The sequence below is a fragment of the Aotus nancymaae genome, unplaced genomic scaffold, assembly GCF_030222135.1.
Source record: "Aotus nancymaae isolate 86718 unplaced genomic scaffold, 86718_ANA_hifiasm-v0.15.2.pri h1tg000041l, whole genome shotgun sequence".
Taxonomy (NCBI): domain Eukaryota; kingdom Metazoa; phylum Chordata; class Mammalia; order Primates; family Aotidae; genus Aotus; species Aotus nancymaae.
Window position 1 is genome coordinate 3355042 of NW_026988455.1, and position 72089 is coordinate 3427130.

The 72089-nt window shown below is 39.0% G+C and overlaps 2 protein-coding genes across 4 annotated transcripts; both read right to left on the reverse strand.

Annotated features, from left to right (window-relative positions):
- Positions 1–3916: 3916 nt before the first annotated feature.
- Positions 3917–20909, reverse strand: GTF2A2 (general transcription factor IIA subunit 2). Its single transcript, XM_012443138.3, has 5 exons — positions 20779–20909; positions 15177–15297; positions 13972–14076; positions 6168–6294; positions 3917–4207 (listed from the first exon to the last, which is right to left on the reverse strand). The coding sequence occupies exons 2-5, from the start codon at positions 15246–15248 to the stop codon at positions 4182–4184; spliced, it is 330 nt and encodes a 109-aa protein (XP_012298561.2). The 5' UTR covers positions 15249–15297; positions 20779–20909; the 3' UTR covers positions 3917–4181.
- A 996-nt stretch (positions 20910–21905) lies between these two features.
- On the reverse strand, positions 21906–49603 carry BNIP2 (BCL2 interacting protein 2). Of its 3 annotated transcripts, none has more exons than XM_021666231.2 (11): positions 49516–49603; positions 42467–42573; positions 40025–40092; positions 39361–39537; positions 37506–37682; positions 34378–34480; positions 32920–33051; positions 31402–31488; positions 30659–30757; positions 29903–29938; positions 21906–26562 (listed from the first exon to the last, which is right to left on the reverse strand). In XM_021666231.2, the coding sequence occupies exons 2-11, from the start codon at positions 42514–42516 to the stop codon at positions 26511–26513; spliced, it is 981 nt and encodes a 326-aa protein (XP_021521906.2). In that variant the 5' UTR covers positions 42517–42573; positions 49516–49603; the 3' UTR covers positions 21906–26510. The 3 variants fall into 3 exon arrangements, with proteins under 3 accessions (XP_021521906.2, XP_064217433.1, XP_012298560.2); XM_064361363.1 differs by lacking the exon at positions 49516–49603 and adding an exon at positions 49116–49130; XM_012443137.3 differs by lacking the exon at positions 29903–29938.
- Between the last annotated feature and the right edge of the window lie 22486 nt (positions 49604–72089).

The window sequence follows — 72089 nt, forward strand, 5'->3', positions numbered from 1 at the left end:
GAGTGAGAAGCAGCAGGAAAGAGAAATGCGTAAAGTTTGTGTGTTCATTCCTTAACTTGGCCAAAGAATTGGTGCTGCCTGTGTCTCTCCGGAAGTAGAAAGAACACCTTCACATCTCTGCCTACAGGCAAAACCAAGATGGATATAACGAATCTCATTTTCCTGGTACAGAGCTTCGGCAACTATCAATGCATGGTCCATTTTGTTTGACTGTAATCCATCCCCCTACCCAGTTATTTTTGAAGTGCTAAATGCCATTTCATTAGAAATTTTTGTAGTAGGCATTGATTTTTAATCCATTGGCTTCTCACTTAACTGCGTATAGTGTGCATGTAGGTGCATAGTAGTAGGGACTTAAAGGTGCTTAAATAATAATGCATAAATGACAGCTTTTATTTTCATGTAGTCTAGTCATATAATTTTGGGAGTTTTATACTCAGGTTTTCTCCTGATTGGATTTTTGGTCTTAAAAAGGTGCATCCCTGTCTGGGTCTTAATTTTCTTGTGCACGGAAAGAGGAGGCTGAAGTCACTGGATCATTTTTGAGGTTCCATTCAGCTTTGAAAGGTTTTGATCTGTGAACCTTCACGTGTCCATGGGTTAGCATCTTGGCCAGTAAGTTCTGACAAATGTTCATATGTATGTTAACCTGAACTCCAGGCTCTGAGTTTTCATTGGAATTTGAATTTCCGTGATCTGGGCTTTCTCATTCCCATAATTAAACCCCTAAGCCAGTCTAATTTTAACTGCTCCCTGGATACTCTTATCTTTCCTGCATGTTTCAGCTTTGTTTCCTGTGTCTCCCACCCTCAAAGACCACTAAAGGCCTCTTGAGAATTTCTCTGCCCAGCTTTCAAGGCCTCCTGTAATCTGCTCTCATGTTACAAAATCAACTGTATTTTCCACTTGAATCCAAATTTCATAACTAATGTTACAAACTGCTTCCCCAATTGATTCATATATATCATTGTAAATATGTGTACTTTAAAAATATTCCAGAAATTTACCTTTAGTATACATTTGTGACCTTTTCAAAACTGAAGGCAACAGACCAGTGTGTTATGAGTGACTGATAATGTACCGAGAGGAAATACTGTTTTCTTCCCAGCCGTGTGAGTGCAAATCGTATGAAGCCAATCAGTCACCAGTCTGGCATTAAGCCCAAGGAAGAGGCTATTCTTTGTCCACTCTTTGGGTGTTAAAATAGCAAATATGAGAACCTGGAGGACTGTCTCTACACTATCACAAAAAGCCCAGCTTTCTTTGACTTGTATTCCTGACAGTAGGTGAATTAATGAATTTCTTTCTTCCACATTAACAGGCACCTACGATTCTTTTAAGTTCCGGGGCACATGTGCAGGATGTACAGGTTTGTTACATATGTAAACTTGTGCAATGGTGGTTTGCTGCACCTGTCAACCCATCACCTAAGTATGAAGTCCACCATGCACTAGCTATTTTTCCTCATGTGCTCCCTCCCCCTCCCCCACTACCTGACAGGCCCCAGTGTGTTGTTCCCCTCCCTGTGTCCATGTGTTCATTGTTCAGCTCCCACTTAGGAGAACATGTGGTGTTTGGTTTTCTGTTCCCGTGTTAGTTTGCTGAGGATAATGGCTTCCAGGTTCATCTATGTCCCTTCAAAGGAATAATCTCATTCCTTTTTATGGTTGCATAGTATTCCATGGTGTGTATGTACCACATTTTATCCGGTCTATCGTTGATGGGCATTTGGGTTAATTCCATGTCTTTGCTATTGTGAACAGTGCTGCAATGAACATACGTGTATCTGTATAATGATTTACATTCTTTTGGATATATACCTAGTAATGGGTTTACTGGGTCAAATGGTATTCGTGGTTCTAGATCTTTGAGGAATCAACAGGTAACTAAGATTCTATCCCTAGACTAGAAACTATGGCCAGCTGCGAGGGCACAAAGTGATACATGCACCTGTTGTGACCTTTTACTTTAATTGCAGTGCCTTGAGTAACACTGTGGTAAGATTAGAAGACACGCCACAGTGCAAGTATCAGTCATGTGGTGTGTATGCGATAATTAGAAGTCACAGGAGGAAATGCCAGGCTTTGACTTCTGCACCTCTGCCCAGGCAAAAGCAGAGGTATGTATGTATGGTGGCTAAGCTAAATATGTAAACTGGTTTCAATGGATGGAATGAAAAATCCTAGGTATTCCATAGCAGTTACCTGTAGGAGTACTCTAGCATCTATTGTGAGTCTACTTCAGTCAGCCTGAAACAAAAATCTGTCCCATCAGAGAGATGGCCTCCCACTAAATAATGCTGAGCAAAGCCCTAAGTACAGACCACTTTCTAGTACAGAGCTGTTTAAAGTAAAAAGTCTGGGCTGGGCATGGTGGTCACGCCTATAATCTTAGCACTTTGGGAGGCCAAGGCGGGTGGATTGCTTGAGCCAAGTTCGAGAGCAGCTGGGCAACATGGTGAAACCCCATCTCTACTAAAATACAAAAAATTAGCTGGGTGTGGGGACGTGCACCTGTAATCTCAGCTACTCGGGAGGCTGAGACAGGAGAATTGCTTGAACCCGGGCGACTGAGGTTGCAGTGAGCAGAGATCACACCACTGCACTCCAGCCTGGGCAAGCGACAGAACTAGACTCCATCTCAAGAAAACAGGAAAAGTCTGGGTTGAACTCCACATTCTACTCCAATAGTAGTTTTCTAGTGTGCCTGGCATATATGAGTTAAGAGTCTGTGAATGTTTTCCTTGGAGAATACTATTCAAACGTTAGCTGAGAAACCAAATAAATGTATCTCAATGATTATCCCGACCTCCTCTGGGAGAAACATGTATTACTGCTCTCAAAAAGGTTTATATTCTGTCCTTTGTCTTTTCATGCATTATTTTTGAGACAGGGTATTACTGTGTCACCCAGGCTGCAGTGCAGTGGCATGATCTTGGTTCACTCCAACCTTCGCCTCCCTGGCTCAAGTGTTAATGCTTCCACCTCGGCTTCCCAAGTAGCTGGGATGACAGGTATGCACCATCATATGTGGCCTTTTTTTTTTTTTTTTTTTCGTAATTTTGAGTAGCACGGGGTCTCCTCATGTTGGCCAGGCTGGTCTCAAACAACTCTTGAGCTCAAGCAATCCACCTCCTTCGGCCCCTAATGTGCTGGGATTACAGGCCTGAGTTCCCATGCCCAGGCTTTTCATGTATTTAAATGACTCCACTGCAAGAGGTCAGAAAGAAATATAGATTACACTCAGAGATACAACTGGGTTTGTTTTGGAGGATGTTTTAAACTGACAGTAAAGACATGAAAATTGGAGGAAATAGCCTAACCAAACATTAAGAAATCATAGGTCTCTTTTTTTCTCAAGCGTAACTGGAGCAGACTATGTAATGGGTAGTAGTGGACGTTAGGCAGGGAATATGGAAATACAGGATAGAATGAGTTGGAGGATGAAATAATTTTCTTTGTAAAGACAGTCTGTGTTGTCCAGGGTAGTCTCGAACTCCTGGGTTCAAGTACTCCACCAGCCTTGGCCTCCCAAAGTACTGAGATTACTTACAGGTATGAGCGACCAGCACCTAGCCGAAAAGAAGTTCTGAGAATCGAGTACTACAGTGGCAGGCTAACAACCCTAACGCCCCTTCCTCATGTTACCTGGTCTAAGGCAAGTGTTTTGGTTTTGTTTTTGCTATGATTGTCTAACCTTTACTAAGTTGTACTTGGGTTTTTCATGCCAATCAATCATTAAGTTTGCTTTTATACTTGATTCCACCCTGGTTTTGCCCCTGCTGATGCTTTCATCAGGTAAGGCTACAACTGACTAAACATGACTTTATTGACATTAAGACTTCTGAAAGAGTATCACGTTCCTAGCAGAGAAAATGCATTATCTAGTATCTATCTTCATATTGCTACCTTACAGCTTCAGAGTTGTAAAATGAGTTTATTGAAGAAGGTTCTTAGGAAGGCAACAACTTTTGTCATTAAAAAAAAGTTTTATGTTTTTTTCATGCTGTATAATAAAGGTAAGAGGCTACAGAGTTATAAGCTTTTTCCTAGTGGAATTCTCTGGTATAGCGCAGTGTAGTCATTTCTGCAGTTCTAGAATAAATAAAAAGTCTCTTCTATGCTTCTCTTCAAAAGCAATGAATAACAGAAGATGGCATAGAAGAAGGCATTTTTCCCTTTTCATTCTGTAGTATTGGAGCCAGTATCTAGGGAACAAAAAAAAGAAAGTAAATAATTCAAGGAGCAATTTAATTTTAAATGTGAATATTTTAAGAATATCAAAAATGAGAACACAGGACTAATGGTGGTGGCTTGAAGGGTGGGGAAGAACACAGGGCAAGGTTGGAGAGGGAAGGTGACAGTGGAAATACATTCACAACTTCACTAACCTTTTCAAGCAGAGATTAAAAAGATGCTTTGCTCTTCCCATTCATACTAGAGTAAAACCAAGTTGAACTGCCTTTGGTTCATATGTAACATAGTTCTTTTCCAGGTCCTTTACTGTCCCAAACTTGTTTTTTATTCTTAACTGTGTTGCACAGGGTGCAGTGCAGTGGCATGATCTCAGCTCACACCAACCTCCGACTCCCAGGTTCAAGTGATTCTCCTGCCTCAGCCGGAGCAGCTGGGATTACAGGTGTGCCCCACCATGCATGGCTAATTTTTCTATTTTAAGTCGACATGGGGTTGCACCATGTTGGCACTGGACTCCTGGCCTCAAGTGATCCTCCCAAAGTGCTGGGATTACATGCATGAGCCACCATGCCCAGCCTATTCCAAACTTCTAACATTGCATTAAAGTAAATGGAATACAATTTAAGCTTGAGTCCATCAATTACTACACTGTACTGTAAGTGGGGGAAATAAATAAATGTTTATATAAATAAGGCTGATCTGCTACTTCTCCTCTATTGGGGTTTGGAAAACAATCTTGTGTGGTTAACAGCAACACACTCTAAAGGACTACCAGACAGGAGCTCCTATCAGTAAAAAAAACCTCTGAACAAAATACGTATTTTACTGACTCTGGTTCTCAGCTATGGTTCAAATAAGTGAAATTGACACTCTACTAATCTGCATCTGTTCTGTCCAATACAGTAACCACTGCCTAGCCATATGTAGCTAAATTTACATTAATGCAAATTAACAAAATTAAGTTCCTCACTTGCCTTACCCACATTTCAAATACAATAGCCATGAGTGGCTACTGGAAAATGCAACAAAACATTTCTATGGTAACAAAGGTCTAACCAGCACTAAGCATTAACAGAGGTCTAGGTATTATAAATAAATTAACCTAAGGGAACAGTAAAAGTACCGTTGCTAGGTTCAGAGACTTTCTTATATCTGGAAGAGATTATTATTTCTTTAAAAATGATGATTGATTGATTGATTGATTTACAAATCTCTACATATACATTTTTGGGAAAAAAAGGTAGTATTTAATATGGCAGTTATAAGACCATCATCAGGTAGTGTTACAGATGGTAATGTATTTTTTCTATGTTTTTGTATTCTCTACATTTCTTCAGTGATTAGCTACTTGGAAATCCAAAATATATGAAACAAATCCAACTTAAACAGGGAAATGGAGAGTATTACTTTCTACATTTCTTTTTCTTGCTTTTCAAAACTCCCCCTCTTAAAGAACAGCAAGCAGTCTTTTCTATTTAACTTCTGGAATGACTGACTGCTTTTAACAGAAGTGGTTGAAGACTATAAAGTTTGTATTTAAAATATAAATCACAAAAAGCAAATAACCCTGAAACAGAAACCAGCGGTATAGCTTTTGAAACATTTAAGGACCTGAAGTTCCTAGGTCTGGTGTGAAGAATTCACTTGCATATATATGTAACAAATTAGAGGAATGGATATTTTCCATCATGATGCCAAAGTCCTTAAGCTAGTCTTTTCCCCCAACCCAAATTCAATCTGTGTAAGTAGTCTATGTGTCATTTGAAATGTATCCACCTACAGTCAATAAGAGCACTCTTTGAGATTTGTAATTCAGAATTTAGCTGAGCTAGAAGCCTGGGATCTAGCTGGGCATTGATCATTTGGCCATTTTCTCCCTTAGGCTTTTCATATAGATGCAGCTATTCTAAAGGCTCATAAAATCAAGGTTTTCAGTAGCTTTGCTTTCAAAGAAATTAGGCAAACACTTACTTTTTCCATCACAGGCAACAATTTTCACTTTTTCCACTTTAATAAGTTCTGTCACCTCTCTGAATTCAACGTCATTCAATACAAAAGTCCACACGTTATCGCAGAATCTGTACGTATTTAGCGCACCCTTTAAAACAAAACATTTAGACATACCATGAAGTTATTTTTTCCCCTCACATTTTTCACCAATTTAAGAGATCTTAGCTACCAAATACAAAATTGTTAGTAAGTTTAATGCTTAAGATTTTCCTTACTTTTAATCCTAGTTACTGAGAAAAGAAAAAAATGAGACAAATTTACTAAAGGGATAGTTCAAAAACATTTTAGTTGGTAGACAGTATTTTCAGTACTGCAAATGCATCTGCAAATTACCTGAAACAGGAAGAAAAAAAAAACCTTGCGTTTGTATTTCTACTGCCCTCAGGTGGCTAAGTTATGAAAGTTCATTCAAAATATTATGGAAATATTTCTTAAGTTACATATTTCATTGTGTATGTTAATTCTCCAAATGTGTACAAAAGCCAGGATCTCCTAGAAACACTCAATGTTAATCCTGTGACTTGGTTCAGATGCATTACTATATTAGTCAGTCACTAAGACTACAACATTCATTGGCTTGTACAATTTATTTTTTTTCTGAGATGGAGTCTCTGTTGCCCAGGCTGGAGTGCAGTGGTGCAATCTTGGCTCACTGCAACCCCCGCCTCCTGAGTTCAAGTGATTCTCCTGCCTCAGCCTCCTGAGTAGCTGGAATTACAGGCAAATGCCATCACACCTAGCTAAATTTTGTATTTTTACTAGAGACAGGGTTTCACCACTTAGCCAGGCTGGTCTCAAACTTCTGACCTCAGGTGATCTACCCACCTTGGCCTCCCAGAACACTGAGATTACAGGCTTGAGTCATTGTACCCAGCCTATTTTAATATTTTTTAAAAATAGAGACAGGGTCTTGCTATGTTGACCAGGCTAGTCTTAAACTTCTGGCCTCAAGCAATCTTCCCGCCTTGGTCTCCCAAAGTGCTGGGATTACAGGCGTCAGCCACCACAGCCAGGCCACATTCTTCTAATTAGTTGGAGTGCAGGGCACAATCTCAGCAGCTCACTGCAATCTCTGCTTCCCAGGTTCAAGCAATTCTGTCTCAGCCTCCCGTGTAGCTGGGACTACAGGCACAGGGTACCATGCCTGGCTACTTTTTGTATTTTTAGTAGAGACAGAGTTTCACCATGTTGGCCAGGCTGGTCTCAAACTCCTGACCTCAGGTGATTTGCGCATTTTCGCCTACCAAACTGCTGGGATTATGCGTAAGCCACCGCGCCCAACCTATTTTTATTTTTTGAGATGGAGTCTCACTCTGTCGCCCAGGCTGGAGTGCAGTGGGGTGATCTTGGCTCACTGCAACCACCGCCTACCAGTTCAAGCGAATCTCCTGCCTCAGCCTCCCAAGTAGATGGGATTACAGGTGCCTGCCACCATGTCAGGCTAATTTTTGTATTTTTAGTAGAGACAGGGTTTCACCGTGTTGGCCACACTAGTCTTAAATTCCTGACCTCAGGTCACTCACCTCAGCCTCACAAAGTGGTGGGATTACAGGTGTAAGCCACCATGCACGGCCGGAAATTTTTAAAAAGAATGTGACGAAAGTCGTGCAAAGACACCAACAGAATATAATTAAAACCTGAGATATACCCACAAGTGCACATATAGTCACAGAGGAAATTTAGTATGCAACACTTAAATGACTAAAATCTTCAATTTAGAAACAAAGTTTCAAGCACAGAAATGCTCCCTGAAATATTACTGTAATAACAAAAACTGGATTCAATGTAAATAGTCTATCAAGTGAGAATAATTAAGAAAACTGATGGCTATGAATTAATGACTGAATGTAATAAATGAGTAATCACTGTGTGCTAGACTATGCTGGGCTCTGAGGATACGATGGTAAACACCAGTCCTTGCCAATGGCAGCTGAGTTTAGTAGGGAGATCATTATAACAAATAGATATGTAGTATAACAGTGCTATGAAAGAGTAAGTTACTGGGTACAATGAGAGTACAGCAAAGGCACTCAAGGGTATGGAGGACACAAGGCAGAGAGAGAGCTTCTCTCAAAAAGTGAAGGTTGAGTCCTGAAGAGTTAAGAGTCAAGGGAAAGAAGCGATAATGGAAAGGAAGACAAACATGTGGAATGGGGTAGTCGATTCCAGAAAACAGATCGTGTCAGGAGATCCTAAGATAAAGGAGAACCTTGGAAAACCTTTGCCCCATCCTAATGGTACTGGGAGGTCAGTGAAGGATTTTAAGCCAAAGTCACAGGATTAGATTTGCATTTTTGTTGATGACATAGAGAATGGATTAGACAGGACTATGACTAAAGGAAGACACACCAGCTATGAAGCTGATGTCTGTTAGCTGGGTGAACCAAAGAGGTGCAAGTGGCTTTAGTACAGTAAGAGTAAACGGATCTACAGAAATGCAGAGACTCTAAAAGGTAGCCTACCTTTAAAAGATAGGTCCAGTAGGACCGGACAAGTATAAATATGGTGGGGTTGGGGAAGAGAGAAATCCACGGTAACTCCCAAGTTTCTGGATGGAATGACAATGCATTCACAGAAAAAGCTGGTTTGGGAGTAAAGTTAAATTTGGATTTTGTTGAATTTCAGGTATATCTAAGTCATGATGTCCAATAAGTAGGTAGAGTATAGGAGAAAGCATGGGAACCTGATACTTTAACCAAAGCCAGAGGGTTGGATGAAACCAAAGATAGAAAGGCACTCTATAACCCTGAGGAATACCAACAATTAAATGATAAGCAAAGGCAGAAGATAACTACAAAGGAATCTGAGGGCAAGAGCCCAGGGAATAGGAGAAAAGCTCACACAGTATGATTTTCAAGGGAAATATGGGTGTCAAAAAAAAAGAATAATCAATAGTATTACAAATGATGCATGAGATTTAGCAAAAATAACTTGGCAACAACAATTTCAGTGGAAAATACATGGAAAATCATCTATGACATCATGTTAAGGGGAAAAGGCACAAAACTGTAAACCTGTAAGATATATTTAAAAATTAGATCTGCTCATTTGCTACAGTCTGAGCCTCTAAAAGCTGAACAGGTAGATGCTAATCTCAATGTTCATTTCCAGCATCCTGAATTTGTGTGTAATCCATAATCTTAAGAGTATATATATTACTGGCCAGGTGTGGTGGCTCATGCCTGTAATCCCAGCACTCTGGGAGGATCACCTGAGCTGAGGAGTTCAAGACAAGCCTGCCCAAAAGTGTGAAACCCGTCTCTATGTAAATACAGATATTAGGTGGACATGATGGTGGGTGCCTGTTATCCCAGCTACTTGGGAGGCTGAGGTGGGAGAATCACTTGAACCCAGAGGGTGGAGGTTGAAGTGAGCGGAGATGGCGCCATTGCACTCCCACCTGGATGACAGAGCGAGACTCCATCTCCAAAAAAAAAAGAGTGTCTGTATTTCTTTTTTTGTTTTTGTTCTCAGACAGTGTCTTGCAGCATTACCTAGGCTGGAGTGCAGTGGCACTATCTCGGCTCACTGCAACCTCCGCCACTTAAATTCAAGCGATTCTCCTGCCTCGGCCTCCCAAGTAGCTGGGATTACAGGCATGCACCACCACAACCAGCTACTTTTTATATTTTCAGTATAAAAAACACTGCATGCCACCTAAATATATGTACTCTTTTCTCCCTTACTACCCTCCCACCCTTTTCCCCAAATCCCCAAAGTCATTAAATCATTATTTTGCTTTTGTGTCCTCATAGCTTAGCTTGCAGTAAATTACTTTCATTGGATAAATAATGTTATGTAAATAATTTGAACGAAGCAAGTCATTGGAATTTATGGGCCAGTAACTGAGTATTCACTTTCAAATATAAATAAACTATTGTAGATGTAGACCGAAGTGAAAAATCTACTTGCATATAAGCATATGCTAAAATTCCATTAGTTGCAGTATAAATGTATATATTTCATTAATTTTACTGCAAACATGCTACAAAACTTGACTGAAAGATGTTAATTAAAAGTTATTAGGCCGGGCACTGTGGCTCACGCCTGTAATCCCAGCTCTTAGGGAGGCAGAGACAGGAGGATAGCTTGATCCCAGGAGTTCGAGACCTGCCTGGGCAATATAGCAAGACCCCGTTCTCTTAAAAAATATATACATATATATAAAATGCCTTCCAATTTCAGATGAAAATTAAGTTGACAATTAACATAATCAAAGAGCACATTAGCTAGATAACTTCTGAGCCAACAAATGTTTTTAAAAAGTTAAACCTAAGAGATTAAATAATATAAATCTAATCTTTTTAGAATAATTTCGTCTAGAATCTATAACATCAAATAAGCTTTTCTGTATAATTTTCATTTAAATACCTTGCTTTTTCACTCTCCATTTGAAAATCAAAATCCATTTAGTATCTCAAGTACAGTATAAAAACTAAGACATGTATATATAAGTATATATTACATATACACTCTATAATTATATATCAGATGAACATATATGTCTTTCAGTTTGTGTACATATATTATATAATTATAAATATGTAATCTATATATTTATATACATACTTTTTTTTTTTTTTGAGGGAGGATCTAGTTGTGTCACATAAGGCTAGAATGCAATGGCATGATCATGGCTCACTGCAGTCAGCCACAACCTCCTGAGCTCCAGCTGCTCTCTGACCTCAGCCTCCTAAGTAGCTGGGACTACGGGCACACACCATCACACCCAGCTATGTTTTTTTTTTTTTTTGAGACAGAGTTTCCCTCTCATTGCCCAGGCTGGAGTGCAACGACACCATCTTGGGTCACCACAACCTCCCAGGTTCAAGCAATTCTCCTGCTTCAGCCTCCCGAGTAGCTAGGATTACAGGCATATGCCACCATACCCAGCTAATTTTATATTTTTACTAGAGATGGAGTTTCTCTGTGTTAGTCAGGCTGTCTCTAACTCCCAAACTCAGGTGATCCACCCACCTTGGCCTCCCAAAGTGCTGGGATTACAGGTGTGAGCCACGGCGCCCAGCCCTTTTATTTATTTATTATTTGGACAGGGTTTCACTGTATTGCCCAGGCTAGTCTTTAACTCCTGCCCTCAAGTGATCCTCCTGCCTTGGCCTCCCAACGTGCTGGGATTACAGGCTTGAGCTGCAGTGCTTGGATAATTATACTTTTTAAAGTCAAATTTTGGATTTATTCTTTAAATTCAAAAAGTTCCTTCTATAAGATATTTGGCTTTGGTCAAATATTAATTATAATACTTAATCATTTGGCCAAATTTTATCTTCAATGCACCTTTAATAAATACATTTTTTGTTTTACATGTATCCACAACTGGGCAACACTTTTTTTTTTTTTTTTTTTAAAGATGGAGTCTCACTCTCGCCCAGGCTGGATCACCCAGTGGCATGATGTCGACCTACTGCAACCGCTGCCTCCTGGGTTGAAGCAATTCTCCTGCCTCAGCCTCCCAAGTAGCTGGGACTACAGGCGTGCACCATCATGCCTGGCTCATTTTAGTACAGACGAGGTTTCACTGTCTTGGCCAGGGGCCAGGCTGGTCTCCAACTCCTAACAACAAGCAATCTTCCTAACTCGGCCACCCAAAGTGCTGGGGTCACAGGCATGAGCCACCGTGCCAGCCAAGAACAACATCTTAAAAGTTATGTAAGAAAAGTTTGTTATAGAAACATCAAAAAACAGGGAAAGGAAACTTTTGAGTTCTTTTAGAAGGGCTATTTTTCATGATCACTAAATCTTATTTTTGGGGGGATGGTATTAAATATTCTAATACTTGTTTACCGTTTGAAGTACAATACTCTAATGTTTAAGTAAGCATTATTTTTATCTATGGCCATATATTCTCCCAAAAACATAAAATGGGTCTTTAAAAGCCTACTTACACATACTAGTTCAATCTGAATTTTCTCCCTAAAAATTAGTTCAGTTCAAGATACATATATTTAGAATTTTTTACTAATAAATTAAAACATAGAAACAATTAAAACCTCAGCTCTCATACTCAAGGGGATTTTCTCCTGTAATACTCTACTAAATAATTTCACTTATATGGAACCCATAAAAAGATTTAAAACAAAAAACAATTTAACATGCCATAGAGGATTATTCTGTTCTTTTAATGGATGCGTACTCACTCCTAGGTCAGCAAATTATAAATAAAAAATATATACTTAAACTTGATCTAGCAATATGGCTTTGAAAATTGGTTATTTCTAAAATATTATCTCTTTTGTCTTGGCCATTGCTACACTAAGCTAAACAGAATGTTATTTGCAAACATTCTGGACTTAAAATTGATCAAGTTGGCTGTAACCCATGAGTAGGGCGATGAAAGCCTGAGCTAGAATAGCAGCAGTGGGAAAATAAAAAGCTCAAGAATGGAAAAGTCCTTATCAAGGCTGAGAGCAATTATTTATAGCTTTTGGAATATAGACAAACTTACAAAACACTAGACAAGATAAATGTAAATGTTAAATTACTTTAACTCTAGCTAAAGAAATCCAAACTAGAAACCTACAATAATGCACCTAGAAGACTAGTTAGGCCTTGCGAAGTATATTGTCTTTGATAAGTAGTCCACCAAATTTGTTACTAGAGCAAAATTTATGTATTAACATGGATCATCTGGGCAGACTTCTGCATATGGGTAAATAAACACAAATTAATTTTGCCACAATCATTACTGTTAAAAATTCAAGAATCCACTGGTCAAATTTTATAGTCTTACAGGTATATTTTACTCCAGACAACTTTTGGCACATGAAACTGATAAATAACAGACTTGAGTGTGGGAGTGGTGGGGTAAAAAAAAAAAAAAGAGACTTATTTTATTATAAAATACATGCAGATTTTATCCTTCACTAAAATTTAACTCAAATGGGGCTTTGTCTATCTTGTTCATCTCTGTGTATCTAGAACATGCCTGGTATGTAACAGACACTCAAATTGTTTAATGAATATTTTAAATACCAAATAAAGTAGGCAGATGTTACCTAATGTTCAAATTTTGTGTTTAAATCATATTTTAACCTACTTGTAACCATATTTCTATAGGTTATGCCTTATAGTACAATATAAGCATGAAATTAGATAGGATAACTAAACATCATCATATACTATATGACTCCATCAATACCATAATGTGGTAAAATTATTTCTGTTGCACTATGATGCTTTCAATGGGCCCTGAATCTAAACTTATCAGGAAATTGAGAGAGATAACTTTACTTAGCTTTGGATGACTGACTGTTCAAAGTATAAGTAACTCAAGTAAGACCAAGCTACCAGAACAGACTGCTATCTCCCACTAGATCAGGTTTTTATCAGCCACGTTACCTAAGAGTATGAGGGAAGACAACATGAAGTTTCTAGAAATAACTCTCCTTCCCTGAACAGGGAAAGGCCAGAGTTTGAAAACCATAATAGAGCTGTGGGGATTACTCTACCACTTACCTTTAATCCTGCAGATAATGTTTCAGGTGTTTGGAATCTCAGTAACTCTTCAGGGAAGTTAGCCAAACACATCAAGGCTGATTTGTGAAACAACGAAATAAAAATCTAAAAACATCTCTGTATCTCACATTAAGTTGATCAACTTAGTATATAGTTGATTGAAAAGTACAGTTACTATACAACAAAGTTCCAAAAATTGATTAAGCCACCTCTTCCTTTTATAACTAAAAAAAAAACACACTGTTTTAACAACCATTGGTACAGGCGTCTAGATTCAGGAAAATATCCTTACCCTGAAATTGACTCTGTTCCTGACCCTCTGAGCCAATGCTGAATTTATAGCCTTATCAAACTGAAGTAGAACTTGAAGGGCAAGTTGGGGGGTGATCTGTTGAGACTGAGAAAAGGTAAAGGTCATAAATCCCCTTAGGGAAGAACATTAAAGACAAAGTAAGTAAAAATACATGAATTATCATCTAAAATTTAACTGAGGTTAACCCAAGCCTCTAAACTAGAATTCCTTTATCTCCTTTGCCATAACTGATGATGAAGCAGCAAAGCTGGAAGATATCTTTTGCACTATCTTGACACAAACAATCTTAAAAACATGCAGTGATGTTACAAAGCCAGAACAAAACTTTGTCTCTTTCCTTCACAGAGGCTGGAAACAGAAGACGAAGCGGTGTTTGTTTTAAACACAAAGGGCCTATATTAACAAACAAAAAACCTATTAAATTTTATTGAAGCTCATAAAATATACCCACAACTGGAAATACTTAATATGTTCTAATTTGGAAGAATGATATAAAAAGGGTTAATTCTCTTAAAATTGAAATATAAATTCAGACTTCTAAATCTCTAAAGACTTTATTAAATTGGACAAAATTATCTTCAAGCTACAAAAAATATGCCTTCCTTCCCTAAATTTGAGAAGTAGGAAACCAACAATCTCAATTTTTATGGTGAATAAAAATTTTTGAAGATTTAACTTTACTTATTTATTTAGAGGCAGGGTCTTGCTCTGTCACCAAGACTGGAGTGCAGTGGTACCATCACAGCTCACTGAAGCCTCAAACTCCTGGGCTCAAGCCATCCTCCCACCTCAGCCTCCTGAGTAATTGGGACTTTAGGCATGCGCCACCACACCGAGCTAACTTTTGTATTTTTTTGTGGAGATGGGTGGTCTCAAACTTCTGGCCTCAAGCAATCCTTCCACCTTGGCTTCCTAAAGTGCTGGGATTACAGGCCTGAACCACTGCACATACCCAGATTTAGTTATATTTAATGATATAATTCAATCATATTTTGTGTCCTGTTGTCAGGACAGTGTGGTAAACAAGAATTTGAGGTTATTCATCAGTCAGTGTTATTGACTTGCTAGGTCAAATAGTCTAAGATATTTTACCTCATATCTCTTTGCCTGAGGTAAGTGATAAGACAAGAAATATTATAAAACCATCTAGATGAAAATGTTTGATTTTCAATTCAGTCTCCCACCTGTATGAGCTCATCTAGGCTCTCCTGAAGACTGTTTCCCAAAGTGGTATTTCTGTATAACTGATATGCCATGGCTTATGAGGAAGAATTTGTTTTTCTTATTCAAGCTTGCATTGATGTCCTAAAAATTTAATATAAAATTGTTAAAAAAAAAAAAAAAAGATCAAGATGTAACATCATAAATTATGTATATCAATATCTTCTACCTCCTACGTTCTCATATAGAACTAGAACAACACTTAGTGATTGCAAATTACTATATAATCATTTTAGAATTACAAGGAATAGCTACAAATGATTTTCCAGTTTTTTCCCTGTGATTTTGACATATTAAAATGTCTTTACCATTTCTTTTAAATGTCTGCCTTCTGACATAGTCTAGAATTTTCCATGTACTGTCCTTTCTACCTGCCGTCAAGTCACTGGTACAATCTTCAGCTTATATTTGCATGTCTGCCCCTTTAGTTCTCTGTTCGCTCAAAATTCAGTATTTACGGAGTGCCTACCAAGAGGATGGCACTGTGACAGGGACCAGGGGGAACAAGATGACTGAAGACATGCTCTTAATCCTAAAAATTTATACTCTAGAGAGGGTAACAAACATACAAAAAAGATTCAACTCAGTCTAAGAACTGTGATAAAGATACAAAGCATACTATGGAGGCTGCCCGTAGACTGAGTTAGCTCAGAGAAGCTTCCAGGTTCTTCAAGCTAGACTTTAGGCAAGCAGAGGAGGGAAGTCATTCCAGGCTGACAGAATAGAACAAGGATGAAACGTTTGTGGGGAAAAACATAAACTGTTCTACATTATCAGGGCATAAGTATGAACAGAGAGTGGCATAAGATGAAGCTGAAAGAGGTGGCACAGATGGACTTGTTTGGCAGGATAGGTGCAAGCAGTGGGGAGCCACTGAAGCATTTTAGGCAGGAAAGGTCAGACAACTGGGCTTGAGTGCGAGATTTAAAAACAGATGAGGGATGGGGGCTCGAGAAGGGTGTCAGCAGTACAGAGTCAATAAATATTTACTGAGCTTCTACTACATGTCAGGTGTTAAGATCTTGACCTCATGGCACTTTCAGTCTGGAGATGGATAGGGGAAAATATATTTGAGGAACAATCATCAGGTAAAACTCAGCAAAAGGAATGGCCAGCCATCAGTCCTCACATTACATACCTTGCTAGCCTTGGATACGACAGATCCTTTCTGCCTTGAAACATTTCTTCAGCTTTGAGACACCACTCTCAGTTCTCTCATGTCACTGGGTACTACTCTATTTCTTGTTTTCTTTTGCTGGTTCCTTCTCAGTTCCCTGACTTCTAAATGCTGAACTGCCCTAAGGCTTCCGGGGTCCTCTCTTCTCCACATGCTTTACTCCCTTAGTTACCTAATTCAGGCTTATGGCTTTGAATACCATCTACTATCTGCCACAGTGATGACTCCCAAATTCGTATCCCCAGGCCTCACTTCTCCCTTTGTACCCATATATAAAACTGCCTGCTTGACACTGGATAAAAATATCAAGTAGGTAGCTCAAATTCAATTTGTCAAAAACCATGTTCCTGATACCACTCTTGCAAATCTGCTCTGTTCTGTCTTAACCACCTCAGTAAACAGTAAATCTACTCCTCCTGTAACAGATCAAAAACCTTAATGAAGAGTAACTTCTTTTTTCTTACCCGGCATGTAATCCATCAGGCAACCTTTCAGCTCTTCCTCCTAAATATAACCAGAATCTGAAAGCTTCTACCACCTTCAGTGCTATCACCCTAAGTCACCATCATCTGTCACTAAAGTTAATGTGGTAACTCATGAAGTGGTCTCCTTATTTCTACCCTTGCCTATCCCAACCCCACCCTCATAGCAGCCACACTACGACTTTAAAACATAAGGCAAATAGCATCACCAGTCTATTCAAAACCACTCATGGCAGCATTCCATCTCAGTGAAAACCACAAAGACCTTGGTTTGCAAGGCCTATGTGATTTGGGCCCCCCAATACCTTCTGCCCTATCTTGGCCCATTCACCCTCTCACTCTGCTCTGGTCATTCTGGTCCCCTGCTGATCTTTGACATGGCAGGCATGATCCTGCTTGAGGGTCTTTGTGCTAATTTTTTTTTTTTAAACAGAGTCTCTATAGCTCAGGCTGGAATGTAGTGGCGCAATCTCAGCTCACTGCAACCTCCACCTCCCGGGTTCAAGCAGTTCTCCTGCCTCAACCTCCCAAGTAGCTGGAATTACAGGCATGCGCCATCATGCCTGGCTAATTTTTTTTCTATTTTTAGTAGAGAGGGGGGTTTCACCATATTGGCCAGGCTGGTCTCAAACTCCTGACCTTGTGATCTGTCTGCCTCAGCCTCCCAAACTGCTAGGATTACAGGCGTGAGCAACTGCACCCAGCCTGTGCTGGCTCTTCATTTTGCTGTCAGTATTCTTCCCAGATACCTGCATAGTTCAGTCCCTCATTTGATTCAGATCTGACTCAAATGATACCTCATCAGAAAGGCCTTCTGTAATCAACCTTTAAGAAAGAATTACCTCCCTTCCTCACGCTGCTTTATTTTCATTCATACCAATAACTGAAGCTGACATATATATGCTTATTCTGTTCCCATCTACTAAAATAGATAACCCACTGAAGATAGGGAGTTTTGTTCAGTTACATATTTACCACCTAGAACAAGATAGGTAGTATGTATTCAATAAGTATTTGTTGAGTGAATTACTCAGAAGTATTTCAAAGTGCTAATATATTAGAAATGTATCTAAGTACAATACAAAGTTTTCTCCATTATTGAGGAAACTGAGGCAGTGACTTCCAGTCTTTCACAGCCCCATCAAGGGATGAGTTGGGCATCCCTTACTTATCTCAAGCATTTCAGATAAGGGATGCCCAACCTGTATAGCTATCGGTAGGGCACACAATTGGTATTTTGTGCCCTATTGTGTGCCCTACCAATAGCTATACAGGTTGGGCATCCCTTATCTGAAATCCTTGAGACCTGAAGTGTTTTGGATTTTGGAATATCTGCATCATATATACTTTTGGCTTGAGTACCCCAAATCCAAGCTCTGAAATGCTCCAATGAGCATTTCCTTTGAGGGTCATGTTGGTGCTCAGAGTTTTGTACTTCAGAGCATTTTGGATTTGGGATGCCCAGCCTGTACCCATATACTCCGCCTCCCTGCCACTGCAGATGAACTCTATACATATTTTTATCTAAATCCAATCCTTCTACCTTTGTATTAGGCACTGCCTTCAAGTTCACGCAAGGATATTGTTCTGACAATTCAGTTGCCACTTCTACTGCTCACCATCAGATTTTCCCTCTCTGCGGATCATTTCCACTAGCAAACAAATAGGTGGCTACTTCTCCCACCCTAAAAAGTAAAACAAAACAAAAAACCCTCAACCCACTTCACCCTGCCAGCTACACCCTATTTCTCAGTTCCTCTTTGCACCAAAATTCCTTAGTTTTGTCTGTATTCACTGTCGCCCAATTCCTTTTTCCCCATTTTAAGCTCATTTTTGCCTTCAGCACTCTAAGGAAACAGGTTGCTGAGAGTCATCAATGGCACTGCTAAAGCTAATCCTCTATCCTCAACCAGAATATATGACACACCTGATTACTGCCTCCTCTTTTGTAAAGGATCTTAGCTTGGCTTGCAGAACACTATCCTTTTTGGATTGTTCTCTTAACTCACTAGTTCATCCTTCTTAATATTATTTGCTGGTTGATTCTGTTTTCCCTAAACTCTTCATGTCACAGGACACAGTCCTTGGTCCTCTGCTGCTTTCTGTCTACACCCATTCCTTACTAATAACATTTACTGTCATCGTTTAAATACCGTTGCTGATGATCTGCAAATTCACACACTAGCACAGAACTTCTCACACCTGGATCTAGCTGCCTACCCAACATCTCTACTGTTATCTTTTGCATCTTGGCTTAAGTAACTCCATACTTACACGAGCTTGGGCAAAACCTTTGAAGTCATCGTCCACTCCCTCGATGTCACCCTCCATATCCAATTCCTAGCAAATCCTGTAAGGCCTACCTTCAAAATGCATTCAGAACCCAACCATTTCTCACCATCTCTATTGTTATCACCCTGGCCTGGGCCACTATCATTGTCATCTGGATTACTGCAAAAACCTCCTTAATGATTTCCCTGCTTCTTCACTCACCCCTACACTCTAATCGCAACTCACAGTCAAGGTGATCTTCTAAAACTTCAGTAAGAACACACCTCTCCTCTATTCAAAACCTCCCGTGGCATCTATTATTCTTTACAATAATCCAGCTACTGATGATCTGACTTTATCTTCTTCTCCCGCCACCCCACAAACTCGCTCATCCCTCTCCAGATACACACTGGCTTCCTTGCTATTCCTCAAACACGACAGGCCTAAAAGCCTTTGTAACTGCTTTCCTATCTGCCTGAACGCTCTTCCTGACATTTACTTAGCTAACTCTCTTAATTCCTTCAAGTCTTTGCTCAAATAACACCTACTAAATGAGGCTTACACGGACCACCACAATTGTTCTCGCCTCCACTCTGGAACTTTCCCGTACTCCTTTATCTTTCTCAATTTTTTGATGGCACTATCACCTTCTAACACCATTATGTATTTATTTTACATTTATTTTCTGCATGCTCTAATAGAATGTAAGCTTCATGAGGGCAAAAGTTATTTTGTTCACTGAAGTAAACTGGGCGTCTAGAACAGTACCTGACACACAATGGGCGCCAAATCAATCACCTGTTCAATAAATGAAGGCAAATATAAGTACCACGTGTGTGCGTGCGTGTGTGGGGGGGGTTAAAAAGGGCAAGAAGTCCCAATAGGAAGACAAAAAGTTTACAAAGTAGGAATACAGCATCATACAGCATCATGTCCCATTTGACAAATTTATCTAGAAAATAGCTATGCGTTTTTTAAAAGTTAAAATTACTGATTTAAATGTTCTTACATTATTTTAAAATTCCTTATTAAAAGCCTTTGTAACGGCTTTCCTTAAAAGTGTTCTACTCTTTTAGATGTGGTATCAGCCCCAGAAATATACTGTTCCCTTCTCGTTTTGCAGTTCAGAAAATTAGAAGACTACAAATTCGGAAGTAACTCGTCCTTGCATTTTTTTAATTAAACCACCCACTTTAAATTCGTTCCTTTTGTCGGAGTTCGCACGAAGAAAGTTGGAAGGCAGACTTCAATCAACAAGCGACAAAGCACAGTAATGAGACATTTAAAAAACGCTCTCCGAAATTCCGCAAAACCCACAAGGCGCCGGCGGATGCTTTAAGACGTTCACCTGGCTGAAAACACGGCGGTGGGCCGAGGACCTCCCCCAGGGGGGTTCTGCGGGCGCCCAGTGGACGACGAGCCTCCCGCCACAGGACGCGACGGTCCCCGCCGCCCCGCCACCCTTCTCCGGTGCCGGCCGCAGGGCCTCGCCGGCAACAGTCGGTAACGGGCCGAACCCAGGAGCTAAGGGCCCTCAGAGACGACCCGACCAACGCAGGCCGGCCCCAGGGACGGCAGGGAGCGCGGGCCTGCCTGCCTCCCTGCCTCCCTATCCCTGCCCAGCTCCCCCATTACCTGTGGGGAAGGCGCTTCCCGCCGCGGAGCGGACAGAAGCCGTCACAAGCCCAACAGGAGGTTCCTGCTTCTCCGACCACCTCTTCAGCCACCGCAGAAGCCCCAGAGCAGAGCCGGCGACCCGGAAGTGTTCGCTGAACCTGGAAGTGACGTCCCGCCGGTGGGCCAAGAGGCCCCGCCCAGCCTTGCTCTCGCCCGCCAATCAAGCCTTGCGAGGGAAGGACAAGGAGGTGAAAGGAGGGGCGTCGGGCAGGAGCTTCAAGCCTTAAAGTGGTGGGCAGCCGCACTGCTCGAGTAACACGAAATCCTTCCTAAGGGAATTATCGTTTTTAGAGACGAATCTTCTCCACTGTTAGATGCACAATTTAAGAAATGTAGGGTATTCATATTTCATGCCGGAAATGTGTTCAGGATAAGACTGTTGAAAAGACGTTGCAGACGAATTCTGAAAAGATTATAGCAGGGTCTCTTCTTTACCACTCGAAAGAGGCCTGCAATTCATTTAGGCAAGCAAAGCTTTCAGTTTGTGACTGGTTCATGAAAAATTTTAATTTGGGAGAAATTATATTTAAAATTTGCATCTAATATGCAAGAGAAATACTGCAGTCTACATTTCAAGTTTGCAAAATCACAAATTGTTTTAGGCGTTAGGGAGCATGGCATACTAACTGGCTTTTAAACGCAGCAGTAATGTGTAGAGCAGTTTATCCTACAAAATAATTGAATACTGATTAAAGAGTAAGTGAAAAAATTCACAACCCAAAACAAAACAAAAACCCAAAATCCAACAACAAAAAGTGGTATCAGCTGGAACCTCTGAGCAGGTCTATGAACAAATTCTCATTTATGCCATGTTTTCATTTTAAGCCATAAACTTTCATCCTTGGATTCACCATTAACTAAAAAAAATTGTCAACTGAGAATCACAAAGTTTCATTATTGTTTTGATATTAAAATAATGAAAGCAGGCTGAACTCTCTACTCTTCAAACAATAGAAGCACTCAGACTAGAAAGGGTAACAAGTGGAAAGGTCTGAAACTACTTCAGAGGCTTATAGGACAATTCAGAGCAAAAATTTAGTAGCATAATGAAAGATAGAAAAATGTGATAAAATGAGGCAAAGACAAACGTTCCAATTAATTTATTTAAATTCATTAATGTTGCAAAAAATACGGTGTGCAACAAATGAAAGACACAGTTATATTCCTAACAGGTCAAAGGAAAAGAAAATATTACATCTCCTTAGTAAATCATGACGAACTCTAGTATTTCTTACAGGGACCACATCAATATCTTGCACACACCGACATTAGAACTGAATTTCCCACAATGCAAAATGACAGTACTAGGCTAGGCAACATCTTCCTAACAGTAGGAAAATATTACGGTACATTAATTTTGTCTAAATGACAGCAACGAACTTGTGGTAACAAAAGTATTCTTGAAACAGATATCAAAGTGCGTTAGTGTCTTAACAAACTCGAAGTTGTGTTCTGTGTGAGTAGTGCCCCAAGGGCTGTGCAAGTCTGTGGCCCTGAACACCATCGATATTTACTAGCCAGGTTTATGAAAATAAACAAGCGATTGTTAAAGGGGCATTAAACTTTACAAAGTCCACATACAAAAAGTGCAGTGTAGTAGGTGATGAATGTTATTTTCCAAGTTCCTCCTTAGCCAAATTGCATTAAAACTGCAAAGGGCAAATATTTTAACTTCTTGTAGGATGTCTTAGAATCATCTATTTGAGACTAAATAGCTTAATATCATTAATTTAAAAGCATAAAATGATTTTCATTTGGTGCTTGATTTATTAAGTGCATATTTGTGTGAATTTTTCATAGCATTTTACTTAGTTCTCAAAACGTAGGTAGGTCTATCATAGATAGTGGCAACATACTGTTATATTCAAATTTTAGTATCACTCCTCACTGTTCAACATACCATACTACTTTATTTTCAATTATCATTTAGAACTTCCAAGGTAAGTTGCATTACTGCGTCTTGGTACTGATCTGATTCAGAATCTGAAGAAGGGTGGGGATGGGGGGGAGGGGAGGGGCTTGCCAGTTTTGTACTAACTTAGAAAACTGAGTAGAGAATATCCTACTTCCCTCACCAGTTGGCCTTCCCATTCAAGTCTAAGTTCTTGACTCTTTCTCCCAGCAACTCACACCACACAATTCTGATTACCTGAAACAAGACAGACTCTTTAATGGCAGAATAGGCCTAACTTGTAAGTACATTAATGCCTCTTTTTACTCCATTCGTCTCAGATTTGTAATCCATTTCTCAAATGTCCATATAGGATGGGAGAAAAATCAGGCATGAAAACTAAACAGAATGGTGTAGCAATCTCTATTTTCAGCCTATCTCCTACTGCCATCTGATTAAGCAAGATTAACACTTCTCTGCATATGACATGGAAAAAGGAAGGATGAAGCGACTGTCACATCTCTACCAACCTCATCAGCAAACTGGCCTGTTCTACCTGATATGTCCTAATGTTAATTTATCACTTGAAGAACTATAAAAAGCCACCTCTGTATTAAACACATTTCCAAATTCCCTGAGCATTCACATCAACAGCCAAATAGAAATATTAGTCTTTTTTTAAAGGCCTGTATGAAAAAGCGGATCTCTTACCTTTTTAAATTCTGGAATTACAACTGAAGAAATTCTAGCTACAGATACATGCTTGCCAATCAACAGATTTCAGTATTCAGTGCCCTTACTAAATAGTGATGTTGATTTTGGAAAACTAAATCAATGTTCAACAGCAGTGAAATATGAAAAACAAACCCCTCAAAATTAAACTTTAAGTGCTATAATGGCTAACCTTCTCTGTTCAAACTTGCTTCTGTATGAAGGGACAAAGAAAGAGAAAATAGGAATTCTCATCATAGGTATGTATTATTGGCCTTTTCCCCTTCAATCCAGTCTTTATTCACATATCTTCTGTGTAGCCTGTAGGTTTTCCTGCTGGATACAAGAAATGGTACCACCAGCTGTCATATATAGTACTTCTTTTAAGAAGGACACACATACAGTGGCTTATTAGGTAACAGCTATGTTTTTATCCCTTTATAAAGGTTGGCTTTCCCTTCCTAGTTTTATCACTTTCCAGTGACTCTGCAAGACCCTACTTAGAATCATATTTCTTCATCTCTCCCTCTGAGTTAAAGACTGTTAAGCTTAAATTATGGGGTGAATAGAACATCTTCCCTTGGTGCCTGCTTAGGAGTATGATCAAGCAGAACACAGAATCAAATTATTTCACATGAAAAACTTCTGACTCAAAAAAGGGGCACCTGGAGCCTAATGACAAAAGCATCAAATTAAGCCAGGTACGTTAGATCCATGATCCCAGCAGAAAGATATAACAGTATAATCGCATACACTCTCACCCCAGTAATGGGAAATTAAAATGCAGTAATTGGGAAAATGTTAACATAGCTATAAATTAGAAATAACAAATGTAATAAATGATCTTCCTCTAACCTACTAGTTATGATCTTAAATCTTACAGTTATAAAACATTTACTGTGGGTGCATCCCTATGCCAGATTCCATTAAGGTACAGGTTAAAGCAGGTATCCCTTTAATTTAGTGATTCACAGCACCTCCTTTTCTTTATATCCCAGGTGTTAACACTGTTGTCTCTGAATTTTTATGTGTAACAGAATATAGGCTTCTTCTATTTAAAAAAAAAATTCAGAAAAACATTGCTTTTGCAACACATATCTACAGTTAGGAGTAATGACTGCAAAATCAAAAAACACAAAAAAGAAAGTTATTCTTCATATTTTTCAAACTGAAGAACCAAGTACTTAATGTGGTGGAAAAACACCTATTAAAAACCTAAGCCCATTTTGAGCAAGATAAAGATGCATAAATGAAAGACTATGTTAACTGGTCTACGAATAGAGAATCTAGTCACAATCAATTGTTTACACGTAATCCTCATATGGTAAATTCAGAAGGAATGCCTAACTTGTTATTGTTAGTTTGCTTCTTCAACAAAAAGTGTTCCTAAGATGTGAGCAAGCAATAATGGTTTTGGCTCAATTCACTGTAATGATGTTAGCTCCGGATCTGCCAAGAGCTGCTGGATCCAAGTTAAGTCAGGAGGCTGCTGAGGACTGTTTCATTCTGGGAATCCTCCAGCATCTCTCATAACTGGTTTTAAGTCAGCATGCCAAGTATAAGACCGAGGAGGACAAAAAGTATAGATAGAAAAGTTCCCTTTTGTAACAGGAGGCTTATAATTACATGAGAATGGTAACAGCCACATGTGTGTTCAATCTAGGATAGAAGAAATCTTAAAAGGTTAGCTTACATCCACTTCAATTTCACTACTCTAGGCCACTCTTTTGTGAGATAATTACAGGAAAGTTTGGAGTAGCATAACCTTCAGATTTGGAAGGTATTATGCTTACCAGCTGTACATAAGTCTTTCAAGTATATGACACAATATTAGATCAATCTGTTGTTTCAGAAATATTTTTTTCAGTAATTAAGCTTTTTGTTTGGAGGCACAAACACAATTTATTCCAATGTAATGGTACTTACCAAATGAAAACATTTAAATACTTGCATCAAATGTGTTATCCGAAACAGCACAATATAATGATGCTCTCTAAGACTTACAGAATTAACCTAATTTACAGTATTGTCAAACATGATTTCATAGAAATTTGAACAAACACCACATCTAATTAGGTCAAACAACTACTGAGTTCAAATAATTGATTTGAAGTATTTTGGTAAAGTGCCCACAGTGAGAGCGGTTTAAAAAGCAGCCCGTTTTCTACAGAAAAAGTTGTGACAGTGAATAACTCATCATATTCTCTGCAATACTACACAGCACTCACACACATTCAGAGGAGCAATACCCTGGACACACAGCTTATTTCACATTAGTGAACAAACTCAAGATTTTTATAAAGTTCTGACTTTGGGTCAGAAAATAAAATGTCCCATATATACATATTTACAAACACCCATTCCTAATATCTTAAATCCTCTAGTTCTAAAAATGGCTTTTTGACTTGTCTTTAAAAAGAAAAAAGTGTGCAATGCGTTTGCATTTGTACTTGCTGAATTATGAAACGATATATATTAAATGAGAAAAAAACCTTGGGATGGTACTAAAACACTTTGATTATGTCCATGATCTTTGGGTATTCATGAGAATCAGTTTAACTGTTCGCTGCCTTATGAGAAACTTAATTTTCTAAGTTATCTAGGAAATGTATTTAGCCATTTACAAAAACAAAAATTCTAATATGCACTTTACAAAATCATGGTCTTATTTACCTGCATATTTCTTCCACACGACAGGTACACATTAAAAAATATTGCTCAAAAACATAAAAATATATATTATTTCTTTCCTTTGCCTTTTATGCATATAAATATTTCACCGAAGATGATGCGTCATTCAATAAACAAATGCAAAAACTGTTGTATATAAAGTGTGGTTCTCTGCTATTTAGCAATATAAAATATAAAATGATAATACACTTAGCTATTAAAGAGCTAAATTCAAGAGATTTGCAAACCAGTACAGCAGTGAACAGTCCCTTGTATAATACAAAAGTCCATTAAGAAAAGTCAAGTCAATCTTGTAACAGGTTACATAAAAATATGGGCCAATAAATGCATTGTGAATGCAAAAACAGCACTGCTTCATCAGCACATTCTTCAGTCTTGTTTGGACTAGATGCCAAACTTACTGTTCATTTTTCGGTTCGTCTTGCTTTCCATTAAGCTCTTGATCAACTCTGTTTAATGAAGAATATATATAATAAGAAACTAGCAACTGAACAATTTTCTTTCTAAAAATGACTATTTTAGCATAGAATATCACTCTGTTAAAGACAAAGCTTTGCAAAGAAGCAGACGTAGTAAAACCAGTTACCAAATATCAGTTCCCCAACCAGAAGAGAAAATTTTTAAAAGCACGAGGACACTGGCAAGAAATGTGACTGTTGTTTCTTTAAAAATTATAAAATACTTTACATACAAATGCACATAAACTTTCTTAAAAGTTCAAATTACACGGCATATTAAAATCTTGACCTGTAACTTGGCTGTGGTGGGGATCCAAGTGGTAAGAGACTGGCGGGAATAACAACTCCCTCAAAAATGATTCTTAAGTAATGAAAGTGCCACTAATGCCACTAATTGATCAATCAATATGTTAAAACCCAGTGATTAAAAAAACACATACTTACAGAACCCATAATTATTCTCTAAAACTTACTGGTACCCAGTCTATGAGTGCCTTAAACTTATTTTGACAGTATGAAGCCATAAGAATTGAACATTCAAAACTATCTAAATATAAATCAATTACTAGCTGGGCACAGTGGCTCACACTTGTAATCCCAGCACTGTGGAAGGCCGAGACGGGCAGACTGCTTGACCAGCAGTTCGAGACCAGCTTGGGCAACATGGCAAACTCTGTCTCTACACAAAACACAAAAATTAGCCAGGTGTGGTAGTGTGCACCTGTAGTCCCAGCTACTCAGAAGGCTGAGGTGGAAGGAAAGCTGGAGCCCTGGAGACCCAGGCTGCAGTGAGCCGAGACTGCCACTGCACTCCAGCCTGGGTGACAGAGGAAGACTCTGCCTCAAAAAAAACAAAACAAAAACCCATCAAAAAATCTATTTAGTGGTGGGTTGCACATCAGTCATATCAAAATTTAGGCATGTGAGGATTAGAAGGATTACATAATTACCATACAATAATTACAGATAACCCTTCAAAGATAGCAGTCTATTACTATCACATTTGTGGTGGTCTGAATAGCGGATGCAGGGACCCTGAAAACAATCTGGTCTTAGATATAAAAAGGTACTTTTCATGTTTTTATTATTAATACCCATTACTGTGCTCACCTGAGTATCAGTGAAGCAGACCTAAAAGCCTGGTCTGTGGTAAAGGCAAAGTAACATTTTAAAATATTTTAAATATTGTTATCAAAAATTTGAAAGGTACATATTTCTGATAAGGCATTTGATATAAGGATGTATCAAATCCTCTTAACATCTGAACTATCTTTACCAACTAATTTCAAAATTATTTTTAAACTCCACTGAAACATTTTAACCCTCTGTATCTACATGGCCACACTTGCACTGAATTGTTTGAAACAAGCATTTGAAACATTTAAAACTGCTATCCTTTTTCTCTCACGGGGGAAACTGGATCTCGCTGTCGTCAGCACTTCTTCAACCCTCTTCCCCACAAGCCCCTCAATAAAATGCTTTTACCCCTTCTTCCCCTGCTCCCCAAAAAACCTGCCAAAGGGACTCACAGTTTCATACTCTCTGAAGCACCAATACTTATCATGTCACGGAGTTGTCACCTTAAATAAGCTCCTTTGCACCTAGCCTCTGTAAGGTTTGCTTTTAAAAACATGGCTGGGTGTGGTGGCTCACACCTGTAATCCCAGCACTTAGGGAGGCCAAGGCGGGCAGATCACCTGAGATCAGGAGTTTGAGACCAGACTGGCCAACATGGTGAAACCCTGTTTCTACTAAAAATGCAAAATTTAGCTGGGTGTGGTGACAGGTACCTGTAATCTCAGTTACTTGGGAGGCTGAGGCAGGAGAATCCCTTGAACCCAAGAGGCAGGGATTGCAGTGAGCTGAGATTGTGCCACTGCACTCTAGCCTGGGTGACAAGAGTGAAACTCTGTCTCAAAACAAAACATGCCTCTCTATCTAAATTTAATTTAAAATTTTATTTTCAGATTGACAAAAATTTGTTATTTTTTAAGACGAAAGAAACTACAAAAACCATAAAGTTTCTAAAAGATACAAGTAATAATTCTGTTTATGGTTAAACCCAAGTGAAAAAAAATCAAGATAAAATAGTGACAGGTTTCAAACAATGCATTTAAATAAAAAGTATAAATTCCACCGTTTTCCTGATGTCTAAATTACTTCTTTACAGTATTAAAAACTTTTTTTAAAAAAGGCTTAATACAGGACATTTCATCAACAAAGGCAATTCACTTTGAAATCTATGAAGCAGCTAGCTTCAAAATATTCTACAAGTACAAATCATATTTTTAATTTTAGCCGCTTGTCTAGCAAATGCACAGCAATGCCTAGACACGGATGAGAAATCAGCACGACCAGTGTCTACCTTTCTATGTTAAAGTGTTGGTTAAACTGTGAAGCGTCACATAGAAGTGTAAAACCGATTCTCTCACAGGGCCTACTGAATTCTCATTCATCAACAGAAACAAAATGTGTTCAAAGTTAAGAATGTTCCAGTTAGTTACAGTTGGCTCCTTAGAATGGACAAGACAATTACAGATAAATCTCTCACCATAACTCTTCAGATTGTATTAAACTATGCTGTGCTAATTTAACTGCCAATATTTTAAAGATTTAACAACTAGCTCCAAATTCTACATTTTTAGAAATTATTACATAAAATTGTAAGTATTGTATACCCTTGCCTCACATCATCTACGCCAAGGTATCAATAGGTAATAGTTTGTTATGCTCAAAGCAGAGGTGTTCAAAATTAAATTTAAAATAGAAAGCAGAGTGGTTTAATTGTTAAGTGGTACATTGAGATTTTAGGTATTTCATCACATGTAGAATTTGACTGGTTAGCAAGCCATTTAATTTAAGCGTAAAAGGAAATTAATGTTGGTTAGCCAAAGAATATATGCATTGCAAATATAATAAACAACCCCAGGGAAATAAATTGATAACTTTAAAAACGTATGCATAACTATTTCAAAAGCACAAGTTAGCGATTTAAAGAAAATGGTGAAACAGATAAAGTCTTAAAAGTATTCGGTGTTCCAAATATCATTTTTAGTAATTTCTCTGCTTTCACCATTAGTATTTAGAGTAAGAAGGAAAGAGAAGGGTCTGTGGTCTTTAATTGGCATCAAATAAGGCAATAAAACATGGTGAATCCAAGTCATATTCAGCCTTAGGAACTCTGGGTTCACCCTGTATTTGGAAGCTGGGGTATATCTATATTTACAAATGCTATTATCTTTGTCTACAAGCTAACCAACCAATAAGGAGGAGTTAGTCTGCAATGCAAATGGACTAGTCTAGATGCAACCCAGTCAAGGTGTGCATATACCTTTTTCGTTTCTTTTTAAACTTTTCTTCTTCATACCTTTGTAGGGAAGAGTTATTTCAGTAAATATACATGTTATGAAGATGAACAAAAACTTGAAAAAAGGTACTAAAAATAAACTCATTTAAATTTTCCAGCAAAACCAAAAATACTCAATACATGATGTACAAAGTAAAAATCTGACCTTCACACATTAAAAAGACTAAAACCTCAGGTGAGCAGAACAAAGAAACTTTTCTACATGCACTGTAATACTCAGGTATTTATGCTAATAGCCTTCTACCAAGTCCAAGAAATTACATGGAAGAATGTGAATCTGATAAAGAGAACAAAATTTCAGTCACTGAAAAACATTAAGGTTATGTTGCCTTAAATATTTTTATTTGTTTAGCAATGATTATTCATGATGAGTTTACTCAAATTTGTTGAGCACCACGTTCAACTTTGGAGAATGTTCCTTAGTACTAACCAATTAGAAAAATCATTTCTTAGATTATAACCACTCTATGAAAGTATAACATGGATCACAACCAGAAATGATTTCTCCTAGTTCTTCAACTGACAGCCTGAGAAAATTGCTAACTTATTGGGACGATGTGGGAAATGGCTTCTTCCTCTTTTTCTTTGTTACACACACACACACACACACACACACAGTTATAACACATAATGCATAAAGAATGAGTATTGAAAAGGATTACCTGTTGCACATCAAAATATTAAGATCCAATACAATTAAGGAAATAAGACAAAACATACTGTTTTATGCATTCTGGTATGCCGACGTACTCCATGGGGACAAGTTCCGCTAGTTCTGTCAAATTAAAGACGTATCGAATTTTTTGGCTGAATTTTGAGCTATGGAAGAAAATAAAAATAATTACCTCCATATTTCTGACAAACAGAATGGAAACAATGTTTACAAGATACAAACATTTCTTATATACAAATAGATATAAGAAATTTTTTTAAAAAAGTTATATTGGCCGGGCGCGGTGGCTCAAGCCTGTAATCCCAGCACTTTGGGAGGCCGAGGCGGGTGGATCACGAGGTCAAGAGATCGAGACCATCCTGGTCAACATGGTGAAACCCCGTCTCTACTAATACAAAAAATCAGCTGAGCATGGTGGTGCGTGCCTATAATCCCAGCTACTCAGGAGGCTGAGGCAGGAGAATTGCCTGAACCCAGGAGGCGGAGGTTGCGGTGAGCCAAGATCGCGCCATTGCACTCCAGCCTGGGTAACAGGAGCGAAACTCCGTCTCAAAAAAAAAAAAAAAAAAAAAAAGTTATATTATTTTGAATGTTCAACACACAAGGATGATAAATCTCTGAGGTGATGGATGTGCTAGTCACCCTGGTTTGATCATTATACAAGGTATACACATATCAAAATACAGCTCTGTATCCCATAAATACGTATAGTTAATATGTGTCAACTGAAAATAAATGGAAAAAAAAAGAAGTAAAAATAAAATTAAAGTCAATGGCTCTCAAAAATTACCTAATAAATGGTCTTGTAACAGCCAGAAGTGTTCTGATAAACCAAGAAGGATGTACAATGATTAGGGATTTTAGATTTTTCCGTAACCTGGAGTTAAAAAAAAAAAAAATTAAAAATCTCTACAAATTCTAATGCTAAAAGTCAAGACATCAATAAATATGTGCAAGTTTGTACAAAACAGTAATTGAAAAATCTCACCCAAGAGTTCTCATTTAGGTGTGATACTCCTGTAGACAAGAAAATATACTCTTGAATTTTGATGGTTCCTCCTACTGCTATGAAATGAACTTTACTTTATTTGGCCAAATTTATGTCCATGGTATAGCCTGTTATTAAATGTCTCCTAGCATACACATTCATTTGTCTTTGGGACTCTGACAACCAGGGATAAGAGGCCAATATTCTCTTTTGAAAAGTAAACTATTCTCACTGGTGCTAAGCTCTTAAAGCACTGCGAAGGCAGAGAAATCTGCGTGGGGGAGATGACCACAGGAACAAAAACAAATCAGATCTAACTCCTATTCTTATGGAATTTAAAGTTTTGATTAAAAATTAAAGGTATTATCCTAGACATCTTCTTTGTAAATGACTAAATAAAAACTTATTGTATTACGCATATTTCACACATCAAGTTATACAATCACAGGAGCTAGCCAATGTCAAATTTAGATGTGAAGAGAAAATTATTAATGGCACAGACTTGATTTAAATTAGCCATGGCAAGATCAAACCAATTGGAAGAACACACTCCTTCCATTAAGTACTGATGACTAACTCCCAAGAGAAAACACTTCTAAACCAAAGAAAGATTACAACTAAACAAGCATCATTAAGAAACATAAGACTGAGCGCTGTGGCTCATGCCTGTAATCCCAGCACTTTGGGGGCTGAGGCAGGTGGATGGTTTCAGTCCAGGGATTAGAGAACCAGCCTGGGCAACATGTTGAAATGCTGTCTCTACAAAAAATACAAAAATTAGCTGTCTGTGGTGGTACACGCCTGTAGTCCCAGCTACCTGAGAGACTGAGGTGGGAGAATCACCTAAGCCTGGGAGGTCACAGCTACAGTGAGCAGAGATTGCACCACTGCAGTCCAGCCTAGGTAACAGAGTAAGACCCTGTCTCAAAACAAAGCAAAAAACAAAAACATATAAAAAGCTAAGCACTATAAATTAGGCAAAGCTCAGAAAGTAATAAAATAGGAAACATACTCCATTCTCCATCCTTTCCCAAGACGTAAACAGTAGCAAAGTGTCCAATGTGGAGAAAATTTCTCCTTATAAATAAGGAGAAATGTAGAGCTACTTTATGAATTAAGGTTATTCTTTACAGAAAAATCAAAATTGATTTCCCTCATAACATTCTAAAATGCTATCTTTAGAAAATAGAAACCTGTCATGAAATTAATAAATGAAATTTTAAAAATAAATGTTTTTAAATAGCAACAGAAAACAAAGTTTGATCTATTAAAGCCATTATAAAAATTTTTCATACTAGCTTTCAACTTGTATTGTATTACCTTCTATCGATTTGCTGATAACATTTCCTGAGCCACCCCAGACTGGGCATTTTTCTTCGAGTTGTTGCACCATTTAAATAAACTATCATGTAGTTCTCTGCTACTAATAGCTCCAAAGTGCCAATAACATATCTGTAAAAAACAGATTAAGTTTAAGCCTTAAAAATCACTGTGCATAACTGAACTAGATTCTCTAAATTATACAAATCCCTTCTCTCCTCTACAATGAAAGCAAACAATGAAAATGCTCGAACTGCATTAGCTGGTATTACGATTATTTTAAAACGTTACTTTTTAAGAGATATATATGAAAGTGTTTTTAGATGAAAATGATTTGCTTCTGGGATTTGCTTCAAAAGTATATACTGGGGGGAGAAGTGGAACAAACTTTAAATTGATAATTGTTAAAGTAACTGATACCTGAACATTTGATTTACTTCTCTTTACCCTGTGAATGTTTAAAACTTTCCACAATAAAGTTTTTAAAAACTGGATTAACCTGAGAAACAGAATGACCCTGTGGAAATAGAACTGATTCAGCTCAGTTATACTGGCCTTCTACGGGTGAATGTAATTTAGCCACATGATTTTGAGACAAAAATCACTTCTTTACACTTAATGTACCTGCAAATGTAAAATTAAAAAGCTGGGATAGGTGGGGCATGGTGGCTCACTTGAACCCTGGAGTTTGAGACCAACCCTGGCAACCTAGTGAGATCCTGTCTCTACCAAAAATAAAAAAGTCAGCTGGATGTGGTGACATGTGCCTGTAGTCCCGGCCACTAGGGAGGCTGAGGTAGGAGGATGGCTTGAGCCTGTAAGGTCAAGGGTGCAGGGAGCTGTCGTTGTACCAGCAAGGGTGACACTGTGAAACTCCGTCTCAAAACAAAACAAAAAAAATTGGAACAACTAATCTGAGATCTATTTCCCAGTTTTAAAATGACAATTTTTCTGGAGTTGGAAAACTATTATTTCATAATGTCAGAGAATAAGGACTCATCTAGTCCCGTATCTAGTAACAAATACTTTTGCTTTAATCTTCATTTCTATCGTTCACAAACTTGCACTTGAAAAGATTCGGACACTTTCAGAACTGGGATATTTATTTTTCTGAGAGAGGGTCTTACTGTGTCCTCCAGACTAGAGTGCAGTGGCAAAAAGGCAGTTCACTGCAGCTCTGATCTCACAGGCTCAGGTGATCCCCCACCTCAGACTTCTGAGTTGCTGGGGCTACAGGCCCATACCACCATCCCTGGCTAATTTTTTGTTTTTTTGTAGAGAGAGGGCTTTGTCATGTTGCACAGGCTAGTCTCCAACTCCTGGACTCAAGTGATCTGCCCACCTCAGTCTCCCAAGGAACCGAGATATTTATAATTTTTACACACCTTAAGTTTTTTAAGGTGTAGATCTAATTAGCTCAGAATTCTGTCCAAATGTTTTTGTTAAATACATACTTACTTAAAGAGATTGTCCATCAGGTATCTATAGTTAGGTTGACTACTTTCAGGCATGAAACAGACAGCAAACACAACAATGGCATTTAATCCATCCCCATAATATCCTGAAAAAGACACCAAACACAGTATCACCAGCATGATTTCACTCTTAGGAATTTTCAGAAGACATCTGTATGATTGGTAAATTATAAATAAGAGTTTACCTCTCACAAATTTATGAATTAAAATGTATGTTTTGTAAATCTTATATGATCTTACATAGAATTTTAAATTTCTTCTTCCCCAAAAGAGAACAGTAAAAATTTAAAGAGGACAGTGGACAGAAAAAACAAAAAAACCCCAAGACCATTTAAATAAGCATACTTAAAATGCCAGCCCTATTTTATCAAGTAGACAAATACAGTGATATAACCCAATACAATACCAACACTATACAACATTTGAAAGTTTGTTTTAATTTTTATATATATATATATATGCACGCTTATGGTTAAAGTGGGTGCTTTTTAATTTTAAAATATTTTTTGGAGATAGGCATCTTGCTCTATTGGCCAGGATGGAGTGCAGCGGCATAATCACAGCTCATGTAGCCTTGAACTTCTGGGCTCAAGGGATCTTCCCACCTTACAGTCTCCAGAGGAGCTGAGGCTACAGTGCACACAAATATGCCTGGTTAATTTTTTAAAAAAATTTTTGCAGAGATAGAGTTTCAGTGTGTTGCTCAAACTGGTCTTGAACTCCTAGCCTTAAGCAGTCCTCCTCCTTTGGCGCTGGGCATGAGCCACCTCACCAGACCCGTAAGTGGGTGATTTTTAAAACATAAGTTTTATATTTAAAAATGCTAGCATTGTGTAGAATTTAGGACATCAAAACTAAATTAGGCCGGGCACAGTGGCTCATGCTTATAACATCAGCACTTTGGGAAGCCGAGGAGGGCAGATCACTTGAGGCCAGGAGTTCAAGACCAGCCTGACCAAAATGGCGAAACCTCGTCTCTACTAAAAATACAAAAAATTAGCCAGGAGTGGTGGTGTGGAACTATAGCCCCAGCTACTTGGGAGGCTGAGGTAGGAGATTCACCTGAACCTGGGAGGCAGAGGATGCAGTGAGCCGAGACTGCACCACTGCACTCCAGCCTGGGTGACTGAGTAAGACTTGGTTTCAAAAAAAAACCAAAACAAAATTACATCTCTGACATAATTTTCAGTAACAAAACACAGTGCTAAAATGTCTGTTTCAATTGCAGTCTTCAGATATTAAGCCCGTAATTAGTAACAAACGCATCTGCTGTAACCTTCATTTCTATTGTTTACAAATTTGCACGTGAAAAGATTTGAACATTTCAAGAACATCAGAATCTTCACTATCCTCCTTAATCACTCAGTAACAAAATATATCGTGATGATGCAAAAGGATAAGGTGGCCTTGATTATTTCCCCCACAAAAAAGCGCTATTTCTGAAAGATAAAAGATGTAAGCTATAAATCAGGTCTTATAATTTGATTCCTATGAGCTAGCTCAATAATGTATGTCTGTGGACTTCCTGATCCAGATTATGCCATTTTCTTCATCTGAGTAAGATTAAATTAGGCAGAAGAATACAACTACAAATATTCATGTTTTCAGATGAATGATTTGCTTTCAGATGAATGAAGACTACAGAAAAAAGCAGGGGAATGCATTTGGCAGAGAGTAAATTAAGTGGAAATAACTTAGAAAAAAAAATCAATCTGCTTGACCCATGTGCCCCCCTGTCCTGCGTTAGGAGAATTTAAAGTAGTATGACATACTCTATAGTGAGTTGTGTTCTGACTTGGCACTAACAACACGCCTAGGTAAACTTCTATATATGGTAGTTAGACTGAAAGGATTTATAACTTAAACTTTTATAGCTTTTCTTATTTCTTAAGGGACTTAAACCTTGTATTTTTGTATACCCTATAAATATGCAAAGTGGGTGCTCTATAAAAATGTGGAGTGAACTAGTTCTCTATTAAAAAATAATTTGTTCAGAGTTTTAAGGTAAACTAAGAGTCACAAGTTTAAAAGTCCAAGTTTTACTTATATCCACAAAAAGACTTCTACAAGAATGTTCAAAGCAATTTGTTTATAATAGTTCAAGTTAGAAACAACTCACATGCACATCAAAAAAAAGAATGGATAAGCAAATTATGGTTTCTCCATGCAATGGAAAACTACTCAGCAATAAGAAGGAATGAACTGTGGATATGTGCAACCACGTGGATGAATCTCAAAAACTTCACGCTGAAAAGTAGACCAAAGAGTGCATAGGACAATTTTAGTTACTATATATGAAATTCTAGAACAGGCAAAACTAATCAGGGAGTAGACAGGACAGTGGCTACTGGAAGTGAGTATTTACTGGGAAAGGGTATTAAAAAATTCTTCTGGGACACTAAAAATGTTCTATACATTTAGGGGTGTGGGTTATATACATGGGTATGTATTTGCCAAAACTCATTGAACTGTATACTTAAGATCAGAGCATTTCACTGTTTATAACTTAGGGAGAAAGGATAGTCCCAGTTTTTGATGGCCTACAGACAGTTTTTAAAAAAAATTTTTTTTAAACTTTTTTGAGACAGGGTCTGTCAAAAAACAAAACAAAATAAAAAACTGGAGTGCAGTGGCATGATCACGGCTCACTGGCAGCCTCAACTTCCCAACCTCACGCTCTCTCTCCTCCCACCCCAGCCTCCTAAGTAGCTGGGACTACAGGCATATGCCACCGATCCTGGCTTTTTTTTTTTTTTTTTTTTTTTGTGGCAACAATGTCTATGTTGCTCAATCTGGTCTTGAACTCCTGAGCTCAAGTAATCCTCCTGCCTCAGCCTCTCAAATTGCTGGGATTACAGGCCTGAGCCACTGTGCCCAACCTGACAGTTTTCCCTACAAATTCTTTTGTACTTTTTCAACTTACAGTCTGCATATAATCATTTTTAAATGGTACCTTTATTCTTGTACTTTAAACCTGTCACGTTTCTAAAACGATATGAGAAATGCTTATTATTCTTTCAAATTACGTGGTATCTCTAGGCAGAGTTTCTAAAAGCATTTAGAAATCTGATATTGCATTAAGCAATCTGAGAAATCCTCAGTAACTCTTACCCCCATGGCTGATAACTTTTTTATAGGGTTCAATTGCTTTCATATCAACCCTGTGGTCCTGTTCTCCAATCCTGAACATACGCCAGCGTCGTCCATCTTCTTTTTCCTCTGCTGCTGTATATTCAGTAATTGAGCCTTTCCTAATTACTTCAGTAGTCTTGGGTTTTGGAAGATCATCTGTGAAAATAAAAAGTTTTTGAATCACAAATTGTTATACAACAAAAATCAAATTATACGTTAACCACTTTACTATCCAGGTTTTTCAGAGAATTTTCATTATACTATGAGCACAATTTTCTTTTCTTTTCTTTTTTTTTTTTTTTTTATAAAGATGGGGTTTCACCATGCTGGTCAGGCCTGTCTTGAACTCTCGACCTCAGGAGATTCGCCCGCCTTGGCCTCCAAAGTGCTTGGATTACAGGCGTGAGCCACCACGTCCGGCCAATGAGCGCAATTTTAAACGTCTCTTCCATAATGGAGGAAAAGGCTTATTCTTAACATGAGGCCGTCTTAAATCTTCGGAAATCATGGTTCTTTAACTTTTTTAATTGCCCAATTCAACAAAAAAACACCTAATCACAGTGCAATGTATATCCAAAGTTCAGAAAATATTAATTCATAGAGTCAAAATCTTAGCACACTGGCCTTACAACACCTTTCCAGATTTAACTTGTGACAGTGCTGTCCCTTGGCAGTTACGACTATAGGTTACTCCAAGAAGCTATCTGGGAGCCAATTATGTTGTTGCTGAGCCCATAAATTAACTGTAATACCAGATAGGAAGTGGTTAACTACTCAATGATCACTTCTCATTTGATCAGCTTTATAAAGCAGAAATGTATTTATGATATTTTGAGGTATACATGCAGAAGTCTATTTAAATTAGCATTAGCCAAAGCATAAGCACCAATGATTAGGTGTAATTTATGTTTTGAGATTGCAGCTTAGCTGATTTTTAATTTAGTAATGATTTTCAGAATTTCAGTATTATAGTCCTTACCAAAAGACGGGGGAGGGGGGAACCTACTGCATGTTAGTTGTTTCCAAGACAAAGCTGTTAACGGAAAATATCCTTCCAGGAAATGACTACAGCAGCATTAAAGAAAGAAGAGACAAAACACATAGGCACAAAACTATTTCAGTATCTTTATAAATTATTGCTTATTACTGGACTGTTTAATGAACCAGTAAAACAGAGAAGAAAAAAGAAACCAAAAATATAGCACATCACACTTTATTATAATAAAATACTGAATGCTAAACACTACTTTGGAAAAAAACCATTTTCAAGATGGAAAAACCATATATAAAAATTATAACAAGTATATATAAGATACTGTAGACAATTTTCTAATTAAAGAAAGCATGCAAAGTAAAACACAGGACAATTCCTTTGAATTACAAATAATTAATGACAAGAAATACTAGGTCTGGGGGCTAAAAGTACACCTTAATTTAAGTTGGTCACTTTACAAAGTAGAGCAATGTCAGGCAAGTCTATTTAAAAAGTCACCCCCAAAATGCCTTTCAGAACTCCCTTCCCACAAACTGTTAATTATATGTTGCTTCAAAAGTTTCTTACTTGATTGACTGAAAATGAGCACGCCATAGTTATCAAGCAATATTTTTTAAGCAACTATGAAAGAAACGTGACAGCACTGGGCAAATAAGAGGGGGAAAAAAACCACTGGTGTAATCTACTATATACGGTTTTGAAGTCCGTGAGAATATTCAAGTGTTAGCAGAATTTCTTATCTTAGTAACAAATAAATGAACTTCAGAAAGAATTACACACCTCAAGCAAAATCCCTTAATACATTAATAAAGATCAGGTTAAAAACAGTGAAACATTTACCTTCCCACTCAAACTCATTACTATTCTCAGATGGTGTGTCTAAGCCATCTAAGTCAATCTCCCCACTTTCATCCAAATCGTCTGACAACACAGAGCCATCGCTAGGATCCAGTGTCAGGCTGATGTCTGGGGCCATTAGTTTCTTTCTCACTTTATTTTCATTAACTTCTAGGGAGCCTGGAATTGGAAAATAAAGAAAAAGATATGTAACAAAAAATGCTTAGATACTAAAGATGAATAAGAAAAATTTTAACTATTCCATTCTTGGGGAAAATAGTATCAATTAAACAAAACTTCAAAGCACCTATTTATAAAATTTTGATTCTGATTACTATTGCTTCTACATTGTTGGCAAGAGATCAATAAACTATCAATGTCTTTTAAATAGAGGCAGACCTTATAGAGACCTCTTACCAATAAAAATAATCTCCCACCTGTTTACTGTAAAACTTTCCAAAAACCAAGCGTATGTTTTGGGAAGTTAATTTTTTAAAGCATTTTAAAAATGCTTTCCTCAATGTTAAGCTTATACCTTGACTGCTGCAATGGATTAAAAACTCAAGTTGTTTTGTTTTTTTTGTTTTTTGGACAAAGAAATGTGTTTAAAAAAAACAACACCACTAAGTCCATCATTTCATTGAAAGTAAAAGTGTTAAGCTCTTACCAGGCTGGTTCTCTGGTCCAGTTATAGCTAGTATATCTGCTTCAACACTATCGTCTTCTGGTAAAGGTCTAGAAGACACAAGCATACGTTTTAACCCAGAAATTAAGAAAGAACTTCCCTCAGTCTATTAAATATACAGCTTATAGAAATAATTATGTGGAAAATGGAATGAAGCGGTGTTGTTGTTTTTGAGACAGGGACTTGCTCTGTCACCTAGGCTGGAGCGCAATGGCACAATCATGGCTCACTTCAGCCTTAACTCCTAGGCTCCAGAGATCCTCCTATTTCGGACTACAGGTGCGTGCCACCACACACGGCTAATTTTTAGTAGAGACAGGGTCTTGCTATCCTGCCCAGGCTGGCTTCAAACTTTCAGGCTCAAACGATTCTCCAACCTCAACTTCCGTAAGTGTTGGGATTACAGACGTGAGCCACTGTGCCCAGCATAAGCAATGTTTAAGATAAAGCCTCAGCCTTCTGAGTAGCTAGGACTACAGTTGCATACCACCATGTCCGGCTAATTTTTAAGGTTTTTTTGTAGAGACCGGGTATTGCTATATTGCCCAGGCTGGTCTCAAGCGATTCTTCTGCCTTGGCCTCCCAAAGCACTAGGATTATAGGCATGAGCTGCTATGCTTGGCTATGCTTTAAAAATTCTCACGCTATCAGAGCTGACTTACACATTTATTATATATAACACACAAAAATAGATATAAATACCTCATGTAACAGGTGTTATAGAATTATAAAACATGTAAAAATTTTAAACAAATATAACTGAAATGCACAAATATGTGATGTATGATGCAATGTATGAAGCTCAATTTTTACTCACAATGAGACTACTGTAACAAAGGTTCATTTCCTCTGAGATCAGCGTTCCTATATCACTATCACCACCATGTGCAACAGTGACTCAGTTCTCCTATCAGCTGTCCATCTTCCAACTGCTAAGGTACCTGATTATGGACTAGGATATCTTCTGGCCACTATGGCATGGAAGCACTATTTCATTATAAGGTCTGCCTTTGCTCTCTTTTCATTAGCCTACCTGGTGCTAATACAATTGTAAATACGAATGCAACATGTCAAGGTGGCTGGCCAGATACGGTAGAAAATCCTTGTTAATTTACTTATTAAGTTTTTTTTTTTTTGCGGGGGAGGGGATCCCACAAAATTATTATTATTTTTTGAGACAGAGCCTTGCTCTGTTGCCCAGGCTGGAGTGCAATGGCATGATCTCACCTCACTGCAACCTCTGGCTCCTAGGTTCAGGCAATTCTTGTGCCTCTGGCTTCTAAGCAGCTGGGATTACAAGTGCATGCCACCATACCTGGCTATTTTTTTGTATTTTTAGTAGAGATGGTGCTTTGCCATGTTGGCAAGGTTGGTCTCAAACTCCTGGCCTCAAGTGATCTGCCCACCTCAGCCTCCCAAAGTCTTGGGATTACAGGCGTGAGCCACTGCAACTGGTCACAAAATTAAGAGAAAAATTTTAAAGACAACTAAAGACCCCCTTCTCAGAGGAATCCCTCAGACCTAGTTTAAAGGAAAAAAAAAAAGGGGCCAGGTGTAGTGGCTCATGCTTGTTATCCCAGTACTTGGCAAGGCCGAAGTGAGTGAATCACGAGGTCAGGAGTTCGAGACCAGGCTGGCCAATACAGTGAAACCCATCTCTACTAAAAATACAAAAAACAAACAAAAAAATTAGCCAGGTGTGCCGGCACATGCCTGTAATCCCAGCTACTTGGGAGGCTGAGATAGAAGAACTGCTTGACCCTCAGAGGCGGAGGTTGCAGTGAGCTGAGATCGCGCCACTGCACTCCAGTTTGGGCAACAGAGCGAGACTCCATCTCAACAAGAAGAAGAACAAAAAGGAAATAAAAGTTTAGAAACTTAAATGACCAAAACAAAAATGAAAGATTATAGAAGATTACATATATATTTGGTTGGAAAGTAAGATATAAGAGAATCAATCTAACTGTTGAAAAGAAACTTCTACTTCCTAGCATCACATGATCACCTTGTATTACTGAGTTTAAGAAGCCAAATATCCGTTTAAAAAGTGACATCTCGGTGGGGCACGGTAGTTCACGCCTGTAATCCTAGCACTTTGGGAAGCCAAGGTGGGTGGATCACGAGGTCAGGAGTTCAAGAACAGCCTGGCCAATATGGTGAAACCCCATCTCTACTAAAAATACAAAAATTAGTTGGGCGTGGTGGCGCATGCCTGTAGTCCCAGCTACTAGGAAGGCTGAGGCAGGAGAACTGCTTGAACCTGGGAGGCGGAGGTTGCAGTGGGTTGAGATTGCACCATTGCACTCCAGCCTGGGTGACAGAGCGAGACTCTGTCTCAAAAAAAAAAAAAAAAAAAGTGACATTTTCATAAAGAAATTTCAAAGTTTTGTTCTAAAATTGTTTTCATTTAAAAGCACTGCTCACATTGGAAAATCTTCATCTTGCCATTCTTCTTTAAGTTCCACACCTTCCATCCTCAGCCTGGATTCAATGTCAACTACAAACTCTTGATAATCCAGAGGGCCAATGTCCTATGAAGAGAGAAAAATGTGTAACTTAATTTCCACTTTACTTTTTATCCAATGAAAAGGTGTAAAACTTTATATCTTAGTTCATACCTGATGTTTAGTATAGTAGTCTGGTCATGAAATTCATTTACGGGGTTGCAATTTTTTTTGTTTTTAATTAGAGACTATTCAGACTACATGTACTCTGGTAGAGTACTGTTTATAGTAAGGATACTGTTCAGTCAAAATACTTGTTTTCAGTTGCATGTATAGTGTCTCAGGTTATGAATTAAAATATATTTCATACTATGGATTATATTAAAAAATTTGAAGTGGGGTAACAAATAAAAATGTTCTTTATTACAGATTCATAATTAAACTTTCTGTCCTTTGGATAGAGGTTGAATCTAGAGAGTAAACAACAGTAAACAAATAATATTTAAACTCATGATTCAGCAGAGTTAAGTAGTATGCTTTTATATTTTCTTCTCAATAGTTTGATGTCACAATTCCTGAGCTATTTTAAGAAGTCTATTCAGTAACTTGTCCAGTAAATATGCTACCTTTTGATTTCTTTCACAGCTATACTACGCCTTTCTCAAATAGCTTCGCATACATTTTCAAACACTAAACTTGGTCAATGTCTTGGTGTATGCAACTACATATTTTAACATATGCTGTGAACTTTGGTCTTAAGTTTTTCCAAGGAAGAATGTGAGTGCCAATATCCTCATTTTAAAAGTGAGAAATCTAGAGATATTCCCTCTGGTGACGGAGAACGAAACAGAAGTTTAGGTATGGTAAAGATCAACTGGTTAACAACGCAACGAAACACCAAAAACCATAGAAGAGGTATCAATGAGTATTTAGTTCATTTATATTAAAGTCAACAGACATCTAAAGTTATTCAAAAACCAGCACTAACAAATATATATTTTGCAGTAATATATTTCTTAAGAGATACAGAGCCTCACTAGCAGTACTAAAAATAAAGTTTAAAGCGGGTAACACCAGGCTGGGCACAGTGACTCACACCTGTAATCCTGGCACTTTGGGAGGTCGAAGTGGGTGGATCACTTGAGGTCAGGAGTTGATAACCAGTTGAAAACCCCATCTCTACTGAAAAAAAAAAAAAAAAAAAAAAAGCAGGGCATGGTGGCGGGTGCCTGTAATCCCGGCTACTCAGATAATCACTTGAACCTGGGAGGTGGAGGTTGCAGTGAGCAGAGGTCGTGCCTCCAGCCTGGGTGACAGAGCAAGACTGCGTCCGAAAAAAAAAAAAAAAAAAAAAAAGCTGCCATGGTGGCTCATGCCTGTAATCCCAGCACTCTGGGAGGCTGAGGTGGGCGGATCACAAGGCCAGGAGTTTGAGACCAGCCTGACCAACATAGTGAAAACTCATCTTACTAAAAATCAAAAAATTAGCCAGGTGTGGTGGTGTGAAGCTGTAATCCCAGCTACTCAGAAGGCTGAGATAGTATAATCGCTTGAACCTAGGAGGTGGAGGTTGCAATGAGCTGAGATAGCGCCACCGCACCCCACTGTGGGTGACAGAGACTCAGTCTCAAAGAAAAAAAGAAAAGTGGTTGACACCAGTAGAAGACAAAAGAGGGTGAAATGGACAAAATGACTAACGCTTTTCATCGTAGTGAGTCCTTCTACACCATTTGATTTTTAAAACTATACTATATATGACTTTAAAAGGTATTTATTAAATAAAATCAATTATGCCAGACATTCACATCAACCAGTCTTCTAAAAGAAAAATGTCATCATGTCCTATAGCTGCCCTATCTGCAACATCATTACAACACTCAAAAGATGCACAAAGTTACACAGAAAAAAGCCTTATGCTCCGAAACAACAAAATTAAAATGGAAATGTCCTCAAGTGTTAGATTTCACAAGGTAAACTAACTTTGTATCTTTGCCAAGGCTGGAAGGCTCTCTGCCTTGTTTGATTTTTTACTTACACTCAAGAGAAAGTTTTAAACATTTCCAAAAAGTTTCAATTTTTGATGATACACTTGTTAGCACAGAAAAAAAATGGTAGATGCTGTCTTTTCCACACCAACTTATATGCTTTAAAAAGTCATTTATATATAGGAGTAAGGTTTTTAATTCTCTGGGAAAACAATGATCCAGGCAATTTTGATAAATTAATGAGAAACATTTAAAATACAATAATCTTGACTTACTTGGCACTTTCTCTGTTTCTACTATGTCACCTATACTGTTAAGTAATTAATACACATCTTCAATGTTTTTATATATATATTGCTTTCTGATAGCAACCTTTCCTCTCTGAGGGAAAAATAAGCAAAAAAAAAGGGACACCAGCCTTACCAAACCATCCCCTCTGTTTACAACAGAAATAGAAAGGAGCGCACCATTACAATCAACAAGCCCATTACTCTAGAATTACAATGCTCAAGTGAGACCAAAGCATTCTATCACTAAAGGCTGAAAACGGATACTCTCTTCTAGATGTTTAATTTACTGATTTCCCAATGTTAAGTTTTCTTAAGACTTTGGTACTCACTCTAAAGTAAACAATGCATTTTCCTAAATTCAATAATCAGAAAAGCTCTCTCTTATCTTGATGCACCTTTTTATTGAGTGTTGAAAAAAATACCAGCATGTTCTCTGGGTGTCTTTTTCTTTTTTAATTTTTCTTTTAGCACACAGAAAATGATTGGGTTCCAATGCATCTGGGTGTCTTTTTCAAATATCTCAAATACTCAGAAAAATATTCAGCATTTCAAAAATAAAAGCAGAGACTGAAAGTTGCAAACAATGTATTTCCAACATCTACCACAGTGCCTAGCACATAATAGGCCTATAAAAATTAGTTAAATGAATAATATCTGTAGGGTATGACACTGGTCAGCAAACCTTTGCTCAATCTCTTAGGCTTATTTTGCTTAGTAAACTACATGAGTAGGATTTGTCCCTTGTTATCCCACAAAAATGTAACAAAAATATTCTGTGGGAACCTACACATCTGCAATAATAATTTCTGTTGGTAAAATTTTCCTCACTGGTAAGAGGAAAGTTTACCTTGGGAAATTCCAGAAGACAAACCATGCCTTTCAGCTGCGTAACCACTTGAACAAGTTTATCTCTATGAAAATACCTCCTTGGGGCTGGGCACGTGGCTCATGCCTGTAATCCCAGCACTTTGGAAGGCTGAGGTGGGCGGATCACCTGAGGTCAGGAGTGTGAGACCAGCCTGACCAACATGGTGAAACCCCGTTTCCATGAAAAATACAAAAATCAGCCGGGCGTGGTGGAGAACGCCTGTAATCCCAGCTACTAGGGAGGCTGAGGTAGGAGAATCACTTGAACCTGGGAGGTGGAGGTTGCAGTGAGCTGAGATTGTGCCACTGCACTCCAGCCTAGGTGATAGAGACTCTGCCTCAAAAAAAAAAAAAAAGAAGAAAATAGCTTCTCAAAACACAGAAAGCTGAAGTCTTTCAGCTATCTCACCCTATTTATTCCATTTTTACCTTAATATCATATTGAATCATGTGTTAATACCTCAGTATACAGACAGGGGTATTTAGTTTGAGGATAATTAATTAATCTAGTTAAATGGAACTTGGGGAGAGAGATATAGATAGATTTATTCTACCATTTCATCACAAATTTTAGGGGACAGTACACTAGGTAGATGGAAACAATTTAAACAATTGAGGGAGTACTGTTCTTGGAAGCACTTTATTATCAAGCAGCTGTTAAGAACAGCAAACAAATAAGAAAGGAGTTCATATAACCACAGCCACTTTGAAGAAGCTCAGGATACTGCTGACTCACAAGTTAACTGTGGTTGCTTCCCATTTCTTATTCATATAGCTATTTTTTTAGTAAATTAGAATGGGAAATAACACTTTAAGATGATATTTGTTAAAATAACCTGTTGCAACAGGAATAACTTAATTTTTCAATGGATCGACTCTTGGTAGTGGTGGGACATCCTTACTTATGCCACTTACCTGTCGCAGTCAAAGATAAATGTAAAACCGTGGATCTTACGTTAAAAAAAATCAGAGATAATGGATTCCTTCTGATGTAGAGCTTCAAGGGGAGTAGTACTGGTAAACTCAACCAGGATAAAGAAACTTTCCCCAGGCAGTTTAGCAACATATGAAAAAATTAAATGTTAATATCATTTAGGCCAGGCTCAGTGGCTCACTCCTATAATCCTAACACCTTGGGAGGACAAGGTGGGAAGACAGTTTAAGCCGGGAGTTCAAGCCTAGCTTGGGCAACACAGTGAGATCTGTCTCTACAATTTTTGTTTAAAGATCACATTAGAACTGTTTAGATTGTAACACAATTTTACACAATAATTTCACTATATGCAGTTTAACAGTGCTGCTGCAATAGGTGCCAGAAAAGACTATTTATGCTGAAATCAATTACAGCAGGCAGATGGAAATGCCCAGGCAAGACTTTCACTTCCCCATTTAAACAAAATGGTTTCATTCTAAACATTTATGTTCACTTTTTAACGAACAGCCCGTACATTTAGGAGATCACCAAACATACTTGGAAAAATCCTATATACTTGCTTGTCATTGCTTCCATGAAGGGAAGGGTATATAGTTTTTAAACAATAAAATAAGATGCTCTATCAGAAATGTTAACACAAGCCAGGCACGGTGGCTCACACCTGTAATCTCAGCACTTTGGAAGGCTGAGGTGGACCGATCACCTGAGGTCAGGCATTTGAGTCCAGCCTGGCCAACATGGTGAAACCCCATCTCTACTAAAAATACAAAAATTGGCCAAGCGTGGTAGTGCCTGCCTGTAATCTTGAGGCAGGAGAATCACCTGAACCCAGGAAGCAGAGGTTGCAGTGAGCGAAGATTGAGTCACTGCACTCCAGCCTGGGTGACAGAATGAGACTGCATCTCAAAAAATAAATAAATAAATGAATAAAATAAAATAAATGCTAACAAAAAATTTAAGAGGAAAAACTAGAATGGTGATGACTTTTCTCAAAATTGTGAAAATAAAGCAAAAGATGATTGTGCTGCCTACAAAAGTTACCTTTATTGAATTATCATTGCAGAACATACTGAAAATGCTGAGACCTTAGTTTGTTGCAGTTAGAAAAGTTAATTGTAACATAAAACTATAATCGTCGAATATTACTATCATCTTATTATACTAGTATTTTGCTTCATAGCATGTGAACACAACACGACATTTTTTTTTCGCGGGAGTGGCGGCTCGGGGACACACAGAGTCTTACTTTATAGCCCAGGCTGGACCAGTCTGGAGTGCAGTGCTGCAATCTCAGCTCACTGCAATCTCCACCTCCCAGGTTCAAGTGACTGCTGTGCCACAGTCTCTCCAGTGGCTGGGATTACAGGCTTGCACCACCAGGCCCAGCTAATTTTTGTATTTTTGGTAGAGATGGGGTTTCACCATGTTGGCCAGGCTGGTCTCAAACTCCTGACCTGAGGTGATCCGCTGTCTTGGCCTCCCAAAGTAAAAAGACATCTTCGATCTACTACCAGCCAACTTTAACTTACTGGATCTGGTTACACATACTTTCTCGGACACGCTTCTCCCTATTGTTCCTTCTACCAGCATTACTCAAGATAAAATGAACAGAATTTTTCCAGAGTGCTTTTCACATTTACTAACCCCTTTTATATCCATCATCTCATGTTCGAACCAGTAACTTTGCGATGCATGACACTTGTGTTATCTTCATTTTATCTTACATGTGAGGGACCACATCCTGGTCCACCTACCTAGTCCAGAACTGCTTCTAATATAGCACACCGTCTGCAATGCACTGGCAACTTCATACAGAATAAGCCTGTAATGCCCGATTTGGTTGCACTTAGCTTCAAAGATCTTGTAATGCCTGAAGACCGTAATAGCACTGACTTAGGATAATCCAGTTCAAGTTCCGTTTGCAGAAATCGATCTGTCATACTTCCTGTCTAAGCCCAACAATGTTACGCTGCACTACGGATTATGAAGACTAGGAATAGAGTTTAGAGAAACCATAAAATAACAAGAACTAAGAAGAATATGTGCAAAATGATCAAGAAACTAGTCTGCAGGGGTAACTTAATCGGGTAACATTAGTTGTAATTCTGAGGAAACATCCATTCACAAATTACAGTTTTTTTTCCTACATCTGCAGATATTCCTTTAAAATGTTAGAAAAATAATACATTTAATTGAAAAGAAATCAGGTATTAGGAGAGACAGAGATCCTAATTAAGAGAAGGTGAGAATGAAAAAAGCAACACTAAAATGCAATCACATAATTCACTAGATTAAACAGGAGGCTGTGCCTATCTTGATGAACACGGCAAAAGCTGTGCCCTCAAAGAGCTCACAGGATAGACAAGTAACTCTCCAGCGGCAAGAGATGCATCCAGAAATCCAAACCATTGTGCCAGCTATTTAAAGAGAAAAGGTGGTGTCTGGATCCAAGACGGGACTCGGCTTTTGACTTACACACTCTACTGAAGATCTATTAAAGCCCCGATTACTTATGCTGCTCCCGTATCTATTCCCCGAGGTTACAAGGCATACCAGAAGTCCAAGTTTCTTTGTTCTGCACCAGGACGGACGCTGGTCATAAATACTGAACCATCGTGGCCCAGCCACTTCACCCACACGGGGGTAAAGGTGAGGGAGAGGAGGAGGGACAAGGTTCTATCCCGAACACAACTACCAGAAACGGAAAAGGGGTGGGGTGGGGGGTCAAACTGCCACATACAAACAGGACCCGAGCCAAGGGCGCGGACCTATGCTGGGCGGGTATCCAGGAAGCACCTCCCGAGCAGGTTCTATGGCGCCCCCTACCACGGGTAACCTTCTGCGCTTCCTCTCCCCGGGCGTCTTGGGTAAGCGCCCGACAAATCTGCGCCCCTAGGCCGGTTCCAGTCCGGCTCCGGAGCCACCGTGCCGAATCCTCCCAGGCCGCACTCACCCCGGAGGAAGCCTTGGCCCCCTCGTCCTCCTCGCCCCTCCAGGCCGGCGACGTGGGGCTGACGGCCAGGTCGCAAAAAGCGGCGCCGAGCGGAGCCCGCTCCCCTCGGTCGGCGGTGGAGACCCCGGCCCAATCCCCCGGCCGCAGTGGCACGGCGTCGGCGGCAGCAGCTGACCCGGACGCAGTGAGAGATCCCGGCGGAAGTGACAACACTCCGACCTCCTCCGGGCGCGGCGGCGGAGGAGGCAGTGGCGCAGGCGTGGCGTCCTCTTGAAACCCACACGGCATCCCCCAGCCCACTCAGACCTTAAGGGCTATCGCTCGCGTCAGCCTTCCTTACCTCTGGGCAGACCCGTGGCTTCGATTCCTTATCGGTGGCGTTTACTGCGCCTCAAGGCGTTTCTTCTTTGTTGTGCGTTGGGACGCTGCCCTGTAGTCTCAGTCATTTTTGTTTTCTTTTTGCCTGTCTTTATTGAACATTAAAATAGGTGAAATTATCAATATCAAGAATATTATAATGCAATAGGTGCAATTACCAACAGCAATATCATGACAACAGGTGCAACTATCAGTGTCATTACGATAGGTGCAATTATCAACGATCAATAATAATGTGAATAATGTGAATTATAAAATGGATGAAATAAGGGGAGGAGGCCGGGCGAGGTGGCTCACGCCTGTAATCCCAACACTTTAGGAGGCTGAGGCGGGTGGATCACCCTAGGTCAAGAGTTCGAGACCAGGCCGGGCGTAGTGGCTCACGCCTGTAATCCAAGCACTTTGGAGGCCAAGGCGGGTGGATCACTTGAGGTCGGGAGTTCATGACCAGCCTGACCAACATGGTGAAACCCCGTCTTAAAAAAAAGAAAAAAAAAAAAAAAAAAAAAAAAAAAAGAGTTCAAGACCAGCCTGGACAACATGGTGAAACCTCACTTCTATTAAACATACAAAAATTATCGGGACGTGCTGGCGGACACCAGTAATACTAGTTACTCAGGAGAATCACTTGAACCCAGGACACAGAGTTTGCAGTGAGCAGAGATCACGCCATTGCACTCTAGCTTGGCCAACAAACCAAAAACACCGTCTCAAAAAAAAAAAAAGAAAAAGAAAAAAGAAATAAGGGGAGGAAGAATATCCGAGACCTCATTTTGGGGAGCTAGGCCTCAGAAGCGTCCTTGGAGTTGGCTAATTTCGAGTGTAAACAGCTTTACAGCAGTGCTTCTTTTCAATGTGGGGAATGATATGTTAATTTTTTAAAATTTTCAATTAGCCGTGGACCACAAGTTGATAAAACAGACAAATGAAAAGACACACAAAGTCCAAGTGAAAACTTTTTATCGTTAAAGTTAACATCCATAAAATTACCCGGAAAATTGCTATAGAGTTTTCTACTATCTCTCTGTAGACTATTTACAAACAGTTCTCAGAAAAGCCCAGGTCTACAGACCATGGACAGAATACTTAAAGTAAACTATTCAAATTAGACCATACTCAGCTTCAACCAAACGAGATTTGTTTGGAGGACATCATAATCTCACTCTGCCGGCCACGCTGGCTCACGCCTCTAATCCCAGCACTTTGAGAGGCTGAGGCGGGTAGATCGCCTAAGCTCAGGAGTTCGAGACCAGCCAGGGCAACATGGTGAGACGCCATTTCTACCAAAAAAAGAAAGAGAGGCCGGGCGTGGTGGCTCACGCCTGTAATCCAAGCACTTTGGAAGCCAAGGCGGGCGGATCACCTGAGGTCGGGAGTTCAAGACCAGCCTGACCAACATGGTGAAACCCTGTCTTAAAAAAAAAGAGAGAGAGAGAGAGAAAGAAACTTAGGGGGGTGTGGTGGCATGCACCTGTTGTTCCAGCTGCTTGGGAGGCTGAGGTGGGGATCGTAGGGAGGCAGCGGTTGTAGTGAGCTGAGATCGTGCCAGTGCACTCCAGCCTGGGCTGGGTGACAGAGTGAGACCCTGTCTCAAAAACAAAACAAAACAAACAAACAAAAAATCCCTCTCCAAAGTTTCATCTGATAAATCCAGAGAAAGGCTCAGCAGTCAGGTATTTGGGTGATTCCATTACAGAACGATCAGGCCTGAGGGAAACAGAGAAACTCAAAAATTTAACTTAAAATGCAGCACTCTGCCAGGATTTCACACTGCTTTGGCAAAATTTACCCACCATTGGTAGATTAAACTCTGTCTCTTTGACAAAATGGGAAGAAAATAGTACCTACCTCATAAGGTTTTTTTGAGATGAAGTCATATATATGCATTAGGACCTTGCTTACCATAATCACATTTAAGTATTGGAAGTATTGGGTATTATTTTTATCCTATTCTAGCAATTTCACTAAATAGCTGGCATAGAAAACAAAACTGGTCAACAGAGTTTTAGCTAAACAACTTCTTGAGCCAAGAAATTTCATCTTGAGTTACAGAATTTTTTATAATTTTATATTTCGCTTATTCAGTTCTGCAATGTGCAGAATTCCCCACAGGGTGGCAGAAAATCATTGGAAATCATACACAGTTATGAGTTTTTTTTTTATAGATCTTTAGTTCTTTCTTCATTCGAGTAATTTTATCATTTAATAAGCTTGATCAGTGTTTGCTTTGGTTTTGAGTAAGCCATCCTGCTATTTGTCTTTTTATCCCAATCTCGTTAATTATCCATACTTATTGTTGAAACATTGCAAACTATAGGTAAGCCAAAAAGATAATCATTATTAACATATTTATGTATAGCATTTCAGATTATATATATAGACACACATATTTTATGTATAAATTGCACATATAAGTCTTTATAAAATCAGATAATATACTTAATGGTTTATAATCTCCATTTTTTTCTTTTCATTTAAAATATATTATGGGCTGGGTGCAGTGGCTCACACCTGTAATCTCTGCACTTTGGGAGGCTGAGGCAGGTGGATCACCTGATGTCAGGAGTGTGAGGCCGGTTTGGTCAACGTGGAGAAACCCCTTCTTTACTAAAAATACAAATATTAGCTGCGTGTGTGTTGGGCGCCTGTAATCCCAGCTGCTGGTGGGGGAGGGGGCTGAGGCAGGAGAATCACTTGAACCCAGGAGGCGGAGGTTGCAGTGAGCCAAGATTGCACTACTGCACTCCAGCCTGGGTGACAGAGTGAGACAGTGTCTCAAAAAAATAAATAAATAAATAAAATTTAAAAATACAGATTCCCAGGCTTCACCTTCTACAGTCTATGGAAAGACATGGGAATCTATTTATTAAAAAAAATATATATATATGTTATGAACTATTTTTCCAGTCAATATATTCAACGCTATTATTTTTGTTATGGATAATTTATTTATCAAACAATCCTTTACTGACCTTTTAGATTGTGGCTTTTTTTTTTTTTTTAAGACAGGGTCTCACTCTGTGGCCCAGGCTACAGTGCACTGGCATGGTCTCAGCTCACTGCAGCCTCCACTTTTTGGTTAAAATAATTCTCCTGCCTTAGCCTCCTGAGTACCTGGGATTAGAGGCAGATGACACCACGTCTGCTAAGTTTTGTATTTTTGGAGAGACAGGTTTTTGCCATGTTGCCCAGTCTTGTCTTGAACTCCTGGCCTCAAGTGATCTGCCCCTCTGGGCATCCCAAAGCGCTGGTATTACAGGTTTGAGCCACCACACCTGACCTTGTTCCACTTTTCTTTTCTTTTCTTTTTTTTTTTTTTTGAGATGGAGTCTCATTTTGTTGTCCCTTCCCCGGTCCCTGTAAGATTTTGGGGTTGGGAGGAGGGGTGCAGTGGAGTGCAGTGGTGTGATCTTGGCTCACTGCAATCTCTGCCTCCTGGGTTGAAGCAATTCTCCTGCCTCAGTCTCCCAAGTAGCTGAGATTACAGGCGTGCATCAACATGTCTGGCTAATTTTTGTGGTTTTTAGAAGAAATGGGGTTTCACCATGTTGGTCAGACTGGTCCTAAACTCCTGACCTCAGGCGCTCTGCCTGCCTTGTCCCCCCAAAGTGCTGGGCAACACTTCATAGAATGTTCAAAAAGTCAGAAACATAGAACTAATTTGTTTTCAAACAATGTATTAGTAACATTTTGAAATAATATTGCTCAATATATTTTCCTTTGACTTCCACATACTGTCTCAGGTAAGTGTCTCTAAGGTAATATATTCGATTGTTAATCCAAAATATGATATTAAAAATACACTGTAGGCTGAGTGTGGTGGCTCACGCCTGTACTCCCAGCACTTTGGGAGGCCAAGGTGGGCGGATCCCTTGAGCTTGGTCAGGAGTTCAGACCAGCCTGGCCAACATGGTGAAACCCCAGTTCTACTAAAAATAAACAATTTACTTGGGTGTGGTGGTGCACGTCTGTAATCCCAGCTACTCAGAAGGCTGAGGCAGGAGAATCCCCTGAACCTGGGAAATGGAGGTTCAGTGAGCTGAGACTGCACCATGGCACTCCAGCCTGGACGATAAAGCGAGACTCGGTCTCAAAAAACAAACTAGCAAACAAACCACTGTATTTCCTGTGTTACCAGACTTGTTGGACAAGACTTAGGGTACTTTTACAATTACTTGTTTCCTTGAATAGGCAGATATTTAAGCTCTTAAAAATTGGGGAAAACTTCAATGGGGAAAAAAAAAGTGTGGCTTCCAGCCCTACACCCGATATAGAAGGTACCACTTGGGAAAGCGATACATTAGCTCAGAGTCATGATCAACCTGTTCCTATGTAGTTTCCAGCTTTGGTGTTATGTTTAAATAGGCATTCCTCACACTGAAATTATACAGTCACTGTTGTTTTCTTCTGGTGGTTTTATAGTTTCTTTTTTTTTTTTAACATATGAATATTAAATCCAATTGGAATTTTGTGTATGTGCTTACGATATGAATAGGGAATCTAACTTTACTAAACTGACTAGTTTGTCTAAAAGCATTTATTGAATAACTCAGTAATTCTTGGACTCAACTAGGACTCAGTCAAATGAATGTTTACTTTCAAAGTTGTCATTTTAGATTACTCACTTTGTTGAAGTATCCATTCATTTGATATATCTTTATTTACTTATTTAACTATTTATTTAGAAATGAGGTCTTGCTATGTTACCTAGGCTAGTCTCGAACTCCTGGCCTCAAGCAATCCTCCTCTCAAGCAATCCTCCTGCCTCAGCCACTAAAAATGCTCTGCCATGCCCACTGGACAGATATATATATATGTATTCTTTTTTTTTTTTGAGACAGGGTTTCACTCTGCAGTCTAGGCTGGGGTGCAGTGGCAAGATCTTGGCTCACTGCAACCTCTACCTTCTGGATTTGTGCCTTAACCATCCGAATAGCAGGACTATAGGCATGTGCCACCACACCTGGACCTTTTTTTTTTTTTTTTTTTAAGAGACAGGGTTTCGCCATGTTGGCCATGCTGGTCTCGGACTCCTGACCTCAAGTCATCTGCCTGCCTCAGCCTCCCAAAGTGCTGGGGGTACAGGTGGGAGCTACCCCACCTGGCCAATAAATCTTTGTTGAACAATATTATAAATCAGTGCTGTTGGTCCCTGAGGATACTCTCAGACCTCCAAGTCCAAGCCTGGCCATTATAGCCTTGGTGACCTGCACGTACACTTCCTGATGACCTCCAGGAACCAGAAAGTCTGAAGTAACTGGCTGGCCACAAAGAGAAATGAAACAACTAGTTTCGCCTCAACTGGTTGCTCTCCCCCCTGCAATGTTTGACCATTGCTGCTGCTCAGCCTTGCAAAGCTTCCCCCCAGACATTAGGTTTCTCAAGACCCCAACCCTTGTAACTACGTAATTTACCGCACCCTCCCTTCTGCTTGCAACCAGTAACTCCCACCCTTATAATCATGCCTGTTTGTAATAGATGACCCCTACCCTCCTGACCATGTATCCTGTGACCCCCTTCCCCCCTCTAAAGTAAATTACCACTCTGAAACTGACCATTTTGCCTAACCTATATAACCAGTCCCTTTCCTACTCTCCTTGACTAACTCCTTTTTCGGACTTGGCCCGCTTTCACCTAAACATGAAATAGAACGGCCTTGTTGCCCACCTGAAGCCTGCCTCATGGTCTCTTTACGTGAGCGACATGCCTAACAGATGCAGGAACAAAAGACATAGTATCTGCCTTCAAAGAGCTTATCAACAGGTTAGGGAGAGGAGCAATGAAGACAATAAACCATTTGCAGGATTGAGGTGACCTTGGTACTTCCAAGGTACAGCTAAATTGAAGGGAGCTAAACAGATTAGGGAGTGGGAGATAAAGGCAGTAGAGGTTTTTTGAAGGAGGAAATCTTGAGCTTAGTAACAAGAGGATGATCTTTCAGGCAGAGGGAATTGGCATATGCAAATTCACAGAGGCTTCTAGGAGCTGCAATGTTCAGCACGACCACAGCACAAGCAATGGGAGAAGGCGTGGCTATGAACAGCCCTTAGTAAAAAGGAAGTAGTCAAAGGCCAGATTAAAAAGGGATTTTTTTAATGGTAAAGATTTATTTGCAGCCAATATAATGAGCTATGTGGAAATGCAATCACCTATGAATTAATAATTGCATTCCAAAAGAAGAGATTGAAAGGTATCTGGCACAGTGGCAGCAGTGTTAGTATCAGGCCTCCAAGTCCAAGCCTGGCCATTATAGCCTTGGTAACCTGCATGTACACCTCCTGATGGTCTCCAGGAGCCAGAAAGTCTGCAGTAACTAGATGGCCACAAAGAGAAGTGAAACAACTAGCTCCTGCCTCAACTGATTGCTCTCCCCCTGCAATGTTCCACCATTGTTCCTGCTCAGCCTTGTGAAACTTCCCCTCTAGACATAGGTTTCTCAAGACCCCCACCCCCATAACCATGTAATTTACCGCACCCTTCCCTCTGCTTGCAACTGATAAACCCCACCCTTATGACCATGCCTGTTTGTAGTAGATAACCCCTACCCTTGTGACTATGCATCCTGTGACGCCCTTCCCCTCCCTAAAATAGATTACCACCTTTAACTGACCATTTGCCGCAACCCACATAACCAGTCCCCATTCCTGCACCCCCTGCCTAACTCCTTTCTTGAACTTGGCCCACTTGCACTCAATCGCGATATAAAATGGCCTCATTGCCCACACAAAGCCTGCCTGCTGGTCTGTTTACATGAGCAATGTGCCTAACAGGATAAGTTCTCCTAAGAGGATAGACTTTGAGGAAGGCAGTACTCATTTGAATAAATGCTTCAATATGTGTTGAAAGTATTTATGATACATTGTCACACTTCATACACCAAAATAAAAGTGCTCAGCCAACATGGACTTGAAGAGGTGCTGAGCCTGTGCCAAGAGGGGTGGGGAGTGAAGAAAAACCACAGGCAAGCACATGAGGGCTAGAGGGGGAGGCAGAAGGCACCATCTGACCTATGCTAGCAGGAAGTGATGTATCAGACTCTGATGAGAACAGGCCCTCTGACAACTTCTTGAAAAAATGGTAACAGTGTTCAGGGTGAATGGTGGAGTGGCTGTTCTCTGGGAAGCTCTCTCTGCTACAGGGCACAGAGTTTTCATAGGGAAGGAAAATGTATAGCCTGGGAGTTACTAATTACTCCTCCGGTCCCCAACTCCCCAAATTTCCTCTTTTTTTGTTCGTAATTATTCTGTACTGGGATGCATAAGCAAGACGGAGTCTTGCTCTGTTGCCCAGGCTGGAGTGCAGTGGCGTGATCTTGGCTTACCAGAACTTTTGCCTCCTGGGTTCAAGCGATTCTCCTGCCTCAGCCTCCTGAGTAGCTGGGATTACAGGCATGCACCACCATGCCCAGCTAATGTTTGTATTTTTAGTAGAGATAGGGTTTCACCATGTTGGTCAGGCTGGACTCGAACTCCACCCACCTTGGCCTCACAAAGTGCTGGGAGTACAGGCGTCACCCACTGCGCCCCGCCTGGATACATTTTATATCCTGTTTCCCTTCTCCCTCTGGCCCACTCTCCTGTGAAGTGTGAGAGTCTTGCTAAGTCCTGCTTCACACACAGATTCTTGGGGAGCTTTTTTTCTGTTTCCTTATGCTTTGCTATTCCATTGCTAGTCCTTCCTCCTTTCATCAAATCAGCCTCACAGCATCTCCCAGAAGAAGGAGGATTTGGGGTATGCTATTACTTTGGACTAAGAGGGGATGCTGTACTCCTTCAAATCATTTTTGTAAATAATGAAAAGCATCTCCTCTCACAGTCTTCCTCCAAATGTGTCTTATAATTCCTACCTTACAGATGACAAAATCAAGATATCTATTAGAATGGGAAAATGCCTCACACAGTGCTGCCATCCCATGTGACACTTTTCTGCAAATTAGCCAAGGAATCCCTTCTGGGTAATGGGGAAGCTTTCAGAATGGGCTGAGCCCTTCTGGTTTAGCTCACCAACCTTGCCCCAGGGAGCTGATAAAGCTCAATAGGCATCTTTGTGCAAATCTAAAGATAGCCCTCCCAGTTGGGCAGGTAAAGCCTTGCTCCAGAGCATGTGGCTTGATAAATGGAGTTCTCCCTCAGCCGAGTGCTGTGTGCAGGGCACAACCTGCTCAACTGGGTAGACTTGCCTAGTTCTCCACCAAAGTCTTGGAGCTGAATGTAATTATTTTTCCTATAATAAGAAGACTTCCTTGGACCGGGGGTGGTGGCCAAACTCTGTAATCCCAGCACTTTGGGAGGCTGAGGCCTGAGGATCATTTGAGGTTAGGAATCCCAGACGAGCCTGTTCCAGATGGTGAAACCCCGTCTCTATTAAAAATACAAAAAAGAATTAGGCCTATGTGGTGGCTCACACCTGTAATCCTAGCTAGTCAGGAGGCTGAGGCAGGAGAATCACTTGAACTCAGGGGGTGGTGGTTGCAGTGAGCTGAGATTGTGCCACCGCACTGCAGCCTGGGCGACAGAGTGAGACCCTGTCTTAATGAAAAAGAAGACTCCTTTATTGTTCTGTTAACAAAGCATCTTTGGAGGACTGGATCTCAACATGTAAAACTCTATTTCTAGATACATTCACATATTCTCCTTAATGATGTTCACTGGAACTGCTCCCAACCTTGGACTAGAAGATGAGAGAGAATGAAGAAGATACTTAAGATGAAATGCTTATATAAATTCAAATTTAAAAAGGTATAAGATACATTGCACAAAACTTGCATGCTGCTTCACTTTCCACCGTAGGATTTTATAGATAAATTGTTATTCTCACTTACAAGCATATACATTCAGTGATGTTTGGCAGCTTGCTCATAATTTTCAAAAAAAACATGAAGTAACCTTTTTACATGGACTGAACATGTCTTTGCTGGTTAAGCTTGAGGGTAAAACTGGATACAATTATATATTCATTTAATTATTCATAAGTCAAGTTGAAATGACTGTATATAGTTTTCACTTGTTCACTTTATAAAATTCAAAATGAAACCCAGCAGCAGTTTTGTCTTTGGCATGGTGACAAGTTTCCTTTCTACAATGAACCAGTCAAATAAATTGTTCCAGACAGAATTTGTGCTTCCTGATGTCAGAAAATCAAATTGGACTGTCCACAGTTACACAACACCGTTGTGTGATGCTTCCACATCCCAGAGTGTGCAAGAGAGGAGCAGCAATACATATTTCTACGAAATACTTCAATATACAGTTAGATTATAGCTATTCAAGGGAAAAACTAGGCTTCTTTGTTGGAGGATTTTATTGCACAAGATTTTAGAGATTCAACTCATTCAACGAACTAGGTAGGTTATAGTTTGCAGTGAAGCGAGACTAAGAGTTCAGATCTGGACATAGTTGCATAGTTGGGTTTGCTGAGGAGGAGGGGCGTGCATTTCATCCAATAGAAGTTGGGAAAGGCTGACGCTAGCTGAGATGACTCATCAAAATCAATAACGTGAAGAAATCTTTTTTTTTTTTGAGACAGAGTCTCGCTCTGTCACCCAGGCTAGAGTGCAATAGCACAGTCTCGGCCCACTGCAACCTCTGCTTCCTGGTGTCAAGCAATTCTTCTGGTGGCTCAGCTTCCTGAGTAATTGGGACCACAAACGTGTGCCACTGCGTCTGGCTAATTTTTGAATTTTTAGTAGAGACAGAGTTTTACCATGTTGGCCAGGCTGGTCTTGAAATCATGACCTCAGGTGATCTACTCACCTTGGCCTCCCAAAGTGCTGGGATTACAGGTGTGAGCCACTGTGCCTGGCCATTGTCAAGAAATCTTAGAGTCCATATTCAAGTTCTCTGTGAGAATATTTCTGTGATCATAAAAACTTACAAATATGAGTTTAAAATAACCTGAGGATATATATTTTATAAAATAAAATCATAAACTTTGGCAAAATCATGGCAACCATTTGGTTACTGTCATGGTTGCCATTTGGAAAGTAGTGGATGGACAGCGAGGCATGTACACTGAATCCTCTATACTGAGTAGTATACAAGATCGTCTACACTAAATAGCGGTCATTACAAGAATTATTCTTCACTTAAATAATTAATGCTCATGCAAAAGTAGTAACACATAGTATCTGCATGCTCAGTTTATAATTAAAATAAAGATTAATCTTGATGAGGGAAGTAGATTTCACTCTTTCTTCTGTTCTTCAGGATATGAAATGTTAGTAACACTATGGTCATCTATATTTAGAAAAACGTGAATAAGCAATAGCCTCCAATTAGAAAAAAGCAGTTTGTTTGGTTGACTGATAATTTTTTCAGTGATAATATTTCCTAAATTCTTTTTGGGGTGGGCAAGTACAAGTGAGAATTGACGAAAGCTAACTGTTTTGCAGTCAATTTCAGTCTCCTTATCCACATTAACACAACATATGACATGACACTGTCATTCATCAAAGCATTAATCATTCATTCTGCATCTTTGGAGTCAAAGCACAATCTTACTTGTTTAGAGAAAACAAATGCATTTCAAAATACACAAATAATTGTTGGGTCAACTGGAAGTTTTATTATATTTAACAAAACAGCACTGATACAGTTGTATTAAGACACACACTTTTATATAATACAAACATAAAAATTAAAAGGTGGCATCATCTAATTCACTGTTGCAATGGGTATATTGTTCTATAAGTGTATTTCCAAAAATAATTAGTTTACATTCTAAAAGTAACTTACTGAGCTGAGAGAATCTAGGTGATTATTTGTATTTTAAAACATGGGAACTCTGTAAATTGATAAAAATGTATTAACTTACTTTTAAAAATTAATTCATCACAATGAGAAGAAAATAGTAAAATTGTAACATTATTTTTCATTTATATGGTTCCCTAATGATAAAGAAGGAGAAATACCTTCTCTTAATACAATTGCTAAAACACCAAATTATACTTACTAGGAAAAAGAAGAAAGTTTTTCAATTTCAGGTATATACATAATAGGGAGAAATGAAATGAGAAGTTTAGTATGAATTATCATCTTTAAAAGATCCTTAATCTCTAACATGTAGATTTTCTTTACTCATTTCTTAGCAGATTACTCATTTAATATGAATGATTTTAATATAAGACATACACACAGACATATATGAATGAGATGCCATTCCATCTAACAATATCTTACCCAGGCACTATTTACAAAATTGTATCTAATATGCCTTGTGTGTAGTTTGAGGTACAGGGGCGGGATTTGAATCAGTAAGATGACTAATGCCTGAAATTACATTATTAGTCTTTCCTTAATTAGCTTATGACACTGATTCATGTTAAAATTAGATTCTTTTTCATAAAAGGGCTTAACACATAAACCTTATGCTAAAATGGAAGGCATGAGAACTTGGTTGGGGTTAGGAGGAGTATTTTAGTCCTAATTTTTCTACAATCTCTGTGATCTTGGGCAAGTTACCTAGTTTCCCCTGACATTCTGTTTCCTTTTCAGTAATTTTTGACATACCTAAGACTCATTTTATCTAATTTAGCATTTTGCCTAAAGCTGGGATGATTATTTCCTTAAATTTTAGAAATTCACCAAAATGTGATGTGGATCTTTAAGTACAAGCATCTGAAAATTATATTTTACATATCTATATTTTGTCTTTTCAAAAAAATGGCATAGCACAAGAAGACTGTCCAAATACATACATAATTCCATGCTAGGTAATAGGAAAAATACTTGAAAAATCTGAGTATTTACAAGGTATGTTGGTATTTATAGTTTTCAGGTTTGCACAGTATAGGTGATAGAGCCCTGAACTCAGAATCAGCAAATTTTCCTTGAAATTTCAATTTGAGCATTAAATCTGTAGATCCTCCTACCCCTACTCCCTCCCACATAATCCCTATCTACCTTATCTAAGACTAGAAACCAGGCAACAGTATATGAAGAAACAGATGACGGTTTCAGGCATTGCCTTGAATTGATAATTTTTAAGGCCCATTCCGAAAATGTGGAATTTCTTCAAAGTTTCATCGATAAGGCTGCCTCTTTTTTTTTTTTTAGACGGATTCTCACTTTGTCGCCCAGGCTGGAGTGCAATGGTGTGATCTCTGCTCACTGCAGCCTCTGCCTCCTGGGTTCAAGCAATTCTCCTACCTCAGCCTCCCGAGTACCTGGGACTACAGGCACGTGCCAATTTTTATATTTTTAATAGAGATGGAGTTTCACCATGTTGTCCAGGCTGGTCTCGGACTCCTTGCCTCGAGCGATTCGCCCACCTCAGCCTCCCAAAATGCTGGAATTACAGGCATGAACCACTGCACCCCGCCAAAACTGCCTCTTCTTGTAAGAGTTTTTGCCTCAGTTCCTTATCCAACCTGGAGGACACATGCTGAAATGTAATCACTAGAAACTTACTCCTTTTTTTTTTCCATTTTAATAATTCTTTTTTGTGTTTTGACTGTTAAAAAAAACCATTCCCTAGCAAATGAATTTCTTGGCTCAGCTATATATAAAGTATTAATAAAAATGTGTATATTTTCAGGTTCTTCTAGGTAGGGTACAATATATTTCCAAAAATGTCCTGGGACCTCCTAAATAAGGAATCTTTTTGTTAAACTAATAAATCTGTTCAAAATGAAGCTTCCTATTTCTGTTTATTTATTTATTTTTTTAAGTCACAGGTTGCGGTCTTCACTGCCCATCTTCTCCCACACCCTTATAAATTGGTTTGGTACTTCATTTTTGATCTGGGAAAGAATAATTCATTTTTATCTTCATTTAATTTTAATAGTCAAGGAGTAGTCTATAAAGATTGAATAAATTTAATCCTTCTGCAATTAGTGTCAAGTTAATTCATTCTGGATGTGAATAACTGAAGAAATACAGACCCTCCCACACACTGACAGACACCTTCATCAGGTTTAATGTTTTATGTAAATGATCCTACTTGAAAGGAAGTTGTCTTGTTTCTCCTGCCTCCCTTTCTGTCCTTGTTAATTGTTTATAAACCTAAACCTTCTCTTAGCATTTTCTCAGGACTGTAGTACCATTCACTGGATCAACTGTGTTGATCCCATAAAGATAACACATTCTGCCGCTGATCTGTCTTCTTTGCACAGAGAAATTCAATTTCCCCCCTCCATAAAAGTTCACAACCATGTAACTTGCGCCGGTTGCTCCAGCAAGGAGGATATGAGCAGACCTCATGAGGATTAAAATGATCTGGATATGTCTCATGTGCAGCAAGCAGATAGGATTATTTTAAGTAGCCCTTTGTCTCATACAACACGGTCCACCTGGATCATCCCCGACTTTATCAACCCAGAGACGACTTTCTGAGCCGCACTATATTCCCTCCTATGGAGAAGCCAAGATACAAAAATCTATCAAGCAGGCCAACATCTAAAACATTTAAAATATGCTTTCTTCTTTCTTTCCATCAAAATCAACACTTGAGGTTATATAACTGGTGTTCATACAGGTTTTAAAATGAATCAACTTAATACATAAGGAATATAACAATCTAATATACTTCTTTTAATATCAGTGCAGCTATAAAGGCATACTGGCTATTACTAACATGACTCATCAAGATTTTTTTAAAAGATAATTTACTTATCTCTTGTCAAGTCACTATTTAATGTTACTTTCTACATTTGCTGTGATAAGCATTAAAATCTGTATATTGGTTGATAAATCATTGTTTAGGAGTGTCTAAAGGGTTCAGTAAATGGTATGAAATTGCCATAGTGCAGTAAATGGTTATCTGATAATGAATGAAATTGTTTGAAAATACTGTTAAAATGTCAAGTTTAAACATATAGATCATTACTCAAAAGGAAGGCAAACATGGAAACCACAGTGACATCATAAATATACTCCAATAAACACATTTATTTATACGAGGCAAGTTGTAGGTACTTTGTTTAAATGTGTACAAATTGATATATGAAGTTAATTTCAATCTGTAAAAAGTAATTGCATTGGTTTAACTTATTTAACTCTCCTTACAATAATATTTATTGCAGAAAAAGAAGGTAAAGAAATAAATGATGATAAATAGATAAAATACATAGGAAATGTGAATTGTTTTACAATTTAATTACACTGTCACATAAAATTATCACATAAATACACCAATCCGACAGCAGAAATACATTAAAACCCTATTATCTAAAGTAGAGAACAGTTTTTTTGTTGGTCTTTATTTCATTTACACGTTTAAGATAATTTTATTTTTTTCTACCAGCAGGAAATGCCTAAACAATGTCAAAAGCAAAATGATTAAAGAACAAAAATTATTTTCTAAAAACACTTTCTGCTTTGTGCAATGTTATGAAGTCTGACATCAATCTAAGAAAAGGGCAGCAACCTCCGTCCCTCATGACGGGTGTACCAAAGAAACGTAAACTCAGGAACTCACAATAGAAAGTGAAGTTAATTGGTTTGTTAGACTTGTGCAGAGCTCATAAGATGTGCAAATAACTTTGCAGCTGTGCATCTTAAATGATAGAACATTTCATTTTGGGATAAATATATAATGCAAAGGTTCATTGGTTTTACAAAGCCAACTCACATTTACTTCCTTTTAAATACATTTTTTTTTTAAAGACGGGGTTTCACCATGTTGGTCAGGCTGGTCTTGAACTCCTGACCTCAGGTGATCCACCCATCTTGGCCTCCAAAGTGCTTGGATTACAGATGTGAGCCACCATTTATTTCCTAATATGTATGAGGCATATGCGAGGTGCTGTAGGTGTTACTTAGGCTGTGTCCCGAAGAGGCTGATTATCTAACGAGATTATCTAATGGGAGATGAGACGTGTTCATAAGAAATAAGGCATTTATGTCGGGTGTGGCTATTTATTTATTGATCTATATATTGGGTTATTTTGCTCCAAGTTTTAAAATTGTAGGTTGAGACCAGAGTACAGGGCCACAAACATTCCAGTAAAATGTTTAAAACCCGGAATCAATTTCTGTGTTATTTAATAATCCTCAAAATATTGTAACACACTGAATAATATCTATACTAGCAACAGATTTAGGTTATTAGAGCAAGGATAATTTTATTCATTCTATAATGGAAAATATAAAATTCAGTTTGAGAAAAATGAACATGATAATGAAGACAAACTAGTCAAAGGGGAAAATTCATTGAAGAGATGGGTGAGAACTGAAAATTATAGGAGTGAAAAAAGGTTTAACACAATTAATAATATGAAGTGATTAAAAACATATGCAATTTATGTGTCAAATATTTAACCATGGACAATAAACTAACTTTTTAGATAATTTTCAGTCTTTATGAAATAAAGTCGTATTTCTTTCTCGTTTTTCTCTATACCTACTCAAACTGAAGGCAAATGTCTGGATCTTTTACAGTGCGAAGGTTAAATAAGGTATCATAAACACTCACAATGGCTGGAACATAATGAACTGGAGAGAGACAGAGAGAGAAAACTCCTGTGCTGTCGTGGGAGGGGATCCAAGGGAGAAATCCGCACAGGTAAGGTGCGTGTGGATTTTAACCCCGGAATTATTCCTGCCCCACTCATGTTCTCGTCCAAACGAGAGGAGTTTTTTCAGACTTCCTCTGGAGTGACTGATCTTTGACTCTGATGCTGGATTGGCTGCCAGGCCCACAACACAGGCCCTTCCTCCCAGAGCTTTTCTTGGGCTTTTTGAACAAAGGAGCATACCTAGAATTTTACCTAGCCTGCCGGAAAATGTTAGACAAAGAACTTTACATTCCTGGATGGGGGCGCGGATGGAGGCCCGGCGTTGGGAAGTTCTTGCTTTTGAAACCACGCCCTTTGTGGACTCAGTTTTCCTTAACACAGTCCCTCAAATTCACATTGTTTAAAAATTAAAAAATAATAAGATAAGAATAAAGTCAATTTTAGTATGTACTTCCATTTTTATTGCTGTTAAAAGATAATTTTTAAGAAGTCCTGTTTAATGATAAGATGAATGTAAACATAATTCTTATCAGACAGGGCTCTACATCTGATGCTTCTTAATAGCATGATATATAGTAACTAAAGTGTGTCTTAAATCTTAAGGGCTTTTTGGCTCATTTTGACTTCAACTGGTGAATTCATTTGTAAAAGAAAAAAGTAGACATTGAAATAGGTAAAATACAATAATAAAGGTAATTCAGACATGACAATGGAAAATGGAGATGCTTAAAAAGAAAATTTAGAGTATCAGATATTGATGAGAGTAGAATCATAAAATGTTATTCCTAGAATGGTTTTCATATACCTATAAATTAAATAAATTGACTCACTTCTGAATGTTAGGGTCTTCAAAATGATATGTGTATACTGAAAATATGATCATTTTTATTGCCTATTGCTACAGAAAGGGTCATAACTAATTCCAACCATTATTAGAATTTAGAAGACATCATTTATTATACTTCAGAATGGCCGGTTATATACAATCATTTTTAAAGAAAATATTGAATATAGGATGTAGTTAACTTTCAACATATTGAAAATATTGTTAATTTAAAACTCAAATTTCTTTATTCTCAAAGGGAGCAGTGTTTAACCATTAAAAAAAAAATTGTACCTCTACCTTGAATTTAAAAGTAAAACTCAAGAAAGGCAAGCAATATAGTAAACCAGAATATACAAAATGCTATCATTTTAAAATAGAACTTTTACCTTTAATTTCAGTATGAATGCCTTCACGAACACTACTACTCCTCTTATTATTTTTTTGAGATGGACTCTTGCTCTGTTGCCAGTCTGGAGTGCAGTGGCATGATCTCGGCTCACTGCAGCCTCTGCCTCTAGGGTTCAAGCAATTCTCCTGCCTCAGCCTCCTGAGTAGCTGGGACTACAGATGTGCCACCATACCCAGCTAATTTTTGTATTTTTAGTAGAGACGGGGTTTCACCACATTGGCCAGGACAGTCTTGATCTCTTCACCTTGTGATCTGTCTGCCTTGGCCTCCCGAAATGCTGGGATTACAGGCATGAGCCACCGTGCCTGGCTGAATACTACTACTATTTTTACTGTTCCTTTCTGTTCCACCGTGACACCTACTTCTCTCATTTGACATTCTTTTCTAAACTGTGTCATGTGGGTGTCTCAGGAAGTTTGTATTGCTTCAGTACAAAATTGCAAGAAAAGAATGGGGTAAATCCTCCTCTTTTCCCTTAAGGTTAGAGACAGGTCTTACAATAGTTTACTCCCTCTGTTTATGCAGAGATAACATTCAAGTCAGGTCAAACATAAATATGAAATCACTGGTTGTATGTGAATTTTATATCAGTAGAAGGATGACCATGGGAATGCTGCCACAGACCTTCTTAAGGCTAGACCTGTCACAGATACCCATGTTAACCTATAGGCAAGAACCTCTCTAGGATGTGAAAAAACGGTATAAAATTGCCCAGAGTTCTGTGTTTGGAGTTCTAAACTTTTCAGGACTTAAGCAGTGGGCTGCTACACGGTATCAAAGAGAGTGGATGAGTAAAGGATGCTATCAGTTGGTGCCAAAACCAAACTGGAAGCCCTGGTGCACAGCTGCATAAATATGCTGTATGGGCTTGGCAAGCCCTCCTTACTGCGGACCTCCTCATCATCCTGAACATGACCTTTTGAAATATTTCCAGTTGGGTGCAGTGGCTCATGCCTGTAATTTCAGCACTTTGGGAGGCTGAGGCTGGCGGGTCACTTGAGGTCAGGAGATCGAGACCAGCCTGGTCAACATGGTGAAACCCTGTCTCTACTAAAATACAAAATTAGCCGTGCGTGATGGTGTGCGCCTGTAATCCCAGCTACCCTGGAGGCTGAGGCAAGAGAATCGCTTGAACCCGGAACTCGGTTTCAGTGAGCTGAGATCCCACCACTGCACTCCAGCCTGGTGACAGAGTGAGATTCTATCTCAAAAATAAAAAAAGAAATATTCCTCTTCTTCTTTTCCTGTTTAGAAAAACCATTGTTGTTGTTTTGTTAGATTTCTCTGTGTAAAAATAAATTATTTTACTTAATTCAATACATATATATTTCTGGCAGAGGTTGGGGGTTGGGAGGTAGGAGAAGGGAGGATATTACATACTATGTTGTGACTCCACCCTTGGAAGGCCCTAAGGATCTAGATAGAGACCTGTTTCACTAGACAGATACTAAAACTACTACAGAGTGCTCACTGATGTATTATATTATTATTATTATTATTTTTGAAATGGAGTTTCCCTTTTGTTGCCAAGGCTGAAGTGCAATGGCACAATCTCGACTCACTGCAACCTCTGCCTTCCTGATTCAAGTGATTCTCCTCCTTCAGCCTCCCAAGTAGCTAGGATTACGGCACCTGCCACCACACCCGGCTAATTTAGTAGAGACGGGGTTTTGTCTTCTTGGCCAGGCTAGTCTCAAAGTCCTGACATTGGATGACCTGCCTCAGCCTCCCAAAGTGCTGGGATTACAGGTGTGAGCCACCATGCCCAGCCAGTTCTCTCTCTCTTTTTTTTTTGTTTTAAGTCAGATATCAAAGTATACTTTATATCTATTAAATTCACCCTGTTTGGATATACAGTTCCATGATTGACAAATGTATACTGTCTCATAATCACCATTACAATCAAGATAGGGAATATGTCTATTGCCCCGAGAATCCTTTTACCCGTCACCTACCCTCAGCCCCCGGCAACCACTCTTTGTTCTTACAGTTTTGCCATTTTGACAATATATAAATGAAACCATGCAGCATGTAGTCCTTTCAGTGTGGCCTTTTTTACTTAGCACGATGCTTTTTGAAAGACATGTTGTTGCATGTATTTGTAGTTGATTCTGTTTTATCGATAGTATTCCATTGTATGCATGTATCATAATTTATTCATTAATAGACGTAGAGTTGGGTTAAGTTTTTGATGATCATGAATAAAGCTGCTATAAAAATTTAAGTACAGAGTTTTGTGTGTATCTATGTCTTTGCTTTTCTTCGGTAAATACCTAGGAGTGAAATTTCTGAATTGTATGCTAGGTATGTATTTAACTCCTATTTCCTTTGGAAAACAGTCAAAATGTTTTCCAAAGTGGCTATCCCATTTTTTTAATCCCTCTGCAATGAGTAACATTTTCAGTTGCTCTGTATCCTTGTCAGCACTTAATATTGTCAGTTTGTTTCACTTGAAGCAGTCTAAAAGATATGCAGTAAGGTAGGTTGTACTTTAATTAAATCATTTCACATGTATGACACTTGATTCCATGGGGAATTTAATGAAATTTAAGTAATTCTGTACACAAGGAGCTTGCTTTCTAGTTGAAAAGATAATACAAATACACACAAAAGTCAAATGGAATATTTCAATAGTAGTCCAAGATGGTAGCAACAAAGATATCAGAAAAGGCTGGGTGGTGAAGTGGCTCATGCCTGTAATCCCAGCACTTTGGGAGGCCAAGGGGGGTGGATCACTAGGTCAGGAGTTCGAGACCAGCCTTACCAACATAGTGAAACCCCATCTCTACTAAAAATATAAAAATTAGCCGGCATGGTGGTGGGCGCCTGCAATCCCAGCTACTTGGGAGGCCGAGGCAGGAGAATCACTTGAGCCCAGGAGGCGGAGTTTGCAGTGAACCGAGATTGCACCACTGTACTCCAGCCTGGGTGACAGAGTGAGACTCCGTCTCAAAAAAAGCAAGATATCAGAGAAAGTACGTGATTGATTTCTATGGAATTATGTTAATCATTGTTATAGCAATGATTAAGTTAGTCATAGTTAATCACTGCCCCTGCATTTTTTGTGAACATCAACTATAATGGACTCTTCCTTTATAATCTGTTACGTCTTTTTTCTTTTTATATTCTGCTGTCAGTACCTCAGTTCAGACTTTGATCATCTCATCCTAAATTACCATAGCAATTTTTAACTAATTTTAGGTCTGCTAGATTCTTTCTACTACAAGTGGTCCTGATTATAGCCATTAAACAAATCTATTTAAGACAGTTTTCTGTTGTCACATAACAAATCAGCACAAGTGTAGTGGCTTAAAACAATACTCATTTATCTGTTCACAGTTCTATAGGTCAGAAGTCTGTGCAGTGCGGCTGCATTCTCCGCTAAGGGTCTCATAAAGCTAAAATCAAGATGTTGACAGGGCTGGGGTCCTATCTGGAACTTGGGACCCTTTTCCAAGTTTATGTGGTTGTGGCAGAATTTAATTCATTGTGGTTTAAGGACCAAGATTCCTGTTTCTTACTGGCCATTGACTAAGACATATTCTTAGTTTCTTGAGGTCACCTTCATTCTGTGACACATGATCTCTTTCATCTTCTTTTTTGCTTTTTTTTTTTTTTTTTAAGATGGGGTTTCACCACGTTCACCTCAGCCTCCCAAAGTGCTGGGATTACAGGCGTGAGTCACCGCGCCCGGCCTCTTTCATCTTCAAAGGCAGCAATGGAAAGTCTCTCTCACGTATAATTTTTCTCATGCTTCCAATCTCTCTCTTAATCCATTGAGGAGAGCCAAATCCCATTTAAAGGCTCACTGGACTAGGTTATGTCCATCCAGGATAATCTCTCTTTCTTAGAGTCAACTATTCCATAGACCATAATCTAACCATCATTGTGATATCCCATCATATTCACAGATTTTATCCACACTCCAAGGTGAAGGAAATAATGTACACAGTAGTCCATTTTCAAGACAAGGTGCCTTAGATTGGCTTAGGTCAGCAAACCACAGAAGACACAGGATATACTAGACCCCTGCTTGGATAGCCAACACCTGCTTGTCTGCCCCACCCCACCCCCATAGTTGCCCTCAACTAAGATAGTTTGAGATGCAGTTTTGCTCTTGTTGCCTAGGCTGGAGTGCAATGGTGCAATCTCTGCTCACTGCAATCTCCGCCTCCCGGGTTCAAGTGATTCCCCTGCATCAGCCTCCCAGGGATTACAGGTGCGTGCCTCCACTCCTGGCTAATTTTTCATATTTAGTAAAGATGGGGTTTCACCATGTTGGTCAGGCTAGTCTCGAACTCCTGACTTCAGGTGATCCACCCACCTTGGCCTCCCAAAGTGCTGGGATTACAGGCATGAGCCACTGTGCCCAGCCCAAGGAATTTAAGTCTAAAAGGAGTTTATTATTCTGCAAAATAGCTCAATTTGTCTAGTCTTATCAGCCTGCCCAGATACTCAGGTCACAAGTCAAATACTTAAAGAGCCCCTGAGCTAACTAGGATTGCAATGCATTGTGGGCTGCAACAAAATGCAGCAAGACAACCCTAAAGAAAACAACTAACGCCCCTACTCAACAACCAATAGGTGAGGTCCAGGGAGATTGGGACCCCCACATAGTACTCAGCCTATGAAGAACCGGGGGAGGGGCCTGCACACTAGGGGACAAATGGCTTATTGAAACTAAGCTCGGTGTGCCTATCAGACACCTGATCTTGCAAGGCTGTCATTAAAAGTCTCACTTTTGCCTGGCGCGGTGGCTCACGCCTGTAATCCCAGCACTTTGGGAGGCTGAGGCAGGTGGATCACGAGGTCAAGTGATCGAGACCATCCTGGCCAACATGGTGAAACCCCGTCTCTACTAAAAATACAAAAAATTAGCTGGGCATGGTGGCGCGTGCCCGTAATCCCAGCTACTCAGGAGGCTGAGGCAGGAGAATTGCCTGAACCCCGGAGGCGGAGGTCGAGGTGAGCTGAGATCGCGCCACCGCACTCCAGCCTGGGTAACAAGAGCGAAACTCTGTCTCAAAAAAAAAAAAAAAAAAAGTCTCACTTTTGCTGTTCTCTGGGTCTCTAAGTTGATGCTTTGGTTTGGATGGGTGAATTTGTTTCTCACAAGGGTAAGGATTAGATACGACATATACAACAGGAAACGGAAATCTTGGAGTTCCCATCTTAAAATCTGCCTATCATATATAGTAAGTGGTAATGCAAATTTGTCAGCATTAAAAAAAACCCTCTAAATTCAGCACTGCTCAATGTTTATTGAATCTTACTTCTTTCTTCTGGGTTCACAGTTTTTTTGGGGAATGGGGGATGGTGTCTTGCTCTGTCACCCAGACTGGGGTGCAGTGTTGAGATCTTGGCTTACTGCAACCTCTGCCTTCTGGGTTCAAGCAATTCTCCTGTCTCAGCCTCCTGAAAAGCTGTGATTACAGATAGAGTTCACTTTTCTCTTTGATAAGGTACTACATATTTTAGTAATTATCTTATTGAAGTTAACTGTTCAA

What these genes read in the sequence shown, in the direction of transcription:
- GTF2A2 (XM_012443138.3), bottom strand. Translation starts at nt 15,248, where the DNA reads ATGGCATATCAGTTATACAGAAATACCACTTTGGGAAACAGTCTTCAG. An exon ending in GGAACAGAGTCAATTTCAGG is followed by an intron (nt 6,295 to 13,971) that starts GTAAGGATATTT and finishes TTTGTTTTAAAG; the next exon opens with GGTGCGCTAAATACGTACAG. An exon ending in TGTTGCCTGTGATGGAAAAA is followed by an intron (nt 4,208 to 6,167) that starts GTAAGTGTTTGC and finishes TTTGTTCCCTAG; the next exon opens with ATACTGGCTCCAATACTACA.
- BNIP2 (XM_021666231.2), bottom strand. Translation starts at nt 42,516, where the DNA reads ATGGAAGGTGTGGAACTTAAAGAAGAATGGCAAGATGAAGATTTTCCA. An exon ending in TAATGAGTTTGAGTGGGAAG is followed by an intron (nt 37,683 to 39,360) that starts GTAAATGTTTCA and finishes TTATTTTCACAG; the next exon opens with ATGATCTTCCAAAACCCAAG. An exon ending in CTGATGGACAATCTCTTTAA is followed by an intron (nt 33,052 to 34,377) that starts GTAAGTATGTAT and finishes TGTTTTTTACAG; the next exon opens with ATATGTTATTGGCACTTTGG.